Source organism: Vicugna pacos, chromosome 13 (genome assembly GCF_048564905.1).
Source record: "Vicugna pacos chromosome 13, VicPac4, whole genome shotgun sequence".
NCBI lineage: Eukaryota > Metazoa > Chordata > Mammalia > Artiodactyla > Camelidae > Vicugna > Vicugna pacos.
The window spans coordinates 24757742-24823075 of NC_132999.1; the positions used below are offsets into that span (position 1 = coordinate 24757742).

Consider the following 65334-nt stretch of genomic DNA (forward strand, 5'->3'; position numbering starts at 1 on the left):
TGCTGGGAACTTGGACAAGTTACCCCACTTCTCTGAGCCTCAGTTTCCCCATCTCTAAAATGGTAATGATAGTACCTGCTTTTGAGAGCTGTTGTGAAGATAAAGTGAGAAAATGAACACAGAACCCATAGCACAGTGCCTGACACGTTAGAAAAGCTGAGTCCCTGGCCACCTCAGCTTATTATCAATTGTTGGTGACTACTTCACACTTACTTGGCTACCACTTTCAGTAGAACCTGCTTGGCTTTCAAGATTCAATTTAAATGTCATCATTTTTCAGAGTGTCCTTCTTGTGTATCCCCAAGGCACTCTGGATGTGCTTCTATCCAGGCACACTTCATGTCTTCTTAGAATTATCTGTTTACATTCTGTTTCCTTTACTAAAATGTGAGTTCCATCCAGATAGAGTATGGATTGCTCTCTCCATATCATACCTAGCATCGTACTTGGCAAAGAACATGAGTTCTGCAAATGCTTGTTGAATGAATGAATAAATGATTGGCATCTTTCACTCACACAATCTTCTGCCTTCTCTAGCTCCCTCTTCATTATTGTATCTTTGCCTGGTTTCTAAGCCAGTCCTGAACAATGTAGTGAGTCTATGATCATCCGGTGAGGAGCGCATGGGAGAAAAAAATGAATGGAATATTGGAGTTGGCAAGAACAAGTTGGGAGGAAGATAGTGGACATCTATTAGATGTCAGATAAGCACTTCTCTCCTAGAAAAAGTGACCATGGGTGCTGCCATGTTTGTATAAAGAGCCTCTGGGCACTGTCCTCAGTTTGTTGCACCCTTGGAGGATACAGGATCCAAATGGGGCAAATCAGTTTTGATCTCTTGGAATTTTAGAACAGAAATCTATAAAGAGAAGCCAGTAACTTACCAGTGACTGAAGATGTAAGATATTATACTCAGAAGCAATTGGCAGTCATACTTTTTTCTCCTTGTGATATAAAGAGCTGTCATTCTGCAGATGGAGAAAAGAGTCAAGTAATTATGCACAGAAGAGTGGAGAGGAGAGAGAGGAGTCCTAAGAGTGTTTTAATTCCCAATTCAGATCATCCCTGTCACATTTCTGTCCATGGAGTCCATGAAACACAATAAAAGTTTTATTATAAAGCCCCCTTTTTGTTTATGTTAGTTCAAGTTTGGTTCCTGTTATGTGCAAATGAAAACATTCTAATCTAAAAGGGATGTTGAAGTGGAATATGAGGCAGAAAAGTTATTAGAGATTAAAATATCAGTAGCCACGGTTGCTGATATATAACTTTTGTATTTTATTCTGTAAGCAATGTGGAGGCTTTGCAAGTTTCTGCGGAAGGAAGTCAAATGGATCAGCCTGTGTTAAATGAAAAGGTCCCTAAAGAAAGTGCATGTCTCTCTCCCTGTCATCTCTGTAGCTGAAAAGAAATAATCAGTTAATAATCCTAGGAATGTGCTCTTTCCAATTCCACCCCCAAATAGCTCAGATCTACATGAACACCCAGCACACGTTTCCCTGATTCCAAAACCTTCTTCTCTTGCAAATTTGCTGTTTTACAGTGATGAGCTCTCTGGCTGTGAGAAAATTGTTCTTCTAGAACCAACACTATCACCATGGAAAGATGTCAAATGTCTGTTAGCTGCAGAGAGGGCTACGTTCAACACATCAGAAAGAAGACAAAGATTTACAATGCATGCTTGGATTAGCTAAAAAATTTACTCTTTCTGCCTTTCAGGTCTTAAATTTTGAGACGAGTAAAGATGGAGATCCCCTGGGGAAGAATAAGAGCTTGAGGCCATTAATCAAATGGATGCTGGGAGGCAGTGATGAGGTGAACTAGGGAATCAGAAACCCTGGGCTGTGGACCCAGCTTTCATACTAATCTGCTCTTTAAGACATGTAATACTAATATCCTTTCTCTGCTCCTCAGTTTCCTCATTTGTCAACTACAGGAGTTAGTGCATAGAGGGCTCACGTTTGATGATTCTGTGTCTAGATATGCCTTGGAGGGCAGGAACATGGCTCTAGGTCTGGATCACAATCCCCGAGGTTGGCCCCATTCTTGGGCAGCTCCATAGACCAGGCTTGTAAACAGACTTGAAGGGGTCTCTCCTTGGTTTCATTGAAATCACTGGAGGCTACACACCTATGGGTTGTCCACTCAGGAAGGATGCATTCTCAGCAAAGACTTTTCAGTGGTGCTACAGAGGTCCAGCTGGAGCTTTCAGGAGTAGTCATCTCCTCCAACACCAGCTCAGACTCACCCTGCATTAGTAGGAATGATGTGTAGCCAGCAGGAGGTGAGAAGTGAGGAGGTGTTTAACTGAATAAGAAACAAGCTAAAGTCTTCCCCGAATGTTCCAACCCACACTGACCTCAATTCTCCCAATACAGTTATGAGAGTACAGTCCAGCCCTAGGTCACATCATCTCTTGAAATGCTCCCTCATTTTTTTATGTATGCTCAGTTCAGGTCCCTAACCTTGCTTGAATTCATTCAAGTTCAAGGGCAAATATTTTATTGGGAACCTAGTCTCTGCCAGGCATAGTGCTGCTTGTTGAAGTTAAAGAGACACAAGGCATAGTCCCTGCCTTTGAAGATCTCCCTGTCTAGAGAGGGATACAGACAAGTAACAGATGTTTGCATAGACAGTTGTAGGATAGAAGGATGTATTCATTTTCTTTTTGTGTGTGTGTAACAAAGGACTGCAGATTTAGCAGCTGAAAATCATACCCATGTCTTAGCTCACAGTTTGTAGGTCAGCATCTCAGTGGGCTCAGATGGGTTCTCTGCTCAGGGTCCCACAAGACCAAAACCAGGGTGTCAGCTGGATTAGGCTCTTATGTGGAGGCTCAGGAGAAGAATCCACTTCCAAGCTCATTCAGATTGGTGGCAGAATCCAGTTTCTTGAGGTTGTAGGTCTGAGGTTCTTGTTTCTTTGCTGACTGTCAAGCTAGGGGCCACTCCCTCTTCTTAGAGGTCAAGTATGTTATTCTCACTCAGTCCCTTCCCTCCCTCTCAAAGCCAGTAGAGGATGGAGTCCTTCTCATGCTTTGACTCTCTGCTTTTCTCTTCTGCCACATCTCCCTACCTTTCTCTTCTGCTGCCAGCCTGAGAAAGCATTATACTTTTACAGGCTCTTGGTGATGAGATCTGGCTCATCTGGTTGCAGGCCCTTTTTAAAACCCAGCTGTGCCTTGTAACGCAGTGACAGGAATGCTATCTCATCACAGTCACAGATTCCAGGGCTTAGGGTATGGGAGCTTCAGGGCCATTGCAAGAAATTCTTCCTGCCACAAGGGGTGTAGAGGATGTTAGGGAGCACACAGTGAGTGGGAACAAACACCCTAACTCCCACAACTCATGGGAAAGTCTTTCACAGAGGAGTTGCCTGATTGGATTTTTGGAGGATGACTTAGACTTACACAGGGAGAGAAAGAGAATGAAGGGAGCTCTTTGAAAAAGACAAATGGAAGAGCACTGTGGCAAGCTCAACACTCTCCTTCCACCCCAGCTTCTCACCCATCGCTGTGCACATTGAAGGTTTTCAGCAACATTTTCTTGACAAATTTGCTGATTGGTTACAGGTTGTTATAATGATTAAATAATACTCAGAAAGTAATTAGAACAGTGCTTGGAACAAACTAACTGGTTACTCTGTACTATCTATTGTTATTAGACAACTCAAAATAGGAAATCTCTTGCAAATAGATCTGGGATATTTCTTCAGTCATTTCACAAATATTTATGAAGGACAAACCAAGTGCCGTTGTGAGGTCCTGGGAAGACAGTGCAGAGCAAAGTAGATGATACTGACTTCATGGAGTTTACTGTTCAGTGTGGGGAGACAGAAGAGCAGAGGGGCAGCTGTAACAAGTATGCTGCGTGCTGCAGCGGTCAGGGGTCACCCTGGTCACCTGTCTGGTCTTTGGAAGGGTGTTTCCTTCTTGTGCCTAAAGACTGAGTGGAAGCAGAAGCATCCTTCTTTAGGCTGACATTCCTCTCCAATCCCCATTCCTCTTCATTCTCTCTCTCTCTCTCTCTCTCTCTCTCTCGCTCTCTCGCTCTCTCTCTCGCTCTCTCTCTTAATTCCTTATAGTCTTGCCTGCCTTCTCCCCTGGATTTGACCACACAAGGGCAAAGACTTTAGCCTATTCACTATTTGTCCCCAGTGCTCAGCACCATGCCTGGGTCATGGAAGCCATCAGTAAATCAATGTTGAATCAATGAGCTCTTAGTTTAGACTTTGGCTTCTTGTTTGGATCAAACTCACCATTTTAGTTTAGTTTAGTTTAAATAAACATTTGCCTAACACCTGTTATGTGCCAGTAAGTAAGCAACAGAGCCAAGATTCAAACCCAGACAGTCTGTTGCACTTGACACAGGTAAGCGCGCAGCTTCAGACCTTCCTGCCTAGCTTTGTGTCTATTATGACTAACAACAACCAGGGAACAAAAACAGTCACCACAGCCACTTACGAGTATGATAACACAGCTCCTGTAGCGAATGTATAGCACAAATTCCTGCAACAGCCCTGGGGAGTAAGAATTATTACCTTCATTTCAGAGGTAAGAATTCCGCCTCTCAGGGAGGGTACGTCGCTTGCATGTGGGCCACAAGCACCGTGCAGCAGACTGGAGACTTCACCCACAGTCTGTTTGATTCCAACCCTAGGCTCTTTGGGGAAGATTCAGTGCTTTGACCAGTCATCTTCATTAAACTGTTCCTTTTCTTTTGGAGTGACATCCCGTGTTAGAATCCATGGGGTCACTGTCTCTGATACCCTTTAAAAATGTTCAGGAGAAAGCCAGAATTTTGGTATTTTAGGTACAAATAGCATAAACCAGTTCACAGTGATGTTGCCCTGATCCAACAGAATAAAAGATCGGGTTCTCGGTGTCAGTCAGCTTGTGCCCTGTGTCTTCTGAATCCCCACCCCAAGGCTGCAGCCCTATCATTGTGACAATGAAAGAAATAGTCCTTTCCCAGGGCACCGCAGAGAGCCTGCATGACATCATCAGCTCACTCTCCATCGATAAGACTTTTCCTTAAATCATTTCATTGTTATCCAGGAGAGGACCATGAACATGCAGACACACCAAATATGTGTGAACTCCAAGGGTCAGCTCTCCAGGCAAGGCTCTGCTTTATCCATTCTGCACCCAAGCGCCCACAGCAGGACCTGCCACAAGGAAATTGATTAGTGAATGTTTGTTGGATGAAAACATGCATTCCCCTTGTGTTTAGCAATAGGACTGAATCAGAAACGAGAACGGTGTGTTGGCATTTGGCAAACATGGAGTAAATGAGGGCATTGCCTATCAAACTACCTGTGGGGAAAACCTTGAATCCTCTTTTATTTCTAATCAACTGAGGATTGATACGTGGTTCTACTACTGGCGTGTGCTTTGTGCAACCAGTAACTTGTCTCTGTGAATTCAGCAGCACCCTGGTTGGTATCGTAGACAGTGAGACAAGACATTGGTCACATGATGGAAAATCACAGCAATGTCAAATTGCTATTATAAGAATTTCTGAAAGCTCATCTTCAATTTCTGTATTTATCACAAGCTAGAAACGAATGATTCATAGTCCAGCCGTGCTCTCTGAATCACACCGAGAGTAGCACCCTTTTAGAGCATGGCCTTGGCCTTTAGAGTCTAACAAGATGTGATTTGGAGGAAGTTACTTAACTCTCTCAGCCTCCTAAGTTTTCTCATCTGTAAAATGAGGGAAATAGCAATACTTCCCTCCATGGGATTGTAGCGCGTCTCCAATGCAAGCTTCACTCAATATTCATTCAGTAAACATTTATTGAGCTCCTGTTATGAGAGATACTCCTTTAAGCACTGGAGAAACAGTAGTGAACAAAAGAGACAAAAATCCCTGTTGTCATGGAGCTTAGATTGTGGGGAGATGATCTATAGAAAGAAGGTGGCCTTGTGCCTAGTAGTTACAAGCTGTGTGTCATTTGGCAGGTCACTTCGCTTTACCGAGAATTTACTAAAAATGGAGCAAAAATAACACACACCTCCTCTGATTGTTTTGAAGATCCAGTTGATCAGAGAGATGGTCACTTGCTGGGACAGTAAATAAGTACAACTCAAAGTTAAGTGTAAAATATCATGTTTCTGGATCTTGAGGCTCGGTGTTGCGGACTGTCCCAGCAGTGAGGAGAATGAAGGTAGGAAGAGCTTCCACCCAAGGCAGGGAGGGGAGGCACAAAAGCTGAGGGGTCCAGCAAGCCTCAGGAACTACCAGGGAAGCCAAAATGTAATGTCAGATGCATGGCCAACTGACCCAAAAGAGGAGCACATCAGAAGGACTGATGGAAGATGTCAAAGTCAAAGAATAGAACCAGGCTTTTGGAATCAGGTGGGTAAGAACTAGAACAGAATAGGCAGCAGAGATTTTGGCCGGCTTTAAGTATGTACCGAGACATGTGTGGACATGAGGCAAATTTCGAGGGGATGAGTTAGAACAGACACGACTTCCAAGAGAGATTATTAAGAACACAGTCAGAGGGCTCAATCTATAATGGGGTTCATGGAGTGAGATTAAAGCTGGGCATTAAAGTCACCAGTTCAAGAACCAAGAACAATTAAGAAAAGAGCACAAAGCAAAGAACAATTTATGCTACAAGGCTAGAATTTATGCTGGATAACTTCTGTTAGCTCTTTCAGATCTGCTCGCTACCATTCTTCATCCTGTTCTGTGCCCCTGGAGGCAGACCAACACTGAGAGTAAATGAATCTCTTATCATCTGGTTTCTGAATGAGTACAGCCAGTGGGGAAGACAGGCAGGCGACAGGAAGGAGGGTGGGGAGGAGGCGGAGGGAGGTCAAGGGATTTGTTGCCCCAGATTCCTTTCTTCAGGTCACTGTGGAATGTCGGCATCCCTCAGCCAGAGGTCTTTGTCCCTGTTATGCTCTCTGGTTCTCTTAACCACTCCTTCCCCTTCCCCCTTCAGACCTAGAGATGTCAGGGACCCCACCTGTTACTAGCCCCAAGGTGCCACGCTATCCCCTGTGGTTTCCCTATATGCTGCCCACAACTTTGCAAAATAATCCTATTATCCTAATCGAGTATGCCATCTGTTTTCTGCTGGAACCCAACTAGACACTCCAGGGCTTTTGTCCAAAGCTCTATCTTACTGGGTTCTTTTTCATAAACTATGGACGGGTCAGCCTAATTTAAAGAGACAGTGCTGGCAGATCCAAAGAAGAGAGTAAGGCAGGCAGGAGTCATGATTTGTAGTCATGCTGGGGTCCTGGGTGATGACCAGGATAGATCCCAGAGGTTGGAAAAAGAAGCTAATTTATATATTTCTGAATTCCACAAGTGAACTTATTTGCAAAACAGAAACACACTCACAGACATAAAAAACAAACTTAGGATTACCATAGGGGAAAGGAAGGGAGGGATAAATTGGGAGTTTGGGATTTGCAGATACTACTATATATAAAATAGATAAACAACAAGGTCCCACTGTGTAACACAGGGAACTATATTCAATATCTTGCAATAAACCATAATGAAAAAGAATATAAGAAGGAATATATATATATACACACACACACACACATATATATCTGAATCACTATGCTGTACACCAGAAACTAACACAACCTTATAAATCAACTATACTTCAATTAAAAAAAAGAAGAGGCTGATATTTAACATTGCACTTAGTGTATGGCAGGCACTGTTCTCAGTGCAGTGTATCTGTGAACCACTCTAACCCTCAGAATGACACTGTTAAGTAGGCAGGGCTGCCACCACTGTTTTACAAAATGAGGAGACTGAGGGAGGTCAGATAACTTGCTGGAATCACCCAGCTAGTAAGCGGCTGCAGTTGGATCTGAAGCTGCGTAGTCTCATCCCAGGGTCCGTGGTCCTAAGTACCAGCCCTTCACTCTCCAAAAACATTCGTTATTCATTTCCAGGTATTGAGCCTGTTCCTCCCTTGTTCTCCTTGTTAGTCTGAAAATTGCTAAACCCTTTGTGTTGACTTTAGCACTTTGGTAAGCTTTAGCACATTCTGAACCTCATGTTTATGACTCAGTTTTCGCAGGTTCCAAAGTGCTTTAGATTTAGCAAAAGGTTGAACATCCATTCCAAGATCCTATAGCTGACCAGTGGTGGAGGCTGACCTTAAGCCCAGCTCTTCTAAGCTTTTCTGTTCTATCTCATAATCCTTGAAAGTTCCTACAAGGCGAGACAGTGTCTGTCTTTTTCACTGCCATATCCTAGTGCCTGCTTTGTGATAGTAACATGATAAACATTTTAGTGAATGAATGAATGTCTTTTGACATATCCTTTAAATTTTGGGACTTATTAGAGAGTATCCAGGAAAACTATATTCTTCTCTTTACATATTCTTTTTTTATTGGAACCCATCACTGTGGTAGTACCAGGACTGCCTTTTTGCATGTCCCATCACTCATGGGCCATATTCCTTTCTTAGAGCCACACACAGAGCAGGAATGATGCCTGCTGGGTAGACCTCATCTGCAAGTCCCCTAGCTTTCTCAATTAGTGATCACAGGGTCTGATGGGGGCATTCACTCGCTTTCTTTATCTCACATTAGTTAGGGAAAGGGTTAGATGCTAATGCTTTTATTACAGTAAGTCAGACTTGGGTTCGAATCTCTATTTTGTCATTTAACTGTGCATGGCTTGCCTGACCTCTGTGTGTCTCAATTTCTTTATCTATAAAATTGTTATTCTGTGGGTCTTTCTGTTTTTTTTTTAAACATTTTTTATTGATTTATAATCATTTTTCAATGTTGTATCAAATTCCAGTGTTCAGCACAATTTTTCAGTCATTTATGGACATATACACACTCATTGTCACATTTTTTTCTCTGTGATTTATCATAACATTTTGTGTATATTTCCCTGTGCTATACAGTGTAATCTTGTTTATCTATTCTACAATTTTGAAATCCCAGTCTATCCCTTCCCACCCTCCACCCCCCTAGCAACCACAAATCTGTATTCTCTGTCCATGAGTCTATTTCTGTCCTGTATTTATGCTTTCTTTTTGTTTGTTTGTTTGTTTTTGTTTTTGTTTTTTAGATTCCACATATGAGCGCTCTCATATGGTATTTTTCTTTCTCTTTCTGGCTTACTTCACTTAGAATGACATTCTTCAGGAGCATCCATGTTGCTGCAAATGGCATTATGTTGTCGGTTTTTATGGCTGAGTAGTATTCCATTGTATAAATATACCACATCTTCTTTATCCAGTCACCTGTTGATGGACATTTAGGCTGTTTCCATGTTTTGGCTATTGTAAATAGTGCTGCTATGAACATTGGGGTGCAGGTGTCATCCTGGAGTAGATTTCCTTCTGGATACAAGCCCAGGAGTGGGATTCCTGGGTTGTATGGTAAGTCTATTCCTAGTCTTTTGAGGAATCTCCACACTGTTTTCCACAGTGGCTGCACCAAACTGCATTCCCACCAGCAGTGTAGGAGGGTTCCCCTTTCTCCACAGCCTCTCCAGCACTTGTCATTTGTGGATTTTTGAATGACAACCATTCTGACTGGTGTGAGGTGATACCTCATTGTAGTTTTGATTTGCATTTCTCTGATAATTAGTGATATTGAGCATTTTCTCATGTGCCTATTGATCATTTGTATGTTTTCCTTGGAGAGTTGCTTGTTTAGGTCTTCTGCCCATTTTTGGATTGGGTTGTTTATTTTTTTCTTATTGAGTCATATGAGCTGCTTATATATTCTGGAGATCAAGCCTTTGTCGGTTTCACTTGCAAAAATTTTCTCCCATTCCGTAGGTTTTCTTCTTGTTTTACTTCTGGTTTCCTTTGCTGTGCAGAAGCTTGTAAGTTTCATTAGGTCCCATTTGTTTATTCTTGCTTTTATTTCTTCTAGGAGAAAATTTTTGAAACATATGTCAGATAATGTTTTGCCTATGTTTTCCTCTAAGAGGTTTATTGTATCTTGTCTTATGTTTAAGTCTTTAATCCATTTTGAGTTGATTTTTGTATATGGTGTAAGGGAGTGGGGTCTTTCTGTTTTTTAAAGTTCATTTATATCATTTTTTAAATTCCACATATGTGGTATCATATGATATTTATCTTTATCTGACTTACTTCACTTAGTATGATAATCTCACCCATCCATGTTGCTGCAAATGGCATTATTTTATTCTTTTTTATGGCTGAGTAACAGTCCATTGTATATATATGCCACAACTTCTTTATCCATTCATCTGTTGATGGACAGTTAGGTTGCTTCCACGTCTTGACTATTGTAGAAACAGACTCACAGACATAGAAAACAAACTTATGATTACCAAAGGGGGAAAGTGGGGAGGAGGGATAAATTAGGAGTTTAGGATTAACACATATACAACACTATATATAAAACAGATCAACAAAAAGGACCTATTGTATAGCACAGGAAACTATATTAAATGTCTTGTAATAACCTATAATGGATAAGAATCTGAAAAGAATGTATATATGCATATACATGTATGTATAACTAAGTCACTTTACTGTATACCTGAATCTAACATAACTTTGTAAATCAACTATATGTCAAAAAATCATTATAATAGCAGTATCCACTTCACATGATTGTGGTGAAGATTAAATGAGATAATATATACTTATGAGCTCAAATCCACCAGGAAGCAGATATCAATACAGAGTTAGAAGTGCAAGAGACTTATTGGGGGTAATGCCTGTGGAATATAAAGGGGGAAGGGAACAGGAGTCATCAGGGAGAGCTGCAGACTGCAATGTGGTTCTGACACATGTGAAAAGAGAGGAGGAAGGAAGCAGGGTTGGGTAGAAAGAGCTCCAGACTATGGTTCAGCTCTGAGTAAGTCTTGGTCAGGCTGACAGGGAGTTCTGACACCAAGATTGCCTATAGAAGATTTTTGCATTGGGCAGAAATGGCCAGGCTCTAGTATCCCCACTGGGCTCAGTCTTTGATTAGAGCTGCCAGGGAATATGGCTGCCAAAGTATGTAAAGTTCTTAGCACATTGCCTGGCCCCAAGTAACACTCAATAAATGTTAGCTATTGGGACAATTACTTTTATTAGGAGCCTAAGGATTGGAAGTAAGTGTTATTATTCACTGCACTATGTTTAGCTGTGTGCATGCTTGGGTTAAATAGAAAGTATTCACTGGACACTTGTTTAAAATGGCAAGACAGATTTTATTTGAGCTACTGCAGTAGGGGAAGGGGAGCTCTTTAAAGGATTGGGCTCAACTCTGAATATAGCAAAGATAGCTGGAGATTTATAGCTAACAAGCAGAATGCAGAGGTCGGTGGATGAAAAATTACTAAGAGAAACTTAATTAGACACCAAGGTTAGAGGAATTATTACCAAATTAGTTTAATAGGATTTTTGCTAAAGAGAGGTCAAGGACTTAGATATCAAGGGTGGTGGATGAGGAACTTGATCAGGTAACAAGGGTGGGGGATTCTTGCTAAACTGACTTTCCAGGGCTCTTTGCTAAAACTTGGCTTGGCAAGCCAAGGATGGGACCCAAGGCTCCCAGTAGAGAAGAGGGCTCAGAGGAGCCTGACTAAAGTTTGGACACAGAGAGTCTTTGCCACCTGTCATTTCTCCTAGATGAGGGATACCTTGGGCAGGAAGCACACCTGGGTCATCTTTTCACCCAACCTCCGTCTCTCACACAGTGCCTGATGCACAGCAGGACCCAGTAAAGGTTTATGGAATGATTATGAGTAAATATCAGTTTGTGTAAGGAATAGACTTACTAGACTGAACATGATGGTCAGGACCAGCACATGGGCACATGGTATGTGTAGATGACACCTGTTGGAAGCTGGTTAGTGAGCCTCCTGAGCCTCTCAATTTGCAAAAAGCAGAGTCCTCAAGGGATTGAGGTTTGAACAACGGGGCAGTCTGTGTACATAGGACACCTGGAAGTCATATGTTTGAATAGAGACAATACAATACATCCTAAGGAGGTATTTAGGCAAAGGCTTTGTTGAGTCAAGAGAAAGCCAAAGCTCTAATGTCCGATTTTTTAATTCTAAGTTTAACTTCTTTTCAGCAAATAATTCAGAATATTGAAAAATCTACACACATTGTACCTTCTTTAACGTTGTCCTCTGAGGACCATCTTAAATTCCCACAGAAGTTTCTTGGAAAAGCATCCTTTACACCCCAGCTTTATTCTGAATACTCTTCCATGTCCAGTTGTATGAAAGCAAACATTTTTTTGCAAATTCACCCTCAATTTATACACAGATAAACAGATGTTCATTGAGGGCACAGGTCTTTCTCCAAAGCCAAAGAATAAGTGCATGACAGAAACAAATTAGATACCACAGTTCTGATTCCAGCCCTGTGCCACATTCTCTTTGGATTGTGTGTGTGTGTACATGTGTGTGTGTGAAAATAGATTGATAGTGATCAGCCAGGTAGTCATATGACTAACTGCCTTGATCAGAACTGTCTTGGGTGGGGGATGGAGGGAAAGCACATTATTTTTGAAATCAGGGTATTGGAAATAATTAAGCAAGATCTGGACAGGAATCATCAAGATGAACATACCTACAGCTGTCTGCCAATCTTAAAAGCCTACTTTCTTTATAAGTCTCTATTGTGAGATTTCCTTTCCCCACTTCTGCTGAGCTGGCAACTTTGAAGTACATTACCTCTCCTGGCAGTTCTAGGTCTGCTCCTGCCCATCTGCACACAGATCTGTGATGATGCTTAGAGCATTTATTGAGGCAGATGTTAGTGCTTCTGGGTCAATTATAGGGGCTTCGTTATCATTGGGAAAGAAGCCCACTGCAGGATAATGCTCACTTCACTCCATTCCAAGATTAACAAATGGACCTGCCTAGAATAGGAAAGAAGCAAGGGAAAGGGAGAGTAGTGGACTCGTAGTTGAAAGACCTGGGTTTGAATATATGCCATAACCCACGACATAATTACTGGACCTGCTTTAGATCCTTTATTTATAACAAACAAAGAAGGGTTGGGAGTAAGGCTTAAGCCCCCCCCATTCCCAGCTCCGACCCTTCCAGTCATCCACAGAAAGGAGGGAATCAGTATCTGGGCACACCTGTACAGCATTTGTAGAGATATAGTTGGGAAGAGCTGCTCTAACAAAATGCAGACACTCCATGGGAGGGGTGATATGCTCCACCAAACATTTCAGGCCCCCAAAGTGAAGCTTATATAGTCCCTATATGCCCTTCAATTGTCTCATTCCACCTAGAAACAACACAAGATCCATCGCGTACGGAACGTCTGTATCTGCAGCATGCTTTAGGTAACATTATCAAATCCCAGCAGCAACCCTGCAAAGACACAATTTCATCTCCGTTTCACAGCTAAGAAAACTTGGAGCCTAAGCCTTTTCCTATTACCACCCTTCTTGAGTTTCAGTTCCAGTTTCTCCCATTTCACAGTGCATGACAATTATTCAGTCACTCACCTGACCCCTGAAGCACACTTAGGGGATGTGCACACAGTAGGTATTCAATAAGTTCTCATGAAATAAGTGAAGGAATAAATGCTGCCTTTCTATCTAGGGACTTGACCAGGCAGACCTTCAAATGTGGGGAATGGCTCAGATTCATTTTAGGAATTGGGTCCTTGTCCAGCTATAGATAGCAAAAGAGGATATTTCCCACTGGGCAAGACCCACAGCCAAGTGGTCTAGAGGTTTCTGCACAGAGGGATGGTAAAGTGGTAGCAACAGTGGTCCAGGGCTAATTAGCAGGTTGCTAAGCCCAGTAATTTGAGGACAATTACTCACAGCAACTTGAAGCCTGGTTATCCAAAAAAGAGGATCCTCAGAGGTTGTCAGGGTGGCTAGATGCTGAGTGTGTCTGCTTAGATCCCTCCTGCTTGAGACTCAGATGCATTCTAGGAGCTGTGTGTTTTGGGTGGGGGGCAGAAGTGGTTAGGTGCCTCAGTTGTGGAAGGAGGGAGGAGAGTATTAAGACATAAGTTGGGTCTGCTAGTTCTAGGCCTCCAGTTGACTCAGTCGGGGTCCTGATGTCAAATGTCATGGCTTTCTCTCCAGCCAGCATATATGCAATTAAAAAGGTTTATTGAAGAGCAACTAGTTCAATCCAAAGGAATGAATATCCAATTGGATGCCTTTCAGATGCTTGGATAAAAGGATGAGGGAGATCTCTCGAGGTCATGGCTTTCCCAGCAAACCATGCTGAGGCCACTATTTTTAGCTGTGTAGGTTGGGCTCTGCGCAACTATTTGTGGCATCCTGAATCTCACCCTGAAGGAATGTGTTTCCCGGAATAAAATTTGCTAGATTGTCATTCCGTCTGCAGGGAATAGGATTTGCACTATAGAAGGAGTCAAATCTTCATAGTTTCCTTTTCTCCTTCTATATGGGGCTACATCCCTTCTGTTTTTCAAAGCCCAGCTCACATGCTCTTTGAAGCTCTCCTGATGCCCTACTCCATCCCTCACAAAATCAACCACCCCCCTCCTTTCTTTGTGTCCCTGTAGTGACTCCCTTGCTTAGGTCCCACGCTGAAGTGGTCCCTGGCCAACTCTGCAGCCTATTTCTTGGCACTCTCTTCTCTCATTGATGCTTTATCAGTAGAGCCTCCAGCCCTGCCCAACACACACAGCAAAAACACCTCACCCCCCAGAGCTGCTTCACACTTCCCTGGCTCTGCAGCTACTGCTCCCTCCATCTGGAAGGCCTTTCCCCACTCCTCTCTCTTTCTGGCTGGCTTTCAGGTATCTTCCAAGACTATCTCTGGCCTGAGGCAGGGACCACAGCTGTGTGATTCACCAGTGTAATGCAAACTCCTAGTTTGCCACCTGGAATGTAGTAGAAACAGGGAATTCTGGCTGCATGCATGAATGAATGAGCCTCCTTCAGGAAACATTTTCTCTGATGCTCATCCTCTTGCTCTGAGTTAGGTGTCAGTCCTCTCTGCTCCTGTATCATCCTGGACTGCATTCTCAGTTACCACCGTATATTGGAAAGTGTCTGTGTCTATGTCTAGCTTCCCTTTTTCTCCCCCATCACTAGACTCTGACTTTCTTGAGGGCAGGGGCCAGGCTTCATTCATCTCTAGGGCTCCCAGTGTCTAGCAAAGTGCCTGGTATGGCATGCAGTAGGCCCTAAATAAATGCTCAACAATAAATAATGGAATTGAACTAGATGATTGTTTCTCTGAAGACATTGCATTATGGTAAATTTCTTTCTCTTTCACTGATTTGGGGCTCCAATACCCTACATAGTGCCTAATAGGTACTCAATACATTTTCTTATTTGATTTGGAAAATAAACTACCTTGTAGAGTAGAGAGAACACTGGTTGAAGGGTCAGCTTCTGGTTCTGAGGTTGCCACATGGCAACTGGTGACCTTGGGAAAATCACTGGGGCTCTTTGAAACTCAGTCTTCTAATCTGCCAAATGAGTATAAAAATTTGCTGCCATCTTAGTTTAGCTCCCCCATAAGTAGGCTCCTGGACAAGGGCTTGGGTTATGTAGTTTATCTGGGAGGTGGTCTTGGGAAGCACAAGTGAGGGAGCAGGGAAAGTGAGACAGGCAAGAGAGGTAAGTCAGTACCATGGGCATCGGTGATGTGTTGCGGCAGTGAACAGGGTGGGTCCAACCCCACTGGAGACATCCTGAAAAGCCCTGTAGAATGTGTCTCAGAACTGTCTCTAGAGAAGAGGTGGAAGCCAGGGGTGTTGCTCCATTACCCTCTTTCCTCACTGGTTGAAGGTTGTCTTTGGGGAGTTAATTTCCTCCCAGTTCTGCAGCCAAGCACACTCCATTAGGTGCTGGGGAAACCTTCAGACAGAGGAGCAGTGACATGCGGGAAACTGACATGGGACGCTGTCAATATGCCAGAAACCCATCCCCACAGATATAGATGGTCTCAGGTGGGCCAAGGAGAAGCAAGGTGGAGCATGAACAGTGTCTCTCCACCAACTCCTAGTGTCCTGAGATTATCAGCCGAATTCTTAGAAGGGTCAATGCTCTATCAACTTAACACATTTTATTAAAGATCAAGTATTTAGAATATACTATTTCTTTACGCTTCAGCATCCTCTTCATAACTTCCCTCTGCCCCTTGCAGGTCTTTGTTTCCTCCCCTCTCCTTCCCTTGGTGGACGATAGTTGAATTAGCTCATCAAACCCAGCTTGTTTGCTCCTGCAGGACCCTTGAGGAGTCCGCAGAGCGCTGATGGCACTCATTATTTCTCTGGGAGAATCCTAGACCTCCAGTAACGAGCCCTAACTCGGAGTTCTTCTCTGTCTCTGTCAAAGAATCGTCCCTTTCCCACCCCGGCACCCACACAGGGGAGCCCTGACCTGTGTGTGGACACCCTGGGAGGGATGGTTCTTTCCTCCACAGAGACAGCACCACGGCAGGGGGGCTCCTGCCACAGACCCTCCCTACCCGGTTCTAGAAATCTAGAAAGGTTCCATTATGTAGCGTTCCCCTGCATGTCAGCTCCATGGCAGGGACCCTTTAGATTTTCAGCTTTATAATGATGCTTCTATGTAGATTGTTCAAGGAATTCTTTGTGTCTTTGAGATGTTTCCCCTAGCAAAATCGGTTTTGGTTTTGTAGAATGGAATTAAATATTCCAGAAACAGAGATGTTTAAGGAATGAACTGACCTACTTGATAGGTAATTAGATAGAATTTTTTAGGTAATTATGATGATATGATCTTTTCTTGAAAAAGAAAAGTCTTAAATATTCATATGCTTTGATCCAATAACTTTATTTCTTGGCATGTGTTATAAGGAAGCACTCCCATATAAGGTGCTTTACACACAGAGATGTTTGTCATGAAATTATTTGTAAGTGTAACAATGACTAACAACAGAGTGGTAGTCAAATACTATAGAGTTTGTAATAGTGTAGAAAGAGTCGTGCTATCATAATGTTCAGAAAAACTCAGATTTCAATACTACGTGTGGGCACAGTCATCTCAGTGAAAATAAACCAATTAAAAGTGATGCCTAGAAAAAAGATAAGAATTTTGTATCAAGATATTAATGGTGGTTGCCTAAGGGCGCTATGACTTGAGGAAGTTTTTCCTTCCCTTGACTTCCCTGTATTTTCATATTGAACAGATACTTCAGTTCAAAGAATACTTTTCAAAGTTACATAAAAATATTTGTGTCTAAAACTGAATGTTTTTACAATTGTGTAAACATATGCATGTGATAAAAGACTGGAAGGGAATACAGAAGTGATCGTTGTTTGTTGTGATAAATAGGCAATGGCTCCCACGTACAGCTTCACATCAGAGCTCCCTGGGGAGGAAGTGAAAAACACAGGGTCCCAGGTGCTATCCTCGCAGATTCAGTAAGTCAGGTGGAGTGGTGGGGTCTCTAACTTTGATCAGCTTCCAGTGATTCCAGTCGAGTTTATCCATAGGGCGGCACTGGGCAGCCACTGACGTTTGTGGACTTGGAGTTCTTTTTTCTACATCCTAAGTGTTTGGTGCTGTTGCCAAATTATTTTTACAGTTAGAAAACACAGAAGCACATAGGAGTCGAAGTGTTCAGCAATGTGGAAATGGCTCCCTTCCAATTTTGTAACCTGCTCTTGTCTTTTAGCATGAAGAGTTTCCCTTCCCACTTCAGAAGGATTATTTTAGTGGTTACACGTTAGTCTGCCTAGTGCGCGCACTGTAACTCATTAACCAGTCCTCTGCTCCGGAAGAAGTGTCAAGGGAGGGATGGCTGAAGAAATTAGAAATTTTCATTTTAAGAGCAAAGGTATCTAAAAATAGACAGACTGAGTCTTGGGGAGCAAATTTGTTTCCCGTGGTCCCAGCAGGTAAAACCATGACCAGTGAGTGGAAATTACCATTAGACGAATGATGGCTTTCAAAGCTACACTTGGTACTCGCTTGGGCAGGGCGTTTTAAACAAGGCCTGAGTACCAGATCTTTGAGATTATTCCTGACTGCTTTAGAGTCTTTCCAGCTTTGATATGTCCTGGAATCATGATTTCTTTTTTTTGCCCTTACTTACCCAGAATACACTGCTACTCACCCTGGGCAAGCCTATTTGCAAGGCTAATATAATCAAAATTTTACTAAACTGATTGTGGTTTATTCCAAACAGTGCCTAATTCAAAGCAACTGTTCATCCCCAGCTGAGTTGGGCCCTATTGTTCCTGGGTAAAAATAAATAAATAAATAAACAAACCCAATATAGGAAAATCCAAACATAAGCAAATAAATTAGGGGGATAATTACTTGCAGAACAAAAAGCCTCCCCACAGGGCTCCTTTAGACTGTGAGCTCTCCTACAGTGTAATTAAATTAACCGGAATGTGGTTAACACCCAGCCCTCCGTAGTCACTCAGGCCTTGTCTAGTTCCCTCTTCTCCTAGACCAAACCTCTTGATCTCTACCTGGAGGTTCAGTCCTGCCCTGGGGTCTGAGCACTGACCTCCCTTGATGAAGGAGTCCATCCATGCTCCATGTGTAGGTGTCATGTCACCTTGCTCTGGTTTGGACTTCATCTTTGGGGTTTTGATCATGATGATAAGATTCCTGTGTTGGCCTCTGGAGTGTCTGAGTCCTTGTCCTGCTAATCTGTTTGGGATCAGGCCTGATTGTGTTCACCCAGGTGTTCTGCTCATCTCCAAAAAACTATGCTTATGCCAGCCAGGGTCTAAGCAGCCCATGTATAGGCAGGAATTCTGTACGATGAACTGGTTACAAAAGTGCTGGAAGAACTGAAAAGCAAATGGAGCCAAGTGAGGCAACCCAGAGATTAGCACCAGCAGGAAGCAGCTACCAAACTTGGGATAGGCTGATGAAAGGAGGAGGAGGTGCAGTTCCCAGAGCCCAGGAGCAGGGACCATTCAGTGGGAAATGGAACCCAGGATGGAGGCTGCTTGGAGGGAAGTGAGGCCACTGAGGGTGAAGACATCAGGTGAGAGATGGAGTCCTGGAGGGGGCAGGGCCACCTCTTCCTGCCCTCCAGTCTGTAGTCTGTACTTCTTGTTGGCCGAATTCAGCTCCTTGTGAATATAATTCACAGGATTACTACCCCACTGATAAGAGCAGAACAGGGGAAAGTTTGGGGACAGATCTGGGTACAATAACTAAGAAACTAGAACTGGTAAGATGTGAGTTCTCATTCAGAACTGGGTGACACCAAAGTCCTCTAGGGCAAGGATAAAAATAGTAATAAAAAGGTAATAAAAATAACAACAGCTTATATTAATTAGTTCCTTTCTGTGGTCACTTTCTGTTCTAAGTACTTTATATGTTCAAGCGTGTGATGCACAACATATAACTTACAGGTGTACAATATAGTGATTCACAATTTTAAAGGTTATAATCCACTTATAGTTTTAATAAAAATTGACTATATTCCCCTTGTTGTACAATATATCCTTGTATTATTTTATACATAACAGTTGGTACCTCTTAATCCTCTACACCTACATTGCCCCTTCTCCTCCCCTTCTTTCCACTGGTAACCACTAGTTTGTTCTCTGTATCTATGAGTCTATTTCTTTGTTATTATATTCATCAGTTTGTTTTACTTTTTGAATTCCACATATAAGTAACATCATACAGTATTTATCTTTCTCTGTTTGACTTATTTCACTTAGAATAACATCCTCCAAGTCCATCCATGTTGTTGCAAATTGCAAAATTCCATTCTTTTTATGCTGAGTAGTATTCCATTGTGTATGTATACATATATATGCATATGTATATATACATCACATTTTCTTTATCCATTCATCTGTTGATGGACACTTGAGTTGCTTCCATATTTTGGCAATTGTAAATAGTGCTGCTATGAACCTTGGATTGCATGTATCTTTTCAAATTTTTAGTGTTTTTTTTCGGGTATAAACCCAGTAGTGGAATTGTGGGGTCATCTGGTATTTCTCTTTTTAGTTTTTTGAGAAATCTCTGTACTGTTTTCCACAGTGGCTGTACCAAAATACATTCCCATGGACAGTGTACAAAGGTTCCCTTTTCTCCATATCTTCACCACTTGTTATTTGTGTGTTTTTTGATGATAGCCATTCTGACAGGTGTGAGGTGTCATCTCGTGGTTTTGATCTTCATTTCCCTGATAATTAGCAATGCTGAGCATCTTCTCATGGGCACATATACACATTTGATTAATACTCACAATAGCTTTATGAAGGACTTTCTGTTATCTGACTCTACAGGTGAGGAAGTGGAGTCTCAGGAAAGCTCAATAGTTTTCTCTGGGCTACACAGCTAGGAAATGGCTGAGTCCAGACTTGAGCATAGGCATCCTGGCTCAAGGGCCCTGTGCCATCCTACCTAAGTCTAAAGTCCTATGTCCTACCAAGTAGCTATTTGACTTTGTAAAATACTGAACAATTTCTCTAGTTATCAACTTCTTTATTTTGGAAGAACTAATAATATTATGTGTTTCACTGCTGTGACGATTAAATGACATAATGCACATAGACTAGGAGCGCAATGCTGGCACATTGTGACGACATTGCAAATATGCTGTACACTAGAAATAACACAACACTGTGGACCAACTACAATTAAAAATCCTTTTAAATAATAAAAGAGAAATATTCACAGCATTTATCACTATCTGGGAAAAAATATTGGAATTTCTAGCTTTGATTGATTTCCCCTACCCTTGAAAAATAAAAGTGCATGGGCAGTTTTCTTGGTCAGACACAGCTCAGGGTACCCCTGTCTGTCCTCTTCTCTCTCCAGATGCTAGTTCCTGGATCAGGCATGAGGAGTGAGGCTTTTTATCCATGGCCCCCTGGCGCCAGTACTGCACACTGGTGTAAATTAGAAAAAGCCTTCCCATCCCACAGATCCCTGGGACCAATTAGAAAAAGGATCCTCTCTGGGCAGACAAATGAGGAAAATCTGCCCCTTCTTTCTTTCTTTGCCAATACAGAGCCACACCCAGACCCCAGCTTGGCAAGCAGAGTGCAAGTGGGCTGGATTTTAGCCCCTCCTTGGGCCCTCGACGCCCCGCTTATGCAGGGCACAGTGTGCAGAATTGGATGCCTTAGCGTCACCTCTGCCATCTCCATGACCCCAGGCCCACTTCTTGGCTTCCTCTCTTTGCCAGTCTCTTAAAGTCATGCTGCATATCTAAAGATCAGTTCCAACAACTATGCTTTCCCACCATGCTCAGGCCTTGAAAAATATGTTCTATATACTCCTCTTCCTTCTGAGCAGGGCCCACCTCAGCCCATTTTTCTCCATAACCATGAGTCATCAGAGTAATCACTTCTTTGCCTAAACCAGCCTTGTATGCTCAATAAATTTTGTTTCTAAATGTCCTCCCTTCCAGCAGCCCTATGAGGTTGGGCCATAAATGAAGCAGAATGCCGGGGAGAGGCAGGAGTGCTCTTATCTCATCCTTGAGCCTATGCACTCACGCTCCTCTGCCCTGCAGAGAGCTGCTTGCTGCTGCCTCTGGGAAGCACATGGCTGGACGGGCCCTAGTTATGTGGCAGGCGGAGGTGGTCCCAGCTAGCCCAGTATATCACAATCAGTCTTTGGTGGGCAAGAAGACAAATGCACAGTCCCTAGAAATTCTGAGTGGTGGTGTGTAATCCTCGTGCAGTAATTATGTTCATCCATCTCTTGCTCTGCCCTCTGAGAAGTCTCAGCAGGGTGTGTCACATGCCATGTGCAGCGTTTTTAAGGTACGTGGGCTTGGGGACCATAGTATTACTATCACAGGTTAAAGGCAGCTAAACCAGTGACTTCCCAAGTTGTTGAATGTACACCCCATCAGGAAGGTGTTTCTGAACAAGTACCCCACAAAAACATGTTTATTTATACATGCATTGTGTACATGTATCTCTGTACTTACACTTAATGTCCTAGATGTATGAAAATAAAATTAAACATGAGACAGGTTATATTAAAATAAAGATGAGTAAAGTTCCAATATACTCTTCCCACACCCCAGTCAATATCTTGCACACCTCCTGGGGAGTATATGGCCTACTTAGATATCGCTGAGATAAACCATATCACCTTCTTGCTTGGGACTGTGGGAAGGACATACCCTTAGGAATCAGTCAGACCTGAATTCTAATTCTAGCTTCACCAATTCACACCTAGGAGAGTCTGGATAAGTGATATAACTGATTGGGCCTCAGTTTGCTTGTCTATAAAATGAGGTATGATGCCTTGAGTCAGACCCTGTCTTGGATGCTATGGATTTAGAAGTAGGGTACAGGCTCCTTTGTCAGGAGTTCAATCCAGGCAGAATTTCCCAGGATCTGTGACAACTAACTTTTTTTAAATTTAATTTTATTTTTCAATTGAAATATAGTTGATTTACAATGTTGTGCTAGTTTCAGGTGTACAGCAAAGTGATTCAGATATATATATATATATATATATATATATATATATATATATATATATATATATATATATATATGTTTTTTTCTTTTAGAATTCTTTTCTATTACGGTCACTACAAGATACTGACAATAGTGCCCTGTGCTCATCTAGTCGGTCCCCACTGCTCATTCATTCTATATATAGCAATGTGCTTACATCAACCCCAAACTCCCACTCTATCCCTCCCTCCCCTTCTCCCCTTTGATAAACATAGTTTGTTTTCTGTGTCTGTGAGCCTATCTCGAATTTGCGAAAAGTTCATTTGGATCATTTTTCCTTCGATTCCATGTATAAGTGATATCATATGATATGATAACTAACTTTGGATAACTTGAAAATCTGGTTGAAGATGCTGATTCCTGAGCCTCACTCTAAACATAAAATCAAAACCTTTCAGAATGGAACCAGGGAGTCTGCCTTTTACACATTCCCTAGTGATTTGTATGTAAATAAAATGAGAGAGGGAATCAGAGCAGTAAACAGATGCAGTGACATAGAACCATGTAGTGTAATGAGCAGTGCTACAAAGAGGGATGGACTCTGAAGGTTTGGGAGCCCAGGGGAGGGGCACCTACTTCAGGCTGGGCAGTTTCCTGGGAAGCGTGAAGCCAGGCATTGGTCTTGTCTATTCCAGGCTTGTCTCACTCAGGGTCAGGCTTTGGCTTGGGCCGTGCCCCCTATCTAAGCATTTATTTGGCCCAGCCCTAGCCGTCTGAGTCTTCAGTCTCTTTCCAACTTCCCTTACCATCCCTGGCACGTGTGCGGTGACAAGTCTCACCTGGACTTGCAGAGCGCCTGTCCCACCAGCTGCAACGGGCTTGGAGTGGTGACAGAGGTGCTGAGGAGGCACTGGCCCCTTCTGCAGGCCAGGTCCATCGTTGCTCTGCTGACAGCCTTGGGCTACACTGAAGAGTGAGTGTTGGTAATTTGTACCCAACCTCACTGTAAAACAGTACTTGAAGTGTCTTCAATCGATATAAACAATACAAGTCAAAAGATGAGATAAATGAGCAAAGATGGACAAAGAAACAAGCATAGAAAAATAAGATGAAGACAATGGTAGAATCAGCAAGCAAACTATTTAACATATGGTCCAGCACAGCTGGAACAAGTGGCCGTAAGTTTGACTCTGAGCTTCTTAGTAACCAGCACAAATAGGGAAACAAATATTAGTTTTATAATATTCATGCCATTTGAATATCTATTTGAAAGTTGAACTGGTTGCCAAGAAATACAATTTAGAACTGTCGTGAAGATGTAAAGTGTCCACGGCATGATGGAGTGAGTGACAGCCTCAACACCCTTGCAGTAACTAATAATCCATAAGACTCTTTAAGATCTGTCCATGTATAATATTTATTTAATCAAAATATCTTACCTGAAGTCACTTTGAGGGGATCTGTTCTACCTGACAATGGGGGAAACTCTGCCTCAAGAGATGGCAGTTTTCCTCCATCTCCCACAATAGCAACATTCTTTATCAGCTCTACCTTCTCCCCTAAAGAACCCTATTCAACCACACTTGAACATTTTCAAATAGCCTGGCTCAGTCTTAAAACGTTGTTCAACCTGTTCCTACTTCCTCAAACATCTTTTTTTTGAAATCACACCATCCTTTTAAAACCCAGTTCAGATCTTGCTTTCTTAGGAAGCCTTCTCTGATCTGAACCAGTCAGATTCACTTTCTTCCCCACCATGCTTCTATATTCCTCTGCTAGGATTTTCATTTTAACATTTATTATAACCCACCTGGAGCCAAGGTGTATATGAGTATATCCATTAAACATGTCCCAATTCCCTTTACTCTCTATGTCTTCTGAACCCAAGGGAAGTGGAGAAAAGGCCTCTTGGAATCAGAGTCTGGAAGCAATGCTAAAGCCCATCACTGGGCACTCACAGGTTGGGGGAGTCCTGAGATGAGAAAGACCCAGTTATTGTCCACAGGCTATTGAAACAGCCTACTAAGCGTGGGCTCTTCAAGAGCAGGGGGTGTTTGTACTCGTCATCACACCTTCAGACTCTGATGTTGATTTGAATTTGAAGAATCTACCCAAGTAACATAAAGTGACAGGTCACTTAAAACACTCATCTTAGCTTCCAATTCCTCTACTAAATCATATATTATCTCTTAATTCTCACAACTCTGAGATTGTCATTATTAACTCTGTTCTACAAATAAAGAAGCTTAAATGCTCACCTTTAAAAAATCCTATTTGGTTGTAATTTCTTCAAGTGAAAAACTGGTTAGAGACTACTTACCTTGCAAAGTTGTTAAGGAAAATGAAATGGCATATGGCACATACAGAATGTCTTACCACAGTACTTGACCTAGAGAAGTTGCTTCAGAGTTGTGTGTTTCACTCCCCAGGAACTAACTTTTTACTGAATTCATACTATTTGTCAAACACTACCCAAAGTCCCTTACATATTTAACTAATCTCCTCTCCCGAACAACCCCATGAGTTGGCACTAATTATTATCTCCATTTGGGAGATGAAACAGAGTTTAGTAACTTGCCCAATGTAAACACAGATAAATTGAGGTAGATTGGTATTGGAACCTAAGTAGTCTGCCTCCACCCTGAGTTTTTAAACATTCAACAGTTTTGCCTCTTATTAAAGCTACACTCCAACATGACAAGGGTTATCATAAAGATATGTTCCGAGTGCATACAAGAGAAATGAACTGGAAGAAAGGCTTCCTGTGAAAGATAATGGTCTGAGCATAATTTTGAGGTTTGGGTGCTAATTAAGCAACCCTTGGGGAGCAGCACATCATGTGAAGGGAATAGCATATGCAAAAGCACAAAGACAGGAGATAGCGTATACATGAGCCTCTAGCAGGACATGCCATTGGAGCTCTTAGTTGTTAATGTTAATGTTTGCAATGTCTACAGTTCACTTGGTTCTCATGCTTTCTGCTGCATTCATGGTTTCCAGCCCTCTGGAAATCTTCATGAACCCCCTTCAGCTGTTCTTGACTCACCCTTCACCACACTTGCAGCTGCCTACCTCCACAGGACAATTGGTGCCATACTGATGTTTCTTGGCAAAACCTCTGTGGACTGGTCAGATTACCAGGTCACTTAGGCAGGCCCATTGCTAACCACTCCTCTCTGGCTGAGTGTCCACCAGAAGGCTCTATACCGCTGTCAATACACTAATAGGACTTGTAGATTGTCTCTCTTCTTTGATGTCCACATTTCTGCCAGTTGCACCTCTGCCCCTTGCATCCATTGTGTTAGTTGTCTTAGTTATTCAACACAAGTATAGGCTAGACATGTCCTTTGGTGCTGGGTATACACCAATAAGTGAAACAGACAAAAATATCTCATCTACTCTCCTTTTAGAGAGGAAAGAATGGCAACAAACAAACAAAAATGAATATATAATGTAAGTCATGTTGAGAAAACATGGCTTAAGGATATAGAGAATGAGGAGAGTGGAGGTGGTCAAGAACGGCTCCTCTGGGAGATTCTGATCAATAACTCCAAAAGCCATTGTGGTCTCTCTAGTTCTAGAGTTGACAGAGGGCTGCAAACGTGCCCACACACGCACATTGCCATCCTATGAAATAAGAAAATCTGGAAATAAATTTTGCCATGACTGACCTTGTGACCGAAACCAATTATTTAATTTCTCCAAGCCTGTGTGTCTGCATCCAAGGCACAAAAGGCAAGTATAATTCATTAATTCAGCAAATTTATTCTGAGTCTCTACTATATGCCAGGAACTCTGTTAGCATGGCAGTTCAATGAGTAAGGCAGTCATTGCCCTCAAGTGGCTCACAGTCTAGTGGAACAGGCAAGGGGAAATGGAGAATTATAACCCCAAATCTCAGTTGTTCAGAAACCAGCAACGGGGGTTGGGGGAGCTTTCCAAAGAACACCATCTTTGAGCATCCAGTGGTAGCTATAAAGTGCTTTACCAATGAGTAGAACTAACTCGGGTCCTCACTTTCTCATCACCACTTATTTCACACACGCACCTGCACACACACACACACAATGTTCCGGGCAAAGCATGGCATTTCACTCCTTAGAACAGTGCATCCAGCATGCCAGCTTTTGGTTCCGTTGTATTCTCTACCTAGAATGTGTTCTCCCTATGTATATCTGCCAAGTCCTGTCCATCACAGCTAACCTTACACTTCCCAGAAGCCATATCCTCTCTGCTCTGGTGGCAATTAACCTCTCTCTTCTAAGCTCCCAGTACAGCCTGTATCATGGTTATGGTACATTCTTTCTGGAATTGGATTTATGTTTTCTGTGACTTACTTACTAGATGTAAATTCCTCAAAGATGGACCTGTGTTTCCTTCACCTCCGTATCCTTAAGACCATACACAGTACCTGACACAAAGCAGGTGTTTTAACAAATATTTCTTAGCTCAGATTGAATTGACTTGAATGGAATTAAGCATGTAGGGATTGCATTACAATTTCCAGTCAGCCATCTCCTACTTAAGATGTTATGAATGGATATTTTAAGAATTAATTTTTATAGGATTTGTATAGATGAGTAATTTTTCCAGAAGTTCAAATTGCATCAGGCAGCCGAGAAGTTTTGCATAGTCAAATATGGTTAAGTCCTACCTGACGAAATTCCATCTCATCTCTCTAGTATGATATCATTTATCTGTTGTTAGAATTTGGATGAATTAGGAGGCTGTCAGCTGCTAGAGTTTACAGGGTTTAGACTAGATCCTAGCATCTGCCGAGACAGAAAACATTAAAGGACTCATGAGTGAGAAGGAGGAAAAAGGAAGGCTGAACAATATGAGAAGTAAACTAGCAGTTACAGAGGGTCCAGGGACCTATGGGCATGGGCTCCACTGTCAACAAGATGTACTGTCAGGGCTCAAATAACCATGAGCTCAAAGGGGGCTCTCTGAGTGGTGGGCTGAGAGCCAGTCCCGCCCCAAGGAGTCCTTCTAAGCAGATGTTATCAAATATCCATTGATTACTTCACACTGGGTCGTTCTGGAGGTGTTTCATCTGGAACCTTTTTTAGATTGACCACCTTGGGGGGAAAATGAGGCAGTTGAACAAAAAGAATGATACTTATAATGGCTTCTACCTATTGGCCTATCTGGTTCCTCCAAACAACCCTCCTTGGTATCAGACTCAAGCTGTGGGTGCTCTCCTGCATTTGGAGAGCTGGGCCATGCCACGAGCAGCTCGGTTATCTAAAGGTTACCCTGCCAGTGCCAGGCTCTCCGGTGGTTTTCCAGGGTGGATGGGGGGAGGGATTATGCAAATTAGCTTCTCCATCACTGTGCAGACTTTATTTATACTCTGCTGGGTTATTTTCTCCTCTTCTGACTGCTGCCATCTCTCCAGGGGCTTTCTGAGGCTGCTTCAGTAAGTTATATTTTTGATTTTGATTTTCCTTGGCTTGGCTGAGGATTTGCAGAAGCAAAAAACAAATGGAAACATGCAAAAATTTTCTCCCATTCCATAGGTTTTCTTCTTGTTTTATTTCTGGTCTCCTTTGCTCTGCAGAAGCTTGTAAGTTTCATTAGGTCCCATTTGTTTATTCTTGCTTTTATTTTTTCTAGGAGAAAATTTTTGGAATGTATGTCAGATAATGTTTTGCCCATGTTTTCCTCTAGGAGGTTTATTGTATCTTGTCTTATGTTTAAGTCTTTAATCCATTTTGAGTTGATTTTTGTATATGGTGTAAGGGTGTGTTCTAGCTTCATTGTTTTACATGCTGCTGTCCAGTTTTCCCAACACCATTTGCTGAAGAGACTGTCTTTATTCTATTGTATGTTCTTGCCTCCTTTGTCGAAGATGAGTTGACCAAAAGTTTGTGGGTTCATTTCTGGGCTCTCTATTCTGTTCCATTTGTCCATATGTCTGTTTTGGTACCAATACCATGCTGTCTTGATGACTGTAGCTCTATAGTATTGTCTGAAGTCTGGGAGAGTTATTCCTCCAGCCTCTTTCTTTCTCTTCAGTAATGCTTTGGCAATTCTAGGTCTTTGATGGTTCCATATAAATTTTATTATGATTTGTTCTAGTTCTGTGAAATATGTCCTGGGTAATTTGATAGGGATTGCATTAAATCTGTAGATTGCCTTGGGCAGTGAGACCATTTCAAAAATGGGCAGAAGACCTAAACAAGCAATTCTCCAAGGAAGAAATACAAATGATCAAAAAGCACATGAAAAAATGTTCAATATCACTAATTATCAGAGAAATGCAAATCAAAACTACAATGAGGTATCACCTCACACCAGTCAGAATGGCCGTCATTCAAAATCCACAAATGACAAATGCTGGAGAGGCTGTGGAGAAAGGGGAACCCTCTTACACTGCTGGTGGGAATGCAGTTTGGTGCAGCCACTATGGAAAACAGTGTGGAGATTCCTCAAAAGACTAGGAATAGACTTACCATATGACCCAGGAATCCCACTCCTGGGCTTGTATCCAGAAGGAAATCTACTTCAGGATGACACCTGCACCCCAATGTTCATAGCAGCACTATTTACAATAGCCAAAACATGGAAACAGCCTAAATGTCCATCAACAGGTGACTGGATAAAGAAGATGTGGTATATTTATACAATGGAATACTACTCAGCCATAAAAACCGACAACATAATGCCATTTGCAGCAACATGAATGCTCCTGAAGAATGTCATTCTAAGTGAAGTAAGCCAGAAAGAGAAAGAAAAATACCATATGAGATCGCTCATATGTGGAATCTAAAAAACAAAAACAAAAACAAACAAACAAACAAAAAGAAAGCATAAATACAGGACAGAAATAGACTCACAGACAGAGAATACAGATTTGTGGTTGCTAGGGGGGTGGAGGGTGGGAAGGGATAGACTGGGATTTCAAAATTGTAGAATAGATAAACAAGATTACACTGTATAGCACAGGGAAATATACACAAAATGTTATGATAACTCACAGAGAAAAAAATGTGACAATGAGTGTGTATATGTCCATGAATGACTGAAAAATTGTGCTGAGCACTGGAATTTGACACAACATTGTAAAATGATTATAAATCAATAAAAAATGTTAAAAAAATTAAAAAGTGGATATTAAAAAAAACAAAAAAAATGGAAACAAAAATGCACAAACTCAATGGAATACAGGGGGTTGCTGAAAGCAGGGGTGGAAAAGCTGAAAGTCCAAGATAAAGGTTTTGGACTCAGGCATTCCTGGATGTTCTGGTCACCAGCTGAAGTCCTGCTGGTATCTGAGTAGCTCAGCTAGACGCAAGCCATCACTTCTGCCTAATTACCAAACTAACAACTTGTTTCTTTGCTTACCAAGCAGTTTTACAACACATCCTTGTTCACTACTCCCTTATTCACTCCATGAGCACTTCCTGAGAGGCAGCAATGGACTGGAGCCTTGGCTTTGAGTCTGGGCTTTACTGTCACCTCATTGTCCAATCTTATGCAGGACACTCTAACTCTCCGAGCCTCCATTTCACCACTCCCAAGGGTAGATTTTAGAATGTGATCTCAGTGAAGGCAGAAAACATGTCTGCTTGTTCATCTTTACATCCCTAGTGCTAAGCACAGAGCCTGACACCTATTTGGTGCTCAGAATAATGTTGAGTAAACAGATTGCAGAGTGTGTTAGGTTAGACTACATAATCGCTAATGTTCTGACATGGCCTATCAATCTTTTCATGTCCTCACTTGAGAATTCCTTCCACCACTTGATCTCTGTGCCCCATTAATTACTAAGCAGTGGGGTTTCTAGAATCTATGCACAGAACACATATCATAGGTAATAAATACTCCAATGCCCTAACTCTGAGAAGGTGAACTTATCTGAATTTCTATAACATCCACAGGAACCTTTCTCTAAACACTCATTATACCATCTTTTCCTATTGTCTTTTTACTTGTCCTTACCCATCAGTAGTTATGAACATATTAAGGGTAAGTTTGTGTGTGTGTGTTGTGTGTGTGTTTGTCTTTTAATTGAAGTATAGTTGATTTACAATGTTGTGTTAGTTTCAAGTGTACAGCAAATTGATTCAGATATACATATATATACATATATATATTTATTTATTTATTCTTTTTCAGATTCTTTTCCATTATATAGCTCCCTGTGCTATACAACAGGTCTTGTTGTTTATCTTATGTTGTTGTTATCTTTGTGTTGTATATTTTATGTACTGTAGTATGTATCTGTTAATCCCAAACTCTGTATTTATCCCTCCCCTGCTCCTTTACCATTTGGTAACCATAAGGTTATTGCCTATGTCTGTGAGTCTATTTCTGCTTTGTAAATAAGTTGATTTGTTCCATTTTTTAAGGTCTATATATAAGTGATATCATATGATAATTGTCTTTCTCATCTGACTTACTTCACTTAGTATGATAATCTCTAGGTTCATCCCTGTTGCTGCAATGGTATTGTTTCATTGCTTTTTATGGCTGAGTAGTACTCCATCATATATATACCTTCTTTATCTGGTCATCTGTCAATGGACATTTAGTTTGCATCCATGTCTTGGTTATCATAAATAGTGCTGCTGTGAACACTGGGGTGCATGTATCTTTTTGAATTAGAGTTTTCTCTGGATATATGCTCAGGAGTAGGATTGCTGGTTCATACGATAACTCTATTTTTAGTTTTTTAAGGAAACTCCATACTGTTCTCCATAGTGGTTGCACCAATTTACTTTCCCACCAACAGTATAGGATGGTTCCCTTTTCTCCAGACTCTCTTAGGTAGGCTCTCTTTTATTTCTGTCTTCTCAGTGCTCAGCACAGTGTCTCTGTAGTAAATGGAATTGATGAATTATTATTCTTTCCTCATCCCTCACTGTGAGACCTTGTAGGCTGTAATAATTCTTTTAAAGTTTTGAGTCAACTTTCACTGCTGTGTGTATCACTGTGTCTCTTTTTGGTTTCTCTGTGCATCTTTCCATCTTTCCTTCTGATCATTATAGTACAATGGTTAAGAACATGGATTCTGGATTTAGATTTCCTGGCTGGGCCTCTTGCCTCTGCATTTCCTAGCTATGTGACACTGGGAAGTTAATAACATATCTATGTCCCAGGTTCCTCTATGAAAAGTGAGATAATAAACTACTTATCTCACACAAGTGTTATGAGAATTACAAGAGAAAACAAAAAAGCATTTGCCACATAGTAAGCACTTAATATATATTAGTTAATATTTTTGCTATTATTGCTATTGATCATATATTAGACACGTATTATAGGTGCTGTGAAAAAGAAAGAAAACTATTCTGTTCTTGTGAAACTTAAATTATGTGAATAATTTCTGATTTACCTATGAGAGCTCTTTAAGTTTTGGCACCACTTACACTTTAGTATAAATCAGATAGTGGACCTTTTCTGGAGAGGAAGTTTTGATTGTGGTACAGAGACACATGAGGCCATAGACCACCTGTCTTGAATGTAAGAAAGAGAAAAAGGAAAGAAAGCTGTGTGATTCAGGAAATAAACCACCAGTTACATAATTTTACTGTGCCTCCCCCTGTCTTCCAGCCATGGTCAGCAAGTTTAATTTATTGGTTTCTGTGAGCAGCCACAAGGAATGTCCCATCAATTTTTTGTTCTCGTGGCTGTGGAGTGACTCAGATTATTAGCCTTGTATGATTACAGCATCTGTATTATGATGTCGAGGACATGTTGCTGCTGCAATTTATTCCCTTTATTTAGTTCACTTTGTCTCACTCAGCATATCACTCAGAGGCTGTTGGAGAAAACACTGGTGATGGACAATTTCTCTTTCTCCCTCCTCTTTTGATATTCCTTCTCCTTGCCCTTCTGTCTTTGTTGCTGTCTTATTTAAAAGAAGATTTGTGGATCTCCTGGTTTCCTCTACATTGGCTGACCCTCGGGTCTGCAGCTCTCAGCATTGCGGCACCTCTCCATGGTGCTGAAAACAAGCACGTGGTTCTAGCTCTGCAGCAGCAGCCAAGGGAGCCTGTAGAATCGGAACATGCAGCGTCAGGCAGCGGCCTGAGAAGGTATCTTGTCTTGTCCTTTCCATTTCAACAAAAAGGGACAAGAGACACAGAAATGAAGAGTGATTTCTATAAGAATGGGTATACATCTCTTGTGAGACCAGAATACAGCTTTTCTTGAGACATATTTAGAGCTTCAGAGACAAGCTAAGAAAATTCTTTAATCTCCTAAATCCTCATTTTCCTCATCTGTAAAATGGGGGAATGTTAAACATTTTTAACAAGTACTGTGACATATAGATTAGATAATGTGATGCTAAGTCCTTAGTACATTATCTGTCTTATGCTTACTTCTCTACCCCTGCCTCCTGCTGCTTCCTGCCCGACAGGTTTTGCTTGAGTAATATGGAGTGATTTATGGTCTCCCTTTCTGCACCATGCTGCTATATGCCTTGTTCATACTATTCTTTCTGCTATGTTACCCTTACAATTTCTTCTCTGTCTTTATAACAACCACACTTTGCTCACAATTCAGATCAGCTGACATCTCCCTCAGAAAGCCTCCTCTGCCCTTCCTTGCCCCTCCTCCAATGGGGACTAGATGTCCTTCCAGGTGCTCTTATGTCATTCTGTGTATATCATTTTACATATCTCCCTATCAAGACACCTAACACATGATTATGAATATTTTGGTGCCTCTAACTTACTAGATTACAAGTTCTTTGAAAGAAGAGGCCATATGTCATCATCTCTAGCACAATACATGTAACCAAGTGGGTGCTCAATGTTTGTTGTTCTGAATTGAACATGATAGGGACTTAAATCACGTAAGTTCTTTTCTCATTTCCAGTCCAGTGCTTTCTTTTCACATTGTGCTCTCTGTAACTTGTTGGAAAGGTTCTGTGTTGGCTACTTCCATGAATACCTTCAATTGCTAATGCCACATACTTGTAGGGATTACTCAGTTTGCTGTAGGTCATCCTTTGAGCGTGCTGGATTCATATCAGGATGATTGTCTTATTGTTTTTGTCATAGATTCTCTCCAAACCAGAGAATTCACATAAGCCATGAATTAGATCCAGAGGGGAGAGTGCACCTGCCTCCATGAATTAGCTAAAAAGTTATCATGGTCTGGCTTCCAAGAATCCTTAGCAAATTCTAAATCATCACAAAATTCCTATTTAATATCCATTGGCAAGAACAGCTGCTCTTATTTTAGGAAAATTAATTGCCTTTGAAATTGTTCTAGAAGCCTAAGTCAATTTTGATAATTCAGAAGGAGTAAACATTCACTTTTAATTTGAGGTCCATGAAAGTCCAGACTCTAATGACTTCCCTCAGACTTTGAAGTCACGTGTCATCTGACTCTCAGTGACCTCACTAGAGATCACACAGTTATTAGGGAAATGACTAGAATCTAAACCATGACACTGAAATTGTTTCTGCTCTGATAATTTATTATGTTGATGATCTTGAGCAAGATACTTCACATTTTTTAGCCTCTGTTCAATCATCTATAAAATGGTAATAATTGCAACAATCCTGTCACCTTTATTAAAGATCCTAAAGAGATGTGCTAAATGGATGCAAGAGTACTTTGAAAAGTGTAAAATTCTATACAGTTCCAAGCATAATAACACAGGTGATACCCAGAAAAGTAGGAACTGGTAGTTAAAAAGAGAAAGGGAAGGAAAAGTGGATGACAGATGCTAAGGAGATATTTGCTTATTCAATGCAGTTATAAGAAAGGGGAAGAATGCCTGGAAATGATAGCTAATGTTTATTAAGCACTTATTACATACTAGGCACTATACTAAGTGATGAACTTTTCACAATTACCCTAGAGGTAGATGCTTTTATTATCCTATTATATGGGTAGGGAATCGAGACATAAGAAGTTTAGCCTAAACATATATGCTAAAAAGGGGTAAAGCTAGGAATAAAACTTAAGCAGTATGACTCCAGAGTCCATATGCATAATCAGCCCAGCTGGAAAATTCTCCATCTTGTGCTACTACTGTGCTTATGTCCTGATTCCTAAAGAGATCCATGCAGAAGCTGGAAAAGATATATTTTTAAATGCATTTATGTTATTTGAAGTTAAAGACACCAGTAGATTTCAAGGGAGTAGATGGCAGTCACTAAATTTGTTCTCAGGACAGTCTCTTCTCCACGCACAATTTGTCAGTTTGAGTCTGGTCAGTCAGTATTTATTCTTTGTGTATGCCAGATGTTATTTAAGGTGTTGAGACCACAGAGGGGATTAAAAGACCCTCTCTTTCTGTGGCATATCAAAGATGGCAGCAACTTTTTGCTCTTCACTTGAACTTTGGCTGACTTTAGTGACATTCTTGACTAACAGGATGTGGCAGGGGACATAGTGGGATTTCGGATTGGGCTTCTCAAAGCACCTACTTTCGGAACCCAGTTGCCATGTTGAACAAAGCCCAAGTCCCATGAATAGATGCTCTGGTTGACAGCCCCCAGTGGTTCCCACCCAGTTGTGTGAATGAGCCATCTTGAGCATCCAATCCAGTGAGTTAATAAGTGATTCCGGCTTCATTCACTGACTGTAACCACATGAGAGACCCCAAGTAAGAACTGCCTGGCTGAGCCCAGTTAGCTGTAGAACTGTACAAGACAACAAAAAGGATGGATTAAGCTTGTATATTTTGAGGTTGTTTGTTACGCAGCACTAAATATCCAGAATACTGTCATAAAGACAGTCACAGTCAGAGAATGGGCAGCAGATGTATAAACATTTGATCTCAACATATGTTGTAAATGCCACTGCAGTGTAAGCAGAAGATGCTACGGAGTTAGCTCAGACCTCAAGGGGTCAGAACATGTCCACTCTCGGACTGGCTCTTCTGCTTTTGTTTATATGGGGTTGGCCAGGATTCTGCCATCTGGGTGGATTCCATCATCTCTGTTTCTTTTCCAATAATGAGACTTTATGATTGCATAGATCCCTCACTACTTCTAAGCCTGAGTTTATCCCTACGTAAAATTAGAGATGATGAGGAGGCAAGGACACTTATAGGCTGTGGAGCTGGGACAGAAAGAAAGACAGGAAAAATTCCTTCCAACTCACTGGAAGGACAATGAGAATTTCTAGCGTGGTGATATGAGCACAAGCTCTGGGGTCAGGAGGCCTGGCTTTGAGTTCTGGATCCATATCTTCCCAGCTGTGTGACTTCACCCCTATGAGTTTCAGCTTCCTCGTTTATAAAATCGTTGTAGCTGTGCCATGGGCACAAAGGGAAGCACCTGACAGCCTTACACACTGCCTTCCTTCCAAGTCTGTGCTTAGTTCCAGCTCTCTTCAGATGTGGCTTTGTTCAATGGAAGAAGCCAGGCTGGGGGAACTGAGAGAGAGGCAGAGTAGCAGTGTAAACATCATGAGACAGGGAGCCATGTGGGTTCACAGCAATGCCAAGCAATATGGAGCATTGGCAGAGCCATCCAAGGGCAGGCTGGAAGGGGTTAACTGAGCCAAGGGGCCAGCTGGCATCTGTGCTGGCACTCAAGGAGTGGAAGAAAAGGAGCCTCAGTGTCAAGACAAGAAAGAGAAACAAAACAAAATACCAGCACTTTAGCCAAATTCCCAAGTTCCCATATGGATGGAGAAGGAAACATTCAGCCAACTCCATGCAACAGCCCCTGGTCAGAAAAGACCTGATGATCAGGCAAGTCTGTGAACCCACCTGGGCAACTTGTCTCTAGTGGATGGCTTGTCAGAGAAGCAGATTGTCCCTGATTCAATGTGGCAAGAAAAAGGTGCATTTCCCCCCTTTATTATCTATGCAGCCACCCATCTAGTCATCCATTCATCCACCCATCCATCAAATTGTGCATTTCTATAACTAACATGTATTAAACAGTCACAATGAGCTAGACACTGTGTATTAGGTAACTGGGACTATAGACAGATCAGTGAGAAAAGGTGAATAAGGCAACATGGTCTTTGCCCCAAGGACAAAATCTGCCAAGACTAGATACTGTGGGCAGCTCGAAGGTGAGCTGGGAGATGAGGTTTATGGGGGTAAAAAACTAAAATTTACTGATCATTCATTGTGAGCCAGACACTGTGATAACAGCGTTACACCATTATCTTATTTAGTCTGCACAATTTTCCTGTAAGTTTGGCAATGTGATCAGCCCTGCTTTATAGCTGAGGAAACTGATGCTCAGATAGGAAGGGACTCCTGCAAGGTTGCACAGTCGCCATGTGTCAGAGTTCTGATCTGATCTGGTTTAGTGCTGAAAAGGAGAACCTACAAAAAGACAGACAAGGACATAAGGAGGGGCTGGGACTCAGTTTGCCATACAGTCTTGTTATTAGTAGGGAGTGGATGAGTGTTTGGAAGTGGTTGGGAGTCAGTGTAAGGAGATGCAGTGGGAAGGGAGGCACATTCTGCTACTGGAACCCAAATGGCAGAGTAGCATCTACATTTGAAGGGTCATTCCAAGCTGAGAAGACACTACCCCAGACTCACCACCACCACCCTCTTCTCGGTTTTGGTAGAAGTCATTTTCTACTCCTCTGCTGAGAACATGCTTATGAAATACAAATCCTTCTCCTCCCTGCTTCCTGGCTTGCCTCTTTTACCCATATGTGCACTGACAGATGGATGGACTACAGAAGCAGCTGAGAATCCGAACAAGAGGGGAGGGTGCTGGGATTTTGGGGGTGGGGGAGGACTCCAGCGCAATTTTATCAAGCAACGTTGTATGTCTGGGTATTTGAAGGAATGGAAATTTTAATTTATTTATTGTTTCACTATTACTAGTTTTTAATCCTCACATGGTGGTTTGGGAGGAAGAAAGCAGGGGGGTGGATCACCTGCGGATTACTCCCTGTGAGTTTCCCAGTGAAGTTGGCTTCTTCTCTGCAAGCTATTTTCCTTGTCTGGAGTCAGTTCACACCTAATATGGAAGGATCGCTTTTAGTCTAAACTTGTTGCTATGGTAGCTTCAGAAGCGGCTGCTGACAGAGCTAGGAGCAGCCGCTCCCTCTTCTCCCAAACTCTTTTGGCATAAGGCTGAACACACATGGTTTCAAGACTATGCAACTGTCAGTGGATTGGATGTCTTTTATTTTGGGAAGCATCTTTCAAGTGGGCAGAGTGGCAGCTTTTGCTGGTCCTTCAGAGCTTCAGCACTGCTAATTCTAAATCATGCAGGGCTTCTGTAGTCTGCTCTCTACCCCACCCCCTTTTTTTTAGAACAAAGGCTGAAAATAGCCTTTATTAGTATTTTAAATAACTTAGCTGGTTGGGTTAAAATGTGATCTTCTGGTTGGTTTTTTTAAAAAATAATTTTAAATATAGGAGTGATATAAATAAGTGGGAAACTCATTTCCACTAGGAGGAATTTTTTCCACTTACGAAAACGAGAGGCACGGGGAAAGGAAATGGTAAGAAACATGGTGACAACTTTTATGTGGGAGTTTGTGGAGTGGTGAGTGGGGCAGGTGGAGTAGTGGTGACTGAGACTTCCTTGGTTCTTGCCCTTAGGGAGTTTATAATTCAATGGGTAAGAGAGATATTGAATAAGTAATTGCTAGTGTGATGAATATTACAAAGCTGGGGGGTGGGTACCATGGGACAGCATAACAGACATCTTAGTCCCATCTGAGCCAGTCAGGGCAGGCTTTTCTGAGGAAGAGAGGCTTAAGATAAAAGTATGTGGATCTAGGGGTCGGCATATGTGAAGATTCTAAGGAGAGATAGTATGTTAGGAGGAATTGAGTCTGAGTCTAGCTGTGGCAGAGAGAGTGAGAGGGAAAGATCATGAGATACAAAGGTGATGATGATGATGATATTGGTGGTGGTGATGGTGATAATGGCAACAATTAAAAAGCATTTACAATGCTCCAGGCATTGTTCTAAGTGATTCACGTATATGAATTTATTTAATCTTCATGACAACCTTTTAAAGCATGTATTACTTTATTTCCATTTTACAAATAAGGAAAGTGAGGAACGGAGAAGTCACATAACTTGCCCAAGATGACAAAGCAAGCATGTAAACAGCCTAGATCTAGAGTCTAAGCCAGATAAGCAGGAACCTGCCACAGTAAAGAGCTTGGAGTTTATCCTCTGGGTAATGTGAAGCCACCGAAAGGTATTATAGGATGGGGATATCTGCGCTATAGAAAAATGTTGCTTTTGCTGCAGGAAGTAGAATGGATTAGAGAAAAGGGGAGCGGAGGCAAGGATACCAGGTAGAAGGTGAATGCAAGTGCCCAGATGAGAGGTGAGGATGACTTGGATTTGGGGGGGTAGGTAATGTCAGTGAAGATGGAGAGAAATGGGTGGATCAGAGAGTTTTGAGGAGCTACAATCTATAGAACCTGAGGGCTGTCTAGTTTGGAAGGCAGTCAAGGATAAATGCCAGGTTTCAGGGTTCATAACCTGTGTGAACAGTCCCTGGAATTGGGTGCGGGTTGGGGCCTCCCCACGGGACAATCAGGGTAAATGGATGCTGGGTAGGCAAAGACAAAAGATACTTACATCAAAAGTCAGAAATGAAATACCCGTCTCCCTCCCCCACCCTTCCCCAACTCCCTTCCTTGGTGGGGTCCCATCCTACTTATGTCAAGTTATGGTCTTTTTCACCTGATAATGATTTAGTCAGAGGATTGTCATCCCTGCTTACCTGCCCCAGCTTGTCTTCCTTCCCAAACCCACAGGCTGTGCTCATTTCACCACTAACGGGATGCCCCTCTCATCTCTGCCAACCCCATTCATGCATTAAGACATGGCCCATCCTACCTCCCCTTGCAGTCCTTATGGATCTCTCCTCTCTGTGCCTCTTTGGTTCTTGCTGTCTCTGGTCCCCACAGTAAGACCACTGACAGATTGTCAGATCTCTTTCTTGGTCTTGCTTCTGTGTCTAAATAGTGAACTCCTTGACGGCCATTCCACCCCCTGCCCCAGGGGTTTCATGAATGTTACATCGTTTGAAACTCTCATCAATTCCACAAGATCTAAAGGCAGGCCTTCTCCTTCTCCTCCTCCTCCTCCTCCTCTTTTACTGTTGAAGGAGTTGGGACTGAGAGAATCTAAGTGACTTGCCCAACATGATGTCGCTGGAGAGTGCCAGGTAGGATTTTGAAATTCCAAATCCCTTGTCTTGCATTTGTTGTCTTTTAAAAAAAATCTCCCAGAAATTGGGTAATGACTCCATGCCCGGTACTAAGCTCAGCAGTTTGATTGCCTTTATGAGAATCCTGTGAGGTAGGCATTGCTATTATCCTCATTCTGCAAATGAAGAAACCAAAGCTCAGAGAAATGGAATAATTTGCCCAAGGTCCGAGGTGGTTAAACTGGGGCTAGAACACAGGTCTTTCCACTGCCAAGGTGCATTCTTTTCATTCCCAGGTTATGCTGTCCCTATTCTTTTTCCCACACCAGGCTGCAGCCGTTCTGTGAAGTGCCCAGAAAGAGACAGGAGTTCAGAGAAGGGGGAAAATGTGGCGTGGCTGGGAGGGAGAGTGTGGAAGAGGGAAGGTGGACATGGTGGCTCTTCATGAGAAGTGGGACCCTTCTGCATTGGAGGAGGTTGCCTGTAGACAGAGACATTTCTCCTCTCTTGAGCTCACATTACAGATGCCCTTACCTGAAGAAGACCTCTCCTTCATCCCTTCCTCTTATCCCTACCCTGGCAGCCTCTGTCTCCTGCCATTTGGCTCAAGGTATTTCTTTTCTTCCTGGAGCTTCCGCTCAGGGCGTGCAGATGGTTGATCCTGATCTCCTGGAGTCATCCTGTTGATGAGGCCAATATAAATGCATGAGGGAGTCCAATTCCAGGTGCTCATTTCTGTGAGAGCTCAGCGGAGCCCATCTACAAAGTCATGGCAACGGCTCTGACTGATGGGCTGGAAGGAGGCACTTGAAAGTCAAGCCTCTCCAGGAAGCTTCTTCACCACAGTCACTGGGATACCGCAGGGGCTTAATCTGAGGTGACAGCATCTGCCCTTTGGACAACAAAGTATGAAAGGTGCATATATACAACCAAGCGATCTTCTATGGGCAGAGTTCTGAGAAGAGAGACCTTGTATAGGCTTTGGAGGTTTCCCTGAGAAGAACCTGGTGCAGTAGAAAGGGTGTGGGCTCTGGTGCCCTGGATTCAAATCCCAGCTGTGCAACTTTGGGAAAGTATCTCCACCTCTCTGAAATTGTTTCCTCACATGCAAATGGGGACAATAATACCCAAGTCAAGGATTTGCTCTGAGAATTAGTTCAAGTGATTCATAGAAAATGCTTGTTACGATTCATGGAGCAAATTAGATGCTCACCTTATAATCCCTTTCTTCCTCTACCCAGGGAGATGGGTCCAATAACCGGTCAGGTCTAGCCCTGATTTTTTGTTTTTATGAGCTATGTGTTTCTGCAGGGAGAGATTTGAAGGAGTCAGGTTTATTAATCTCCATATAACCTGTAGAGTAATTAGAGTGTTTATTCTCAGCTCTTTGGGAAGAAGTAACTATAATTACAGGACCAAATTAAATGGCATTATATTTCATTGTCTCATACTGTTTGTAGGTATTCTTTGCCAAATTCCTTTTAGGAATATGAGAATTTTCCCCACATCAACTTTCTCTTTCAGTGGCTGAATGCTGAACCTCCCTGAAAGTTGAAAGTTCTCTGGTATTTTCTGAGTAGGATGGGGCATGTGTTTAAATGGTCCATTTTTTATCATCCATGCAGAGATGGCCAACTGACCTCCAAAGCCCCCTGCTCCCCTTCTGTAGTGTAGAATTACTGCTGGGAAGTGGCTGCCTTGCCAGGGCACACAGTTTCTAGTCCCCTCACATCCAGGAGGATGTGAACAGAGGACATGTGTGTCCTTTCAGGCTCAAGGTGGTTAGAAAGTGGGTGTGCCTTCTCCACTATTTTTTCATCCATCTGGTGTCTTAATGAGGACACCAGGGAGATCTTGGAACCTGTGAAAATGGCAGAAGGTCAGTCAAAATGGCATTGAGCACGACATTCCCCCCACCCCCTCCGCCATGGCCACTAATCAGGAAAATCTGATTGGAATTTACATGTACTGGACATTGAGATTTTAGGTGTTACCTGTTAGAACACTGCCTTACCCTGACTAGTGCTCCACCTGATTCTGCACCCCTGATAAAAAGTGAAACCATGATTCCAGTCCTGCCTAGTGGGGCAGGTAGACATGTAAATGAATACATTTCAAAACAGAGCAGTAAATGCTGCAGAAGTAGTAAGACAATGCTATGGGCACAAAGAGTGACTGCCCGGAACATTTGAGCTGGGCTTCACAGGAGTTCACCAGCAGGTGAAGGATGATGGCTGGGGAGATTTTCCAGGCAAAAAGAGCTGCAGGAGCAAACACATGGAAGTGTGAGAAGGTGAGATGAGTGGTGTCTCTGTGAGAAAGCCCTTGCTGTCAAGGAGAACACAATCCAGGTGGTGAATTGAATATACAACCATGGCACAAGGGGGCTGGTCTTGGCAGGGTCCTGGTGTGTGGTGTAGAGAATGAAGTGCTCTCGGAGCTCGACCACACAGGCTACCACTAAGAGTCAAGAAGGCTTCATGGAGGAGGGGGTAGGTCTGGAACTGTACCTTACATAATGTCAGCAAAAGTGGAGAAGAGCATCATTTGTTACTTTATTTGTCTTCCTCTTTTAGGCCATGAGGTCCTTTAGGGCAGGGATCAAGCTGTATTCATCTCTGAATTCTCAGAATGGTGCCCTAACCTTAGGAAGCCCCAAGTGAATGACAGAAGGAAGGACTGAATTCAGATGCTTCTGAGGATGATCTTGCCTGCTCCGTGTACTGGGAATTGAGCATCAGAGGCAATAGGAATTTCCCAGGGCAGGAATTTTCTGCCATGGCCAGAAGGTTCCTGTGGAGCTCAACCTTAGCCCCCAGTTGCAACTAAGATTGTGTCCAGGCAAAGTGATACTAGATTAAGGGAAAGGCTTTCCGCCTCTGTACCATTCTCTCCCATATTCTACTAGTAGTTAGAGAGTGCCTCCTGTGTATACCTGGTCACTACAAACTGGACAGGGCACAGAAGTCACCCTCATGGAACAGAGAGAGTTCATACCTGAAGTCCACTCTGTGTAACGTTCCCCTGCTCCTTGCACCAAGTCAGATCTCATGATTTGCATAATCTCTAACATTCTTTAGTTCTGTGATATTTATGATGTTGATGATCATTGAAATGAAAGAAGAAAGCAGCATAGAGGAAATGACAGGACTCGGGTAATTTACATACCAGGTAGCCAGGTCTCAAGTCATGGAGACACGACAGTTTTGATGACGCCAATCCATCCTGTGAGTAATAAGTCTCTTGGTGCCTCCAGGTGAAAGTCCAGGCCCCTTACCAGGACAGGCAATCCTTGCCTCTCTCAGAGCCTCATTGGCCATCACACTTCTCAGCTCACATCTGGAGCTCAGGCTATCCCCCCCACCGCCACTTCATACACGCTGCTTATTCTCTGTCTGTCTGGTCCTTTGTGTTACAGTTAAAGGATCTCCTCGGTGTAGTTTTTCCAGAACTTCCCGACCAAATTTTTTCCTTTTTTTTTTTGTGAAAGGCACTCTGCTAGGAACAGAGAGAAAGGAAATTTGCATTAGGAAGCAAATTATTTTTGTTGCTGTTGTTTTCTAATTTAAAAAAATTTTAGTTGTGACAAAATACACGTGACATAAAATTTACCATCTTAAACATTAAGACATTTTTTTAAATTGAAGTATAGTTGACTTGCAATACTATGTTAGTTTCAGGCATATAGCAAAGTGAATCTATTAATCTATTATACATATAGATTTTATATTCATATATATATATGTATTCAGATTCTTTTCCATTATAGGTTATTACAAAATATTGAATATAGTTCCCTGTGCTATACAGTAAGTCCTTGTTGTTTATCCATTTTAGATATAGTGGTGTGTATCTGTTAATCCCTTACTCCTAATTTATCCCTCCCCTCCCCATCTTAACCATTTTTAAGTGTGTAGTTCAGTAGTGTTTTATGTATTCACATTGTTGTGCAAACAATCACCAGAACTTTTTCATGTTGCAAAATTAAAACTCTGTACCCATTAAATAACAATTTCTCACTTCCCTCTCCTTCTTGCGCCTGGTAATCACCATTCTACCTTCTATTTCTACAAATTTAACTACTCTAGATAACTCATGTAGTAGAATTATACAGTATTTACCTTTGGGGAATGGCTTATTTCATTTAGCATAGTGTCCTCAAGGTTCATCTGTGTTACAACACGTGTCAGAACTTCCTTCCTTTCAAAGGCTGAATAGTATTCCCTTACATATGTGTAACACATTTTGTTTATCCATTCATTAGTCAATGGACATTTGGCTTGCTTTCACCTTTTGGCTACTATGAATAATGAAGCCATAAACATAGGTGTACAGATATCTCTTTGAGACTCTACTTTCAAGTTTTTGACATATACCCAGAAGTGATGCTGTTGTATCATACGGTAATTATATTTTTTATTTTTTTGAAGAACTGCCATACTGGTTTCCCAAGCAGCTGGACCATGTTACATTCTCATCAACAGTGCACAAGGGTTCCATATACTCCACATCTTTGCCAGCACTTTGTCATTTTCTGTTTGTTTGTTTATTCATCTTGCTAGAAGCCATCCTAGAGGGTGTGAGATGATAACTCACTGTGACTTTAATGTACATTTCCCTAATGATTAATGATGTTGGGCGTTTTTTCCTATGCTCATTGACCATTTGTATATCTTATTTGGAGCCCTTTGCCCAGTTTTTAATTGGGCCATTTTGGGAGGTTTTGTTGTTGGTTTGTAGAGTTCTTTATATGCTCTGGATATTGACCCCTTATCAGATAAACGATTTGAAAACTTTTCTGTCCCCAAAGTTTGATTTTTCACTCTGTTGATTGAGCCCTTTGGTGCATAGAAGCCTAGAAATAAACCCTTACGTATATGGTCAAATGATTTTCAACAAGGGTGTCTAGACCATTGTTTGAGTGTCTATACAGCCAGACCAGGTACTAGATACTTCTTAAACATTTTAGTTGAGAGAACCAATAAACTCCCTCTTCTACTTAAGGTGATTTAAACTCAACATTGTCCATTCAAACCCAAAAGAGAACCCACAGGATGGGATGAATAAGAGTATGGACTACTGCTTGAATTCTTACTCCGTTACTTACCAGTTGGGTACCCTTGGGCAAACCTCCTAATTCTTTGTTCCTCCGTTTCCTTTTCATCCATGGATTCATAGGATTCTTGTTAGAAGTGGATGATAAATTGCACGCAAATGGTAGATCAGAACCTGGCATAAGCAATTGCCCTAAGCATGTAAGTGCTTATAAATACACAACAACTTTGCAAGGGGTAGGGATTATTGTTTCTACTTTATGGATGAGGAAAACGAGGCTCAGCAGGATTAAAAAAAAAATAGTAACAGGTGTCCCACAGTTAATGTGTCAGATCGTGGATGAAAGCTTCCACAGGACACCCAGCTGATCGGGTGTTCTTGTTCCACTCATGGAACCACAATTCCTGGCAGCAGACGGAAGGGCAGAGAAGCCCACCCCTTAGCTCCAGCTGTCTTCCACTTGCTGAGCAATGTGTAGAACCCTACCCTTTTCCCTCACAGAAGAGGCCCCTTCATACCCAGCAGCCTATAGGGAGAGAGTGAAACAGCTGTGGAGAAGGTAGGCGGCCAGGCCGTATTTGTTCAGGTGGATACAATAGTATCAGACTAGCATGGAGCTCAAATATTGAATCATAATTCTTCAGGCATCTTTGTATTTAAATCATAGCCCTGTCAAGCTCACATTTGATATGCACTAATTAATGCTCCCCATGAATTATACCAGATTCTCGTGTGTGTGTGTGTGTGTGTGTGGAGACAGAGAGAGATTCCTCTAAGCCGGAGTGATCAAAAGTAAGCATCTGCCAGTGTCAAATTCAGTAGTTGGCTCTTTGTGGCTGATGGGTGCCTCCTGGATGAGAGGGGTGGATACAAGTTATTAGACAAATATGAATCATTTATGAGGAAATCTCCTGGAGCAAATGAAGCTAATATTTTTTTTTATTGCCCCTCAAAGCTGGAATCTCATGCTGGGTTGAAGAGGCAAATCCAAGCCCAATTTGGAATTTCACACTCCAATTCCAGTAATTCTGATCCTACACCTTTCTTTCCTATCCAAAATGGCAGGGACATTGCTGGCAAGATGTGGATGGGATTCGGCTGAAAGAGGTAGATGCTGGGATATTTTAAGTGTCATATTCATAGATTGCACTGTAAAGAGAGTTTTTAAAATCCCTTTGTGCCACATGGAAAAATGATTTTGATTAGGGGAGTCGATGAAAGTGGACAAGCAGTAGACATGCTTGAAATTTTGCCTGTGGGTGAGATGTACAATGCAATGCCAGTGGAAGTGAGAATTAAAACCTCTTGCAAGATTACTCTCCCTGGAAGAGAAGGAATTGGTGAAAGTTTGACTAACTGGAGGAGAGAGCAGGGCAGTGGGAAGGACTGAGATAGTTAAACTGAGAGACTCCTCTCCTCTGGAGAAAGAGAGAACACTGGCTTTATAGTTCAACCAATTCAGGTTTGAGACTGAGCTCTGTAGTTTTACATTAGTGACATTCATAAGCCATGCCATTGCTTTGAGTTTCAGTTTCCTTGTTTATTGAATGGGGAGATATGTTACCCCTACGGAGTTCTTGTGAGAATTATGTGATATAGTCTATGTGTAAATTGTCCTCTCCCAGCTCTACTGAGTTCTAACTTTATTTTCCTTTGTTACTCTCTTCTTCAATTTCCCAACACATTCTGCATTCTATTTTTTGCCTCCATCATAAAATTCATTTGAAATTTTTATGAGTTATGCCACATGGTATGTAATACCTTAGGGCTGCCCATGTTTAAATCAAAACCTTTCTTCTAGGACTGTGCAAATCACAGCAAAGAAAATACAGATGACAGTAGATTTATCAATTATGAAAGATATAGCTAGCTGACCATTAAAATGCAAGCTCCCCCTTTCATAAAAGTAGAACAGAGTGGCCACTGGGAAATAGCTACCAAGCCAGGTAGCTATTATATTTGCCAGCACCCCCTGCATTTTAGGAGGTGCTGTGTGATTAGTTCTTATCAATGGCATATCAGAAGAAGTTTGTCACTTCCACCTCAAGAGAGTCAACAAGCAGATACGGTTTCTTCTTTTAATGGCTTGATGTAAACCAGCTTGGTTGTTCTTGGAAGCCAGGTGTTAAAGACAGAGGTAACCTATACCCCTAATCACCTCTTGAAGAAAAGCCACTCACTAATCGGGAAAACCAGTTTAGAACTTGGATAAGAAATAAACTTCTATCAGATCTGAGCCATATACACTTTAGATTTCTTTGTTACAGTAGCCAATGTTACCCTTATACATCAAAACAGCTTAAGATGATAGATTGTATCTATGTATGGAAGTGAGGTAATAAAAGCCAACACATCGCTGACAGGATCTAATTACCTAGCAGTTGTGAATTGATTGGGGGTTAGTCTAGATGGCCTCTAATGTCTCTTGATACCCTAAACTAATAACACCAATATCTTATATCTAATAAGTAGTTGCTATGTTCCAGGCCCAGTGCTAAGCACTTTACATCAATTTTCTTCTTCAGACCTTACAACAACCCTGAGATAGTCTCATTTAAAGGTTGATGACTGCTGGCGAATATGAGAAACTTGCAAGGTCAGACAATCCACAAAGAGTAGATTTGCATTCAAATCTGTCAGACTCCAGAGCCTGAATTCCTCACCAGTGAGTTATACTGCCTCCCCAAATCTGCAAGTCCATGATTTTAGGTGCATACCATACACCTTGCACCTTTGCTCCAGAAGTTGCTCACGTTTGGATATGGGAAATTATTAAAAGAATAGCTCAACTTGTATTGCAGCATTAGTCTATTTTTGTTTCTGTTTAAGAAGGAGAAATGAGATAATGAATGAGAAGCAACACTCACAGAGTTTCTACAATGTACCAGGTACATTCATGTCACTTCATTTGAAGTTTTCTGAGGTCGGTATTGATATCTCTATTTTATAGACAAGAAAGCTGAAAGTAGAGCTATCCAAAAGTTTGTCTTTATGGTCATTTTTCCTTTAATACACATCAATTGACTTTCTACTATATTGCCACAGAAATTCCAAAGTGAACAAGGCAAACTTGTGACCTGATGTGTTAGAACTTATGGTCTAGCAGCTATACATGAGGTAGCAAGCAACCTGTCACAAAGAGTGATTCAGCAAAATTTGGATGCCTCTATACCAGGGAAATTGTACAGGAAGTCCTGACATTGGATAGAGATTGTGCTGGATGATTTCTGGGGTCCCTTTCTGCACCAAGAGTCAAGTTGTACAGTATCTAGTTGATTGACAAGCATAACCAGAAATGATTAGTGGGGAGAGAAAATAACTGACAGAGAAAAGGACAAACAAAAGCAAGGACTTTTCCTCTATCCAGAATCTGGCTTGTAGTAATTGTTCAACAAATGTTATTTATCATCATTACTACTAAGACAATTTTTGTATCCTATAAACAACTTCACATACTTCTTATCTACTGAGAGGTTCTGTTTACAACCCCCAATAAGGGAAATGAATTATTGTTTATTAAATAGTTTCTGTTTTCCCTATGATCTTATGCTGTATGTCATGTCTCACATTGTCTCATGTAACTCTCAATTTGACAAGCTAGTACATCAGTCAGGATAGGTTAAGTTATGCCTCAGTAACAAGCTCGCCCCAAATCTAGGTGGCTTAGGAGAGCAAAGATTTATTTGTTGTTCATGCTGCATGTCCATCAGAGGTTGGCTGGTGAGTCTACTCAATGGTATGTGTGTTTTGACTCTGAGACTCAGAGCAGTGATAGGTAGGGCAGCCACTGTGAACACTGAGGTTGTTATGGCAGAGGGAAAAGAAAATATGGTGAAGCGCACACTGGCTCCCAAATCTACCACCTGGAAGTGACATACATCCCTTTGTCCATATTTCACTGGATAAAGCAAGTCTGATATCCTTGCCAAAGCTTAATTGGGACAAGGAAGTCTGATCTTAACATGTGCCCAGAATGAGAGAACCAAACATTTGTTTATAGTCCTACTGACTTTAGAAAGATACAATTTATCTTACCCAGTTTGCAGATGAGGAAACTGAGTTTGAGGAGGGGGTGGAATGCTATATAACTTGTTGAGGTTTGACCACTAGTAAGCAGATTTGCATTTAATCTACCTGATTTCAAAGCCATGTTCCTAAACTTTCCACTTGTACTGTGGGTCTCACCTTCCTGCCTCCACCAGGTACCATCTCTATATTCATCTTTCCCTTCTCCACTGTCTCCTTCTTCCCATCAGCATACTTAAATATCTTCATATTTCAAATGGGAGAAAGATTTTCTTCTCCCATTCAATCTGTATATCCAACCACTGCCCTACTTCTCCACCTTCTCTCCCCACCACACTATTTAAGAAGTTATCTATAAGTTTTGCTCACCTCCCAGTCATCCCCTGCATTCTGGATTCCGCCCTTACCATTTCATGGAAATGATTCTTTACTGACCTACACACTTCAAATCCAACCGTTTGGTTTTTTTTTCTTTCTTTCATTTATTACTTGAAGCTTGATTCCTCAATAATATGTGGCACAGATGACCACTTCCTCATCCTTAAACCTCCCTTCCCTTTGGTTCACAAAGCCAATCCCTTCCTCCTACATCTCCAGCCGCTCCTCAGTAACTGCTCCAGGCTCTCCCTCTTTTTCTATCCCTTAACTTGTGGTGTTCTAGAGGAGTGAGTTTTAGACTCTTTTCCATTCCACTCTACCCACTCTCTGAGGAGTCTCGTCACTTCCCATATCTTTAATATCTTTACAGATTGATAATGACTACAATGTTCGCTTAAGCCCAAACCTAGCTCTGGAGCTATGGTATCGTTGCTCGAGTGTTTCATAGGGGTCTCAAACTCAAAACTTTGGGAAGCGTTATGAGTCCACGGGTGGGCCTGTTCAATGTCATCTTGAGGATTTGGGGGGAATTGAACTTTCCTTCAAATTGGGTTTGAAAGCTTATCTTCTGGATTGTTCTTAGAGTCAGACAAGTTATTTTTTCCCCCACTCTTGTTTTCTAAGAGGAGAGATTTTCTCTTTGCATACTCCTGGCCTTTATTTGCCCTTTTCTTAGAGAATTAAAGTAATTTTTCTGATTGTGAATTTAGGACTGGGTGGGCATGTTCTGCCCAGTGTGTTGGTTAAGTATTTGTAAGTCACCTAGGCTGAGACACCCAAGCCATGTCCTCCAAATTGGCCACCATCAGTAATACAGTTGACACTTTGGCCTGCATCATTACAATGATTTATTTCTCAACTTGTTCAAACCTGGCCAGGAAAGAGTGCTATTCTTAGCGGTTCATAGAACGAACTTCAGCGACATAGGACTTGAGCTTCAGCCTCTACTTTGTTATTTCTTAGCTTTGTGAGTTTGGTCAAAATTTTATTTCTGATGTGGGATTACAAATATTCACAATTCTCTATCCTATTTTCCTCATAAGCTTGAGAGAAATATCAAGTGCTGCATACATTGCAATTTTGCACTGTTTTATTATTTATGTGGCAATATTTATCAAACACCTCTATCTCAGCATCGGGGAATACAGAGATAAAAGAAGCTGTCCCTAGCCTCAGGGTCTTATAGAGCACCCCCACCCACCCACCCCAGGAAGCCAGCGGAGCAAAGGGATAATGGTACTACTGTCATCACAGATCAGGGGCCACAGATTAGGCCATGGGGTACGATGGGGCAGGGGTTGAGCCTCAAGGGCTAGTCTTAGAGAAGATGATGCCTGAACTAATTCTTGAAAGATCAGTGAGAGTTAGAGGGGGAGAATGAAGGGAAGGAAATACGAAGGACTAGAGAAACAGCATACACAAAAGTACAAGGCCTGAGACAGAAGGCTCTTTCGAAATCTGCAGGGATTTGGTTTGGCTGGACAGAGGGTGCTGGCTGGAGAGTGGCCAGAAGTGGGGTTGAGGAGGTAGACCTCAGCCAGCTCACACAGAGCTCATTACATAAGGCTTATGATTAAGCAGTAAGGGCAGTGTTGAGCAGAGTGAGAATGTGGACAGGTCGCATCATGTGTATGTTGCATCATTGTCAATCCAAAGGCTGGGAGAAGAGGTAATGGCAGTGAGAACGTCCAGTCAGTGTCTCTCTGTGCAGGGGAGGCCAACAGGATCACCTGAAAGGAGCAGGAAAGGGGCCCGGAGCCCCCTCTAGGCAGATCGGCTGTAGTTCTAGCCTCTTTCCTATTCCTTCCCCCAAGCTGGTACCTTCAGCAGGTGTGTTTCTTTGTGTAAAGGGCCCATGAGGGTGAGAAGAGTGACTCTGTTGGGGGTTAGAACCCAGTGATGATTAGTGACCTGCCAGAGGTCCTGGAGGTTATAACCTCAAACTTTTCTGAATCATAGGCAATTTTTTCCTGCTGGATTTAGGGAGTGTCATGTGGATTCTAGAGTAAGAGTTCCTGGATTCCCGTCCCAGCTCTTACTTACCAGCTGAGGGTCCATGGGCATGTTATTGAAGCCTCTGGGCTTCAATTTCCTCATCTGCAAAATGGGTTTCATAATAGTCCTACCTCATAGGGTTATTGAGGGGGTTAAAGGGGTTAATATGTGTGAGTTTAAAGCATTGCCTGGACCTTGTAACAGCTGTAACATGTTATCTATAATGATCATAACTTTATTGCTTCAGTTAGGCTGGCTTTGCTTCTAACAAGACCATTCTTTAAGGACAAAATCTGTATCTTACAAACTTTCTTGTGGTTTGGGCAGAGAACTAGGAATCTCAAAATGGGTTTGGAAAAAGCCCTTTAAAGTCATGGATCTTCTCCCATCCCTTCTCTCATTTTCTCTTAGGAAGCCTGGTTAATTATTTCACACACATTGACTAGACATCTGTGCCAGGCCTGCATCTCTTTGAGATGTAATGAAGATAAGTGAGACCCACCTGGTTTCTAACCTGCAGAAGCTCATTGTCTACGGGGGATGTAAGACTCAGAGGCAAATAGCTGTAACATAGGTCTATAAGGGATAGATGCACAGGGGGGGACTGGGGCATCCAGAGGGGAAGAGGTTGCAATATAGCTCAAGCTTCATGGGAGTCTTCAAGGAGGAGATGGCTTCTAAACTGAGCCCTGAATGATGGGTAGGATATTGACAGACCTGAGCACCGGGAGAGAAGGCAAAAGAAAGTCAGGCAGAATGTTCCAAACTTCGGAGCATCTCTTGTAGAATTCTGAGTAAGAAGTTTCTCATGACATCCTGCCCTCTCTCCCAACCCACCAAATCCCATGTGGGTAGACGCTCACACACTGCTCTACCTCTGTCTCTGGATCCTTTGTCTCTGTTCTAGGCTGCTTAAGCTTTATGCTATTTCAGGTTGTGCCTCTTCAAGGAAAGAAAAAGGGATGAAAAGTACTCCTTTTGATGCCTACTATGGGCTCATTATATAACCTCATTCAATCGTACAACTCTGTAAAATTGGCACTATTATTGTCCCGTTTAACAATAGAGGCAGTCACAGCTCAGAGAAGTTAAGCAATTTTTAAGGACACACAGTAAACTTGTTTATTCCATAACTATCTATTGAGTATTAGGGGCAAAAACCAGGAATTGAACCCAGGACACTTTGATTTCGAAGGCCCAATAACATAGGACACTGCTGCTTCTCTATCTGGATGGTCAGATCCCCAAGGGCAAAGTCCTTTCTGTAGATCCCGCCAAAACCTACCAACTCACATTAATCACTAGCCCTATAAGGGTACTAAACAGGAAATTAAATTAATGTCATCAGTGTTGACAGTGTTGGAGGGCTGGGCTCCTCATCTAAACTCCAAATCTCCCTCTCTGCCAAGTGACCAGTCTCCTTTCAACACCTAGTATTCACCCCATGTCCAGGTTTGCCAAGGATCTTTAAACCACAGCCCACGGAACTGCCAGGAGCCTCGGACCCCATCTAGTCCGATGCACCATTTTTATAAAGAAGAACTTGCACCCAGAAAGGGCAAGTGCCTAAGCCAAAACCACACAGTGATTTAATGGCAGAGCCAGAAGCAGAGCCCTCATTCAGCTGGGAGCCTTGGAAATCACAAACTGTTCATTTTGCCAGAAGCCCCCGGCTAGACCTGCAAAATATCTTGGCCAGTTGGTTTAAAGGATTTTCTTTTCCGCTCTTTTCACTGACTGAACTCCTGAAACAGATTGGACTGAACAACTGAGCAGTAGGGAGGCAGAGTAAACAGAATGGGTCCTTGGTGCCCCCGGCATGTCTGTTGTCTGCAGCGACTCGTCACTGCCTGGGAGGCTGACAGACGCAGATGCGCCTGCGCGGGGTTCTCAGACTCCTCCTGGAGTATGAAGAGACCCGCGTGGTGACACCGGGCCAGAAGAGCTCACAGGCGCCTGGCCTGGGGAAGCCCTGCGTTATCCGTGTATGTGCACGGGGTGGGGGAGGGCGGGGTGGTGTGTAGAGGTGGGGCCTTCCTGGGACGACAGCACACGCTTAAAATCCAAGTCAACCCAAATCAGTAACTCTTCCCTGGGCCCCGACCAAGTGCCACACTGGATACTTGGAGCCTTGCAGAAGCCCAGTGCTCAAGAGGAGGAGGCCCAGGACCTGTTAGTCTACAGAAACCGTGTTCTAGTCCCCGCTCTAGCATTTACTTTGCCTGTTTGAGTCTCACATCATAAACTGCAACCTCACAGGCGTTACTGCAGCTCTCTGAGATGTAACTAAACTGTCCCACCTGTACGGTTGGATGGCTCATGTCTATTTTGTAGGGTTGTTTAAGGAATCTGTTAGAAACCAGGGGTGGCTCCAAGAATGATATGTTTTACAGAAAGATTTCATTTGTGCAGCAATGTGTTTCATTGACTTTTAATGCCCCTGGGTGGGGGGAGGGGGCAGGTGAGCGCCCTAAAGTATGTCCTGCCTGTCCCCAACACACACCATAAATAAAAGGCCTTCCCTGAGTACACGCAGTGACCTTGTGCGTGTTAGAAAAAAGTAGCTGTTGGCAAGCCAAAGTGCCTTCCTATGAAAGATAAGTCATTCCTACCTGCAGCTAGACCTTGCTCTGTGCCCTGGTTTGTGGTTCGGTGAGCACAGAGCGGGCTGGATTTCAGCCAATCCTCACCTTCTCCTCCAGGCCCCTTTGCAGGTGCACAAGCTCCACAGCCACATGTGGACACCTGTGCAAACATACTCGCTCCCTGTAAGCAATCAACTGCTCCACTCGTCCAGCTGACTAATGCAGCCCTTAAAGGCCCTCGAGTTTAAGCTCTTTTAGGACTGATGCTATCCCACTCCGAGCACAGCGCCTGTGACACACAGTAGGGTCTGAACAAAGACTGTTATGAGAAGGAGGGAGGATTCAAGGAGGCGACTCATGTACCAATGCTTGGTACAAAATTCAGTTAGTGCTTATCACATGAATGAATGAGTTGTGAAAACAAGACATAAATCCCCCTGTGAAATGTTTAATAACAATAAAATGTTCAGATTATAGCTCAGTACCACAGCTCAAGAGATGACACAAGTCCGCATATGAGTGTCAAATTAATTTCCAGGGAGGCAATAAGTTTTATAGGACTTCAGAAAGGGGGAAGTGGGGTGGAGATCAGTTGGCGGGCTCGGAGTCAGAAAGCCTGCATGGGGGCTTGTTCATCCACTTACACAGCACATTGATTCTTTCATCAAATATTTCTCAGGCCCCTGTTGGTACCAGCCCATCCACTAGACTCCAGGCATGCGGAGGTGAACAGCACAAAGCTCACAGCCTCAAGAAGCTGGCAGGCTTGTAGGGGACCATGGTTAGGCAAACAGACAATGTAAATATGATACTCTACTATATATAAAATAAATAAACAATAAGGACCTACTGTATAGCACAGGAAACTATATTCAATATCGTATAATAATCTATAGTGGAAAAGAATCTGGAAAGGAATATATATGTATACATACATATATATAACTGAATCACTTTGCTGACTAACACGATGTTGTAAATCAACTATACTTCAATTAAAAATATAAAAAAATATGATGCCAAAATAATGTACCGTGGAGACAAAGGGGAAGGCTCAGTGGGCCAGTGCACACAGTAGGTGTGCCGTAAATTGCAGCATTGTAGTCGACACCTCGGATTACCATCCCAGCACATTTCTGAATGAATCTCCACCATGCAACATCTATTAAGTTGCTAAAGCTCCCATCTTTTCTCCTCCCCATCTCACTCCCTCTTTCCTTAAACATGCCAGCAGCCTTTAAGGGCATGGCACTGCCTACCTGCTGGAACCTTGGAGAGTGAGGGGATGACACGTAAGAAGGGAAAGGGGCGGCTGGCAGCTGCCGGGGAGGCCCACGCCAGAGCTTCACTGGAGCCTTTCCTGCCGAGTCCATCCTCTTTGCAGTCACTCTAATCACCCTGGCAACCATGCACCCATAGATTCTTTGGCAACAATGCCAATGATCATGAAGAGTGTTCTCTTTTTAAACTGGCACTGAAGAGGGAGAAAAATACCTTTTCGAAAAGGTAGCACATGGCTCCCAGTCCCCTCTCTCCCTCAGAGATGGGCTGAGCTGGAAGGGACACCATCATTGCACAGACACCATCTTCAAGCTCTGTGACCCAAGGCCCCGGAGAAGCCGCTGTGATGGAGTGGGGAGAGCAGAGCCAGTGGGGCCAAGACGTCCTGGAATCGAATTCTGGCCATGTTAACCCCAGAACAGGGGAGCTTAGACACATTGTTCAACCTCTTTGAGTGTCCGTTTCCCTCTTTGCAAAATGGACCTAATAATTCCTACCTCGCAGGCTTGCTGTGAGAATGAAAGTAGAATAGGCACTGGATGAACATTAGTTGAGTGCAAAACAGAGGCCCAGATACTGTTTCCAAGATCCCTGAGCAAGTGACCGGCCCAAACTGAACTAGGGCCGCCCTTGTCTTCTGACTCCCGATGTGGCAATCTCCCCGTTCCCGCTCCCTCCAGCCCTTCTTTTTGTGGAGTATCCGCCTGCCAGTGCTTGCCATCGGTCATGAAGAAGAAAAGTCTGAGAAGAGTGTGGTGGCCCAAGGCAGACCCTGTATGAGGTCCACAATGGTGCCTTCTTAGAGGCGGGTCAGTACCACCAGGCCGGTATGAACTGGACACTGTTCTCCAGCATGATTGGAAATGCCGTATTCTAAGGAATATTTGGCACTCGGTATTAAGCAGCAACACTCTCAAGGGAGTCTCCAGCTTAGGGAGAGTGATAATTCTGCCAAGCTGGGCCTTGGTTACAAGGCAGAGTCAGCAAATATGTAGCGAATACAGGCACCATCCAGTCCACTACGGCCTCCATCAGTAATCAATCCCACCTTTCTTTTCTGTTGATCTCTGACTGGGACTCAGAATCCTTCCATTCCCCTCTCAACCCAGTGGTGTTGTCATTCATTCAGCAAACATTAACCAAGTGCCCAAAACGTGCTCTGTACTGAGGAGTAAGGCAGACATGGCTTCCGGCTTGCGAACCTTACACACTATCATCCAGATGCAGGGTCTTCTTGGGGTAGGGGGCCTTCCTCTCCCCAACTCCATGGAGTTTGGCTACAGAACCACGTCTCTGTCAGGCGTGGCCAATCATGGAGCCCCTTTACCCTTGGCCAGAGTAGAGGTTAGCTGAGCATATGACCCAACCTGGGACAGGGAGAACTTTTTTTTTTTTTGTATTTTGGTAGGATTCATATATTTCAAAGTGGGAGAGAGAATATCCCTTTCTTTTTTGTTTTAAAAATATTTTTATTTTTTGTTTCAAAGGAAGATAATTAGGTTGATTTATTTATTTTGGGGGGGAGGTAATTAGGTTTATTTACTTATTTATTTATTTAAATGGAGGTACTGGGGATTGAACCCAGAACGTCATACATGCTAAACACACACTCTGCCACTGAGCTGTACCCTCCCCCCTGAATATCTCTTTCTTAAGATGATACAAGTGTAGAGCTGTCGGTGGCCATGTCCCCATCCCCTACTATTCCTACAGGAGGGAAGCTTCCTGCAGTGGAGAGTGTGCAGGAAGAGAGGAAAGCAAAGGAGGGAGGGAGAGACGGGGGGGGGGGGGGGGGGGGGGAGAGACAGACGGAGGGAGAGACGGAGGGAGGGAGAGGGAGAGAGACGATGGGGAGAGAGAGAAAGAGAGGTAGATACAGACATGATGACATCACTGGAATCAGTGAAGACTAGGCTGGCTTCACCCAGGGCTGCCAAGTGACACCAGCTAATAAATCCCGCTTGCCGTAAGCTGGCGATCCTGGCCTCTCAGACAGAGGTGAGCGGGGCGAAGGGCAGCATCAGAGTAAGGAATGACCATATGTCTATAGACAGCAAGCAGGAAAAACAGCAAGGCTTCTGAGGAACAATTCTGACTGTCTTTGCCTGTAATTACAACTACATTGTTCTGTGCTTCAGACGCCAATTGTCTTTGTACCAATGAGTGTTTAACCGGGGGATGAATGTACATCTTGTCGCCTGTTTTCCTTTGAGTGCAGATCTGAAGTGAGGGTGCTCAGGGTGGTCCTGCTGCCCCTGTGGTTGGTAAGCCTCCCCAGGGCCTGGGGTTTGTTGCTCCCCATTTCCCCTTCAGCCACTGACTGGAATAGTCATACTTTTCTCCTCATAGGGTGCATTGTGCTTTGCAAAGCACTTTCATCTGCATTATCTCATTAGATTCTCAGAGCATCTGTGAAGGAGGCAGGGCTGGGATTACTATTCCTGCCTGTCAGATTGAAAAACAGAGGCTCAGGCCCTGGGATCTTGGCACCGAAAGAGAAAGACATGGGCAAGGCTTCCACAGTGATCTCATAGGGGTTGGGTGATACAGAGGTGGGACGGTCCCTGGATTCTGGGGCCACACGGCCCAGGCTTGGATTGAGTCCTGGCTCTTTTACTTACTAGCTCTCTGACTTGGGGCAAACCACTCAGTCTCTTCCAGTCTTGATTTCCCCTTCTGTCAGATATAGGGATGGTATTTTCCTTCAAGAATTCTTTTGACTATCACAGGAGAGGATATAGAATCAAGGGTTTTATGAGCTCTAAGATACTGCTCACTTGCTCGGGGTTGATTTTTCTGAGTGATGGGCCGTAGGATGCTGGGTCCAGCTTGGCTAGGCTCACGAAAGCTGTAGTGCATGCCTCCTCCCAACTCCACACTCAGTGACATCACGTTGTCGTGTGTCACTTAAAATCAGCCATTGTGAGAATATTTACACCAGGGAAATTGGCAAATATCACAATTTTTCCCTCCCTTGCGAGTCAGTTGTTAACCAGCATATCAGCGGTGGTGGGGAGGGGAGGGGAGGAGAAGAAAAGGACACTTGTCGGTAAGGTGCACCCTCAGAGCATCTCCTTCAGTCCTCATGCAGATGCTGATCCTGTTTTACAGATGGGGTAAACGAAACATAAAGAAGGTCAATAACTTGCTCAAGAACACACAATAAATGACAGAGCAGGGACTCAAAGTCAGATCTCACGTTCTCTCTGATAACAATTGCAGCATCCCAAGATGCACCCAGTAGCAATTGTCCTTTCCTGGATCTCCAGCCCCGCAACAGTGAGATACTGAGTCCCTTTCTAGGGCCGCTTAAAGTGTAAGATCGCTGTTTGGACTTTGGTATCCTAGTTTCTAAATAAACCTGACTCAGAGAAAGATGGGGAAGAGTGCAATCCATTGAGCTGGGTACCAGGGAATGAGTTGAGTATCTTTGAGACCCACAGTTCTGAGTCTCAAATCGATAAAGGTTTCAGGGTCTTGGAAGTTAGGCAATTCCATTAGGTTGGGACCACATCATGCATGGAGAGGCCGAAAAGTCAAGTGTGCCTGAGTTCAAGTGCCAACTCTGCTGCTTCACCTAGCAGGGGCTTAGCTGCCTCACCTGTCAGAGGGGGACAACATCCCAATATATGTGTTTCACCTTATTGGGTTTCTGTGGTATTAATGGGGGAAAGAATTCTGAAGGCCTCTGGAATCTCTTACACTGCACAGATGTAAGGGAATGATCATGTGTCTCAGCTGAGAACCTTTCCTCCTGTTGCTAAGAGAGAAAGGACTGCCTGTTTCCCTCTCCTGCCATCTCTGGCTCTCCACCCCACCCCACCCCCACCAGACATTTTTTTTCCCCTTCTATTTTTATACCTTGAGTGCTTCATATGATGATGTCCTGCATGCTTCAGACTAGATGGGGATGGCAGACAGGGAAAAATAAATAAAAAGGACCTAAACAAAATGAAAATCTGTTTCTTGCTTGAGAAAATGACAGATGGGTGCAGAGGTTGGCATTAGCAATGCAAGCGTTTCCCCAGGTGTAGGGATGAACTAACTCTTCCTGAATCCAATAGGTTATCCTGACAGGCCCTGGGCTGGGCAGTTCCTGGAGAGGAATGATTAACCCTCCCTTCTCATAGATGGGTCCAGAGGTATGGTAGGAGCACTCCGGAGGTTCCTGGGAAAATTGAAGTGGGGGGTGTGGTAAAGATGCAGTGAATGGTTTTTTAGTACCTTTGATGCCTTTACTGTCTCATTTAATCCTTGCAATAATTTTATGAGAATATATATTATTTACATTTGCCAGTTAAGGAAAAGGATGTTCAGAGAGCGGTGGGAGAAGTCCACACCCAGGCTCCTGGGGTTCCTGTCAAGTGGCCTCTCCCCCTTGCAGACCTAGTGGAAGAAGGGTGGTCCCTGTGGTTGTGAAGGCCCGGGAATGGAAAGGGACTTTTATTCAGCACTGAGGGACCCTCTTATTGTTTCCCCTGCTTCCACCCAAGCCCCCTCCAGTCCATTCTCTGCAGGAGAGCTGGAGTGGGCTTCTACAAATGCAAATTATGTCATTGCCAATCCCGTAACAATCCCTGCTCTACTAACTCCAAACAAATTGCCTACTGAATTCCTCCCTTAAGACCAGCCTCTCTCTCTCTCACATCCCCACCTCATACCACTATTCACCACTTTTGCTACATTTCAGCCACAGTTGGTTTCCTTCTGCTCTTCAAATACATTCAACTCATTCCTGCCTCGGGGCCTTTGCACTTACTATTCCTGCTGCCTTTAATGCTTCCAAGTCTCCAGTCAATTTTCATCTTCTCAGAGAGTCCTTGTCCAACCCCCAGCCTGATGTCCTGCCCAGTTGTTTCCTATCACACATCACCATCTGTTCAAATTGTTGTCATAGTAGTTATTACAATCTGCCAGCTTCTTATTCATTGACTTGTTTTTTATTCTGCATCCTCATACTTGAGAGCAAGCTCAAGAGAGAAAGGATTATTTATCTATCTTTTTGAAAGTCTTACCCCACATCATAAAATAGAGATTGGCACACAGTAAGCAGACAATCAATTCTTACTGAATAAGTGAATTGTTGTTGATGTATTATTATCAGCTGCCCTGAATGATGGGCAAGTCCTATCTGCTCTCACTTAACCTGTGTCAGGCTTTGCATTTATCTCATTTGCTTCTCACAACAATCCTGCGAGACAGATCATCTGATTCCCATTTTGCAGATGAAGAAATGGAGGCTCCATCATTTGGCAATTTGCTTAAAGTCACACAGTGGACCTGAGACCCTTGTCTGCCTGCTCCGGGGCCCACACACTAGATCATGGGGAGCTCAGAAATGTGTCTCTGGGAATTCTGCACGTGCGAGAGAGTGTGTGTCTGCTGATGCAAAACCTCGTCTGTGTGAAGACTCCAGTTAGCACGAGGGTGTGTAAAAACACGGGCAGGCCCAGACTCCAGCGGCAGCTCAGAGGGGGTTCCCGCTTATAAATCTTCATTACTTGGTCTTAAGTCCAGACCTCTTTGGGGAGCAGAGAGTCTCAGAAGGTGAGGACTGCGGAATGGCTTCAAGTTATAGGCCTCGCTGCGATCGAGGTGAGGAGGGAAACTGCGAGTGGGTACTGAGGTCCTTCTCCCCTCGCGGTGCTTAAGTCCTGGCGGGTCTGGTCTTGCCACTGCTACGGGCGCCTGGATTCTGCACTAGGTGGCGAAATGCTGTGGGGCTCCCCTATTCGGGGGAATGCGGTAGTGATGTATAAGGTATGAAAGATGTGGCCTGCAGAGAGCCGGCACTATCTCTACTGCTGCTGCTGCTGCTGCCGCCGCTGCTGCTGCCACCGCTGCTACTGCTGCCGGCAGAGCTGCTGGGAGTGAGCATCCCCCGTCCGGGATACCCAGCTCCGCGGCATCTCCTGTGCGCCCTGGCCCCACACGGACCTGCCAGCCCCAGGGAACAAAAGCGGAGCCCACTCGCCCTTTCCTGCAGCCGGAGGATGAGTCGAGAGGGCTGAGCGGAGAGTGTGGTCCTCAGCGGCCGGCGGGGAAGGTAGGAGAAGGTGTTGCGCTCGCCCGCCCCGGCGTGGGACGCTCGGGATGGGCGGGCCGGGGCGAGGGTGGCCGAGGGGGCCAGTCTGTCCCGCGGGCGCTGCCCGGCCGGGCGGGGTGGTCATCTGGAACGCCGCGCCCGCACCGCCAGCTCAGCGCAGGGCGGGCGCCGAGCTCCCGTAGCCGCGAGGGAGCCTCCAGGGTGGGCGTCAGAGGCAGCGGTGGGAAAAGTCCGGAGCCGAAGCCGGGCAGCGGCGGCTGCGGGGGAGCTGCCCGCGGCACTTGGTGGCGCGCGGCTGGCTGCGAGGCGGGAGGCGGCGGCTGCAGTGTGCGCAAAGTTTTGGGTGGCGCGCAAAGGCGCGGGCGAGGGCCCAGCGCAGCGCAGAGCCGCGCAAGTTGTGGCCGCAGTCGGGGGGCGACCCCCGGGAGCCCCCACGCGGACTCGAGGCCACTAGGACTAGCGGCTTTTGCTCCCCTGATGCCAGCCTGGGCTGGGTTGGCGCGCAGCCATTTAACCCTTCCCGGCCCGGGGGAAACAACTTCATCCTCGTCGGAGGCGGCTGGACTCAGGCTGGCTGGGTGGCGTCGAGGCTCCCAGCTCAGTCCTTCTGTGGTCTTGCGCATTGCCCAGCACGTTCTGGGTTTTCTGTTCTTTTCTGTCCACCTCTGCGTCCAGAAACCAGGCAAGCTGGCCGGCGGGGGCAGGGGGGGGGCGGGTCTTTCCCTCTATAATTTTACCCCACGCGCCGCCCGGACGCATGTTTTTTCATCAGCTTGGCTCTTTGATGCTGCCTTGAAAAATGAGATGATTAATCAATTAGGTTAGTGGCCAATTAGGCATAACCTTGTAGGAAAATAATTATGCCCGGCTCTGTGGGCTTTCACTGGTGATGAAGTGGGAATTCAGCCCAGGTGGAGGGGGTGTTCCGGAAAGATAGGGTTGATCAGGGAATTTCTGAATTTAAGATTAAAGAGATTCAAATGTGTGGTGGTGGCAGAGGTTGCGGGGGTGGGGGTGCGGTAGGGGTGTATGTCTGTCTGGCTGGCTGGCTGTGTGTGTGTGTGAGGGAGAGTATCAGTTTTTGCCGAGGAAATTAACCCTTGGCAGCACGGTCTGGGTGGACTTTGCAGGCAGCATGTTTCAAACGGCTCAGAAAAGGTGTGTCCCCCGGTTGCCTTCCCCATCCCCCTCGTCTCTGAGGGACTCTCGCCTGGGAATCGCCTCACAGTGGCTTTTTGATGCTTTGGGTGGCTGAGTTAAGGTGAATGCATTTTAGTTTCATGTCCGAGAAATCGCGTCGTTGCGGAAGAGGTTCCTATGCCGTGCCTTCCGAGGAGGCACCTTTCCCCTGCTCCTGTACCATAAAGCGGTTATTAAATGGGTGCAAAAGGGAGGCGATCTATTTCCAGGGCTGGGAAGTTCTCCTGCTGAGCAGGGCTTCCCTTCTTTTCGGGGGAATGGCTAGAGGGATTTGGCACTGCAGTATTACAATACAGCCATATTAAAAAGGTCCTCAGAGCTTGGAGCCCTCTCCACCACTGCAGCCCCATCTTCAACAGACTTGGCTGCTCACATCCTTCTTGCGGGCAGCGTGCAGGGGATTTCTGACATGCACCAGTGTGCATTTTAACCGCGTTCTGTTTCTATTTTAATCCTCTATTCTCTGTTTATACATCTGGACTCTGTAGTAGATTTCTATTTAGAAGGCAAAACCCTAGAGGTGTTCCCAGTGTAGAGGGATTTTTTGCAACAGGTCCCAGGTCTGGGTTTTCTAATAATGGGTCCCCCTGGCATTTAGCCAACTGGGGACCCAGTCTCTCCACCACTGACCTGGCCAGGTTGGACCGGGTGGTCTTTGAGATCCCCTGCAATGCTGACCTTAGCTTGTTCTGAATTTTATGGCTTTTCTTCCTTTCTGAGCTGATCCAGAGGAGTGGCTGGCTGAGCAATGTGGCAGCAGCAGTGCCACCTCGCTCCCGGTAGGAAGGGATGGGGGCTGGTTGGGGCTTATTAGCAAATAGAAATTGCCCAGCTGGAAGGCTGCCTGGAGACACTGGTGTCCAGGGACAACTGGGAACCATAGTCTCCACCTGCCTTCCTCAGAATAAAGGGCCACCATTCAACCCTCTCTCTTTTCCAAATTTTTTTTTCTTGCATCTGGACTCAGCTAGTCACCTTACTGTGACCATGTTTGTTGGTCTGACTCTTTTGCTAGCAAAGGCCTTGCTCCTTTCCTAAAACTGAAGCTTTTTTTTATATCGTGGGAAGGAATATGGAGGGAGAAGGAAGGGAAAGAGGCAGAAGGGGGGGGGCAGTAGTGAGAGAGAGACAGAGACAGCTTAAGACTTCAAATACAGCCAGAGAGAAAGAGGTAGGAGAGATGGAGAATTAGGGGGAGGGGGGAGAAGTGGAGGAAGAAAAGGGAGACACACAGGTAGGGAGGAAATTCAGAGAGAAGGAACTCTAGTACAGAGAGGGCGGGAACGAAACATGAAAGCAAAGTTTTATCATATGGCTTTTTTTCAACGTAAGGAAGAGCCCCAAACAGTGGAAGACTCATTGCAGATAGACTGGCTTGGACCTCAGTGTCAACATAACCAGATAACTTAGTTATAAAATAAACATTGTGGCCCCAGAAAGCCATCAACTCCATTTCTTGTTTGTTTTCAGGGTTGGGGACTCCAGTTATTGGTGTGGGGTCAGAGCTTGGAAGGGGGGCTGTTAGCTTGTGCTTTCACAGCCCCAAAAGCGTGCTCTTGTTTGGGTCAAGCTGGGGCACTTCGTTCGGACAGGCTGAGTTCTGGAACAGCTTTGGAGGGGGGGGTGTTCCTTTGTTTTGTATCTGTCTTCCATAGAGTTGACAACTTTTTAAAAACAGTGCATTGTAAATTCATTTAACCTTAGGGGCAAAAAGAAAAATGAAGCATAGTATAGTAAACTCTTATCTGCCATCTAAAACTAAGAGTGATGGGGAAATTATTTCAATTTGTTTTCTCCTCTCTAGCTTCCTTGTCCCCTGTCCACACCATTCTCAGAGCCTCCCAGCTCATCTCCTGGTCTCCAGTATGGTGCCTCTCCACAGTTGTGACATGATCTTTTTAAAACATAGCTTCGATTGTGTTACTTTCCAGATAAAAACACAGAGATGTTTCCCTATGGTTTGAAGCATGGAATTCAAATCACTGGCCCTAGACTTTAAGGCCTTTCATAGCCTGGCCTTCTTGCTCCCTCTTAATGGGCTTCACAAACCCATACACAGCATCACACACACTGCCACACACACACACATATACACAAACACACACCATCACACATATAGACTAATACACTCATATACCAACTCACACCCTCACACACAGAATCACCACACACACACACACACACACACACACTCTCATACACTCCACTCCCATCACACGTGCACACCACACACATGGCTTTTATACCGTTGTATACCTTTCTTTCCTTGTCTGGAAAATACCTCCTACTCCTTTACCTGGTGAAGTCTATTCATCCTTTAGGACCCATCTCAAAAGTGACATCCACTCAGTTCTCTTTACTTCAGTAAGCTCTGTTTCCCCAGCACTTTTAACACACTTCTTTTGGAGTGCTGTGTTACGATCCATGTGTGTGTCTCTCCCAGGAAATTGTAAATTCCTTCCAAGTGGGGATAATTTATCCACCTCTTTAATCTCAAGATATACACACACACACACACACACACATACACACCCACCACAGTGATGGGCACAAAGGTGCATGAGTGATGTTCAATGAATACATTCCTTTTAAGAGCTTCGAAAGAGTGATTAATATTCATAACATCTTTTCATTTAGTTCTTATTTTCTCTTACTCTCATTATTTTTATATTTTTTCTTTATTTTGAATACAAAAATACTAAAAGCTTTGAAAAATTCAAATGATAGAGAAGCATATAAAACGTGACAATCCTTCCCCCTTATTTTTAATGTACAAGTTATTAAACACTTGCATTTCTTTTTTTATTGAAGTATAGTAGATTTATAATGTGTTAATTTCTGGCATAAAGCATAATGATTCATATATATATATATATACACACACACATTCCTTTTCATATTTTTTCATTATAAGCTATTACAAGGTATTGAATATAATTCCCTGTGCTGTACAGTAGGACCTTGTTGTTTATCTATTTTATTGACAGTAGTTAGCATCTGCAAACCCCGAACTCCCAATTTATCCCTTGCCACCTCCTTTTCTCTTGATAACCATAAGTTTATTTTCTATGTCTATGAGTCTGTCTCTGTTTTGTTAATAAGTTCATTTGTGTCCTTTTTTAAGATTCCATATATAAGTGCTATCATATGGTATTTTTCTTTCTCTTTCTGGCTTCAATTAGTGTGATCATCTCTAAGTCCATCCATGTTGCTGCAGATGGCATTATTTTATTCTTTTTTATGGCTGAGTAGTAGTCCATTGTGTATATATTGCATTTCTTCTTGACCTTTGTTTTGTCACATTTTCCTAACTAGACAACATGCAGGGATCCTGTCATGTACATCTATATATGCTAATAATGCCTAATGCAGAGTTGTACAC

At 43.4% G+C, this 65334-nt stretch overlaps 1 long non-coding RNA gene across 2 annotated transcripts; it reads right to left on the reverse strand.

Moving 5' to 3' along the window:
- Positions 1 to 40845: 40845 nt before the first annotated feature.
- LOC140700900 (uncharacterized) lies at positions 40846 to 54773 on the reverse strand. Of its 2 annotated transcripts, none has more exons than XR_012079645.1 (3): positions 54685 to 54773; positions 42555 to 42881; positions 40846 to 41247 (listed from the first exon to the last, which is right to left on the reverse strand). It is a non-coding gene; the product is annotated as an uncharacterized lncRNA (long non-coding RNA). The 2 variants fall into 2 exon arrangements; XR_012079646.1 differs by having other exon boundaries at positions 42555 to 42884; positions 54685 to 54755.
- Positions 54774 to 65334: the final 10561 nt, after the last annotated feature.